Source organism: Thalassophryne amazonica, chromosome 1 (genome assembly GCF_902500255.1).
Source record: "Thalassophryne amazonica chromosome 1, fThaAma1.1, whole genome shotgun sequence".
Classification (NCBI taxonomy): Eukaryota; Metazoa; Chordata; class Actinopteri; order Batrachoidiformes; family Batrachoididae; genus Thalassophryne; species Thalassophryne amazonica.
In genome coordinates this window covers 16917165-16989253 of record NC_047103.1, presented here as the reverse complement: position 1 = coordinate 16989253, position 72089 = coordinate 16917165, and the positions used below count along the sequence as shown (strand labels likewise).

The 72089-nt window shown below is 42.7% G+C and overlaps 2 protein-coding genes across 2 annotated transcripts; both read right to left on the bottom strand.

Moving 5' to 3' along the window:
- Positions 1-14900: 14900 nt before the first annotated feature.
- LOC117506743 (coiled-coil domain-containing protein 106-like) lies at positions 14901-37741 on the bottom strand. Its single transcript, XM_034166325.1, has 5 exons — positions 37595-37741; positions 32770-33030; positions 23631-23843; positions 23336-23542; positions 14901-15355 (listed from the first exon to the last, which is right to left on the bottom strand). Exons 2-5 carry the CDS (start codon positions 32975-32977, stop codon positions 14976-14978), a joined length of 1008 nt encoding a protein of 335 aa, XP_034022216.1. The 5' UTR covers positions 32978-33030; positions 37595-37741; the 3' UTR covers positions 14901-14975.
- Positions 37742-43268: 5527 nt separating this feature from the next.
- On the bottom strand, positions 43269-70548 carry anxa13 (annexin A13). Its single transcript, XM_034166337.1, has 11 exons — positions 70402-70548; positions 64904-64979; positions 64688-64782; positions 60571-60741; positions 60424-60457; positions 56128-56207; positions 55870-55938; positions 47902-48003; positions 47244-47319; positions 45187-45299; positions 43269-43410 (listed from the first exon to the last, which is right to left on the bottom strand). Exons 1-11 carry the CDS (start codon positions 70414-70416, stop codon positions 43291-43293), a joined length of 951 nt encoding a protein of 316 aa, XP_034022228.1. The 5' UTR covers positions 70417-70548; the 3' UTR covers positions 43269-43290.
- Between the last annotated feature and the right edge of the window lie 1541 nt (positions 70549-72089).

Genomic DNA, 72089 nt, shown 5'->3' with positions numbered 1-72089 from the left:
CTATACATAATTCCTTTAGTGCAGAGAGAATGCAGATGAGATACTGTGTACAAATAAAAATGATCCTGAGTGCAACACCTAAGGCAAATAGTAGAGAAGCTTGAATCTTCAACTGGACTGGGTTGCTTGATGCGAGGACATTTCGCTTCAAGCTGAGGACTTTACAGAGCACATCAACTCGGTGGACTCCAATATCAAGTTCACACGTGAGGATGCCAGAAACAACCATTTAGCCTTTTTGGACTGTGATGTTACGATTGGAGAGAACAGGCAGTTCCAGACAGGGGTTTACAGAAAACCCACTCACACTGACCAATATCTGCTCTTTGGCTCAAACCACCCCCTTGAACACAAGCTCGGGGTGATCAGGACGCTTCAACACAGAGCCCTACAGGTGCCCACAACTGCAGAGGGAAGGGCTAAAGAACAACAACTTGTCCGGAAAGCCCTCACAGTATGTGGGTACCCACGATGGTCCCTGGATAAAGTGCAGAAGTCCCAGAGAACAAAGAGACCAGACAGACAGGAGATGGAGCCAAGTAGAAGAGGAGTGTCTCTCCCTTATTTAGCAGGAGTAGGGGAAAAACTACAGAGGATCTTCAGACAGCACAAAATCCCAGTTTACTTTAAACCTGTTAACACCTTGAGACAGAAATTAGTTCACCCTAACGACAGGATCCCTAGTTACAAACAGAGCAATGTAGTGTATTCTATCAGATGTCAGAAAAACTGTAACAAACACTACATAGGTGAGACTAAGCAACCTTTACACAAAAAGCTATACCAGCATCACAGAGAGGGCGCCAGTGGACCTCAGTCTGCAGTTCATCTCCACCTTAAAGACACTAATCACACGTTTGAGGACAAGGAAGTTAAAATCTTAGCCAGAGAGAAGAAATGGTTTGAGAGAGGGGTGAAGGAGGCATTGTATGTGAAACAATTGAAACCCAGACTTAACTGGGGAGGGGGTCTGAGACACGCTTTGTCCCCTGTTTACAATGGGGTACTCAGGTCAAAGCAGTTTCAGTCTTTTGTTCATGGTAATGAGTCATTCACATCATCGGGAGAGTTGCCAGGAGAGGCATCCATCCCATCATTAGGAGGGACAGCTGCCCTGTCATTAGGAGGGTGCTAACTAGAGCACAATAGGTGCTAAATAAAGCAATTGTTTAGTCACTAGCCAACAGCAGTCTGCCTCTCGGTAGGAGGGGTCTGGTTAGGTTTAAAACTCCAGCTTTTGTGGCTTCTGTTTGTTCTTCTCTACAATGGTCAAGACAGAAGTCAGACTACCAGAGCAAGAATTTTAGCTGAGGAAGCTTCTGCGATTTGAAGCAAAATGTCCTTGTGTCAAGCAACCCAGTCCAGTCGAAGATTCAAGCTTCTCTACTATGGAAACCACCTGGACAACTGAGAGTCTTCACAGAAACCTAAGGCAAATGATGGACAAATTACAGTTTTGCATCAGTAAAACATCTTAGAAGGCAATACCTTAGCCACCTTGTTTCTCCCGGAATTAAACCGCACACAAGGCAAATCATGATCGCAGCAGATGTCTGAACACCTACTCTCAGTGGCTGTCGACTCCACTGTCGCCCAAATGTGCTTGGGGGGAGCTGGGGAGTAGTTTAGGGCCCGCTGCATTCCCCCAGAATACATTATCCCCCCCCACACCCCACCCAGCTTTTAAGCCTGCAACATTATTATTAAGCCCGTCCTGGAATCTTCTTATCAGTGGCGGCCAGATGGAGAACCCCACAGAAATACACCACAAAAGTTGTTGATGGAGCAAAGCGGCTGTCATTGTTGAGAGGATCTGTGGCTGCATATTAGTATCGTCTCTTTATTTCAATTTTTAATTACCAAGTAAAGACTTGTAAATGATTACCATGTCAATGGTTGGATTTATTTGTGAGTCTGGGCAGCTCAGAATACTTCAACGGAACTTGGAAGCAAAACTCATTCTGTGAAATTTAGTGTTTTGTCTCTCAAAAAGAGTTTTGGTGAAGCACATGTCAGCTATTCTGCAACACGTTTTACATCTATTTAATATTAATTTTATCACATATCTGAAGTTAACCCACTAAGGTTAGGAAGACGGAATGGAACTTAATAATGATTTGCGGCGGCTCTCTCTTCATCTAACATCAGCCGGGCCTGAGTCCAAATCTCTGCTCTCATTTATCAAACTGTGAATAGAAAAGGCTCTAAATTCTTTAGAACGGGCACAATTTAGTGTAAGTCAAAAAAAAAAAAAAAAGGCCAGTTGTATGCACATCAGTAATCAGCTGTTGAAAGAAAAAAAACACACACACATTCTAAAGCACATGTTCATCCAGAAACACCCTAAATTAACCATATAAGGTAACAAAAAAAATCTGTTTATTGTTTTAACAAGAGACTGGAGACAATCAGCTTTTCTAAAAAGGAGCTGGAGGTGCTTGTGTGTGGGCAAAGCAATAACAAAAAAAACTGATAAATAAAATAAAAATAAAATAAATGGAACAAGTGCCAACACTAGGTGGTAATGACCCGTCCACCAGCACTTTGGAAACCAACTATTCATAGTAAATATTTACTTATGGTGTCATGTTCATTCTTAATTTACACATCACAATCACTTATATACATAATTTTAACAAATACATAAACTTTAACAAACTCACCACAAAAACCAGCATAAAACATTCTGATTAACAGAATAAGCCAATTCAGCATCTCTGTACTCATGGTGCATGCTGGGCCAGGTCAAAGTTCATGACTATCTTAAAGCACACGATAAGGGCCCACAGCAATGCAAATACTGAAGATTTTAAGCACTGGAAAGTCAACATTTTGAAAAGAAAGATAAATCAGGGCTACAAAATAGGTGGGAAGTGGAAGAATGAACTTGTGGCCCGAGCTTATGCACTCAAGCAACAATAGTACTAACGAAAGAAGACGAATGGGAGGCCGTTAAGAAAAAGACTGTAAGTCTTTCTTGATTTTTTTAAGCTGATGGCTGTCAGTTGACAATTCCTGATCTGTTATAACTGTCACATGGTTGGGAAAATGAGACATCTGCAACAAGCAAATCGTTGGAGTTAGGTCCAGGCCAGATTTCAGAATTCTTATAAGAGAAATGGCACCACTTTTGAAATCTTGACATCAGTGTACCTGAAGGTAATGGTGGGCACAGTTCCGCTAATCCTCAAAGCCAGTGTTTTCATTAGCGGATTAGCTTTTCAGATAACTTCAGCGGACCAATAACCTTCTGATAAATTTAGGTCCAATAATTTTTAGACCTCTAACATATTTTTGCAGGCATAGTGAATAAAGCTTAACAGTTAAAAACATTTGTGAAGTCTAAAATCAAAGGTTTTAGTGCCTGCCTCCTAAATGATTTGTAGCGGATAGACAGCTATGAGAGGTACAGCTCTAAACTCAGGCAGACAATAGAGCTGACTACCAGAGAAAAAGGAAGAGGAGGAAAAAAAGATAATTTCTCTTCACACCATACAGACTCACCCAAGTCGTGCACCCAAGTCAAGCACAGGCAGACAGTTTTGACCTATGGTTAAAATTTTAAACAAACTAATTCTGGACAGGTTATTGAAATTAACGTCATGTTGTTGTTTTATAAAGTGAAAATATCAGCTATATGTTTTAGTTTTAAAGCAATGCACTAATTTTGAAGGTTTTAGCATTTAGACATACATGCCACAGTGCATTATGGGTAAATGCTGTTCATACTGCCATGATGGCAGTGTTCATGGGAGTATGAATTCCAAGTGCCCCCCTTTCTCTAAAAGTGCTGAATCCACGTAACAAACAGAATTTTCAGTTTTCAATTTGCCTTTTTTACAAAAAAAAAAAAAAAAAAAAAAAAATATATATATATATATATATATATATATATATATATATATATATATATATATATATAAATACATATTTGAAAATATAAAAATAATACATATTTATAAATACAGATTTATTTGTAAAACCCACCACATGTTTCAGTAAGTTGTGTGTTATCGACCAACCAACCACTTTTGTCAGGAAACTAATTTACCCATAATTGGCTCGCTGGTTCATTGCTTCGGCAGTAGCTGCTAGTGTACTGAAATCAATTCAGAAAGTTATCGATTTAGCTTTTATCTGTAACTTTTTATCTGTAGCTTTTGATCTGTTTTTAGGGGTTTATGGGTTTAGCTTTATAAAAGTTAACTTTTCAGTTAGCGGATTAACTGTTATTGAAGCTAACTTTCTGCTTAGCTGTGCCCACCACTGCCTGAAGGGTACCAGATAAAATGAATCTTCAGGATGGTTGACAGCCGAGTTCTTGGCCTTTCAAAATGAGGGACTGATTGAAGGGTGTGCGATGGTTTCAAATTTATGGTTACTCTTGGAAAAGGATTTATTGGCACTCACTCACCACTCAAGTAGATAAAACACATTTTTACCCCATCAAACTGAGACTATGATGGGAACATTGTACTGAGTGATGTCTGTGGGCACACAAATAACAACAACACAGGATACAACATTGTCCACTAGTGTATCGAACCACAAGTCCTTTCTATAAAATGGTACAACCTGCTTTTAGCAGTTCTTCGTACAAACACAATTAACATGCCAAGGGTTTGTTACCGTTATTGGGGTTTCAGTAGTAGTTAACACACATCAACAAAATAATGCTGCTGATGAAAGAAATACATATTCTTGATATTTGATTGCATCTAATTTATCTTATGAAAAGCCACTTCTAACAGGACCCAAGTCGTGCACCCAAGTCATGCACAGGCAGACAGTTTTGACTTATGGTTAAAATTTTAAACAAACTAATTCTGGACAAGTTATTGAAATTAACGTCACGTCTGTCGTTTTATAAAATGAAAATATCAGCTACATGTTTTACCTTTAAAGTAATGCACTAATTTTGAAGGTTTTAGCATTTAGACACACATGCCGCAGTGCATTATGGGTAAATGCTGTTCAATACCAAGTGCCACACATTCGCTAAAAGTGCTGAATACACTTAAACAGAATTTTCAGTTTTCAATTTACCTTTTTTTACAAATGAAAAAATACATATTTATAAATATTTAATATATATATATATTTAATATATATATATTTAATATAATATAATATTTATAAATACAGATTTGTTTGTAAAACCCACCACATGTTTCAGTAAGTTGTGTGTTACCGACCAACCAACCACTCATGTCAGGAAACTAATTTACCCATAATTGGCTCGCTGGGTCCTTGTTGCATCAGTAGCTGCTAGTGTACTGAAATCAATACTGAAAGTTATCGGTTCAGCTTTCTAAAAGTCAACTTTTCAGTTAGCGGATAAACTGTTATTGAAGCTAACTTTCTGGTTAGTTGTGCCCACCACTGCCTGAAGGGTACCAGATAAAATGAATATTCAGGATGGTTGACAGCCAAGTTCTTGGCCTTTCAAAGTGAGGGACTGATTGAAGGGGGTGTGATGGTTTCAAATTTATGATTACTCTTGGAAAAGGATTTATTGACACTCACTCACCACTCAAGAAGATAAAACACATTTCTACCCCATCAAACTGAGGGTATGATGGGACCATTGTACCGAGTGATGTCTGTGGGCACAAAAATAACAACAATACAGGATACAACATTGTCTACTAGTGTATCGAACCACAGGTCCTTTTGATAAAATGCTACAACCTGCTTTTAGCAGTTCTTCGTACAAACACAATTAAAATGCCAAGGGTTTGTTACTGTTAATGTGTTTTCAGTAGTAGTTAACACACATCAACAATATAATGCTGCTGATGAACTAAATACATATTCTTGATATTTGACCACATCTAATTTATCTTATGAAAAACCACGTGACCTTGAAAATTTTTTCCAAGGTAAAGTTTTGTGGAATTGGAAACTAGTGTTGGTGGCGGTTTGCGCTCCATGGGAGTGGTGCTCAAGTTTCTTCATATTACAACACAATTTGAAGGTGTTCACACAATTGGCTAAAGTATTAGAGCAACACCGACACAACTAGCGATAATCTCAGTAACTGTGAAAATGCGACTTTGTGCTGAGCAGGCCGTAGAACCATCCCCACACAGCATATAATCACTGACTCAAGTCTGAGATTTTCATCCATTACAAGTCTAGAAATCCTTGACAGGATGTCTGACACATTTACAGCAGAGGTCTGATGCACACTGCTGGGATAAAAATCAAATATTATCCACTTCATACACGTTACGTGCATCATTAAGAGCGTGATCGGTTGTGATTAAAAGCTACGCTCATCGAGCCTTCCAGGTGCTACTTTTGTCAAAGTCAAGATCGTAAGTGGAGAGGAGGGGGGACAGGTGTCGACTCAACGCAATGATGTGGCACCTGAAAGCACCACAGACACAAAATGGAGCCCCAGAAGCACAGCCCCACAATGGTGCGAGTCAAAAGGCCAGAGGAGGAGAGGATGCTTCAGGCTCGATTAAACCCACATCTCGTCTTCATCCTCAGTTCGCAGTTCCATCAGCGAGAGTCATTAACACCAAATTCACAGCTGCCAAGCCGGAACACGAGCAGGTGGACGCTGCACTTTACTGCCATTACAATAATCTGACCAAAAGTGGCATCTCCATCAAGGAGGTCATGTTTTCACCCCCCTTAAAAAATATAATGATAAAAAAAATGTTGAAAATACCAGGATTAACTCAAAAGCACAGTTTTTTCACAAAGCTTGGTGAGATTTTTGGGTGGAACATGGAACAGACGATTACATTTATTAGCACTGTGCAAAAGCGCAGAGCCAATAATTTGTTTTACATGAAACTCTCTTTCACTTATGTGACTTATTCCAGAACATAATTCAGTGTGCACAGTTAGAATTCTGCTTATGCACAATATTTATTGAAGTGTGAACAGCTACGGTAAGGAAAAAGAAATACTGTTCAAATTTACAATCTTTTTATGCATTTCAGTAAAATTATAGTCTAAACCTTAATCTAATCCTCTAACCCTAATAGCGAGGCCGATATTTGCAAAATATCACTACGATTGTGCATTTTATAGTCAAAGCCCCAAATTTTGCATAGTGATATATACATATTACATATCATGCCAACCTCTTTTTTCTTTTGAAATCAATGTAATTGTCGTTGAAATGGATTTGGTGTATGAAAAAAGAAAATTACACTTTATTTGTGTCTACTATGTCAATCAATCAAGCAATCAATTTTTTTATATAGCGCCAAATCACAACAAACAGTTGCCCCAAGGCGCTTTATATTGTAAGGCAAGGCCATACAATAATTATGTAAAACCCCAACAGTCAAAACGACCCCCTGTGAGCAAGCACTTGGCTACAGTGGGAAGGAAAAACTCCCTTTTAACAGGAAGAAACCTCCAGCAGAACCAGGCTCAGGGAGGGGCAGTCTTCTGCTGGGACTGGTTGGGGCTGAGGGAGAGAACCAGGAAAAAGACATGCTGTGGAGGGGAGCAGAGATCGATCACTAATGATTAAATGCAGAGTGGTGCATACAGAGCAAAAAGAGAAAGAAACAGTGCATCATGGGAACCCCCCAGCAGTCTACATCTATAGCAGCATAACTAAGGGATGGTTCAGGGTCACCTGATCCAGCCCTAACTATAAGCTTTAGCAAAAAGGAAAGTTTTAAGCCTAATCTTAAAAGTAGAGAGGGTGTCTGTCTCCCTGATCTGAATTGGGAGCTGGTTCCAGAGGAGAGGAGCCTGAAAGCTGAAGGCTCTGCCTCCCATTCTACTCTTACAAACCCTAGGAACTACAAGTAAGCCTGCAGTCTGAGAGCGAAGTGCTCTATTGGGGTGATATGGTACTACGAGGTCCCTAAGATAAGATGGGACCTGATTATTCAAAACCTTATAAGTAAGAAGAAGAATTTTAAATTCTATTCTAGAATTAACAGGAAGCCAATGAAGAGAGGCCAATATGGGTGAGATATGCTCTCTCCTTCTAGTCCCCGTCAGTACTCTAGCTGCAGCATCACTCTGAGACAAGACCTTTCTGATTTTAGAGATATTGCATAAATGCAAAAAAGCAGTCCTACATATTTGTTTAATATGCACTTTGAATGACATATCCTGATCAAAAATGACTCCAAGATTTCTCACAGTATTACTAGAGGTCAGGGTAATGCCATCCAGAGTAAGGATCTGGTTAGACACCATGTTTCTAAGATTTGTGGGGCCAAGTACAATAACTTCAGTTTTATCTGAGTTTAAAAGCAGGAAATTAGAGGTCATCCATGTCTTTATGTCTGTAAGACAATCCTGCAGTTTAGCTAATTGGTGTGTGTCCTCTGGCTTCATGGATAGATAAAGCTGGGTATCATCTGCGTAACAATGAAAATTTAAGCAATACCGTCTAATAATACTGCCTAAGGGAAGCATGTATAAAGTGAATAAAATTGGTCCTAGCACAGAACCTTGTGGAACTCCATAATTAACTTTAGTCTGTGAAGAAGATTCCCCATTTACATGAACAAATTGTAATCTATTAGACAAATATGATTCAAACCACCGCAGCGCAGTGCCTTTAATACCTATGGCATGCTCTAATCTCTGTAATAAAATTTTATGGTCAACAGTATCAAAAGCAGCACTGAGGTCTAACAGAACAAGCACAGAGATGAGTCCACTGTCCGAGGCCATAAGAAGATCATTTGTAACCTTCACTAATGCTGTTTCTGTACTATGATGAATTCTAAAACCTGACTGAAACTCTTCAAATAGACCATTCCTCTGCAGATGATCAGTTAGCTGTTTTACAACTACCCTTTCAAGAATTTTTGAGAGAAAAGGAAGGTTGGAGATTGGCCTATAATTAGCTAAGATAGCTGGGTCAAGTGATGGCTTTTTAAGTAATGGTTTAATTACTGCCACCTTAAAAGCCTGTGGTACATAGCCAACTAATAAAGATAGATTGATCATATTTAAGATCGAAGAATTAATTAATGGTAGGGCTTCCTTGAGCAGCCTGGTAGGAATGGGATCTAATAGACATGTTGATGGTTTGGAGGAAGTAACTAATGAAAATAACTCAGACAGAACAATCGGAGAGAAAGAGTCTAACCAAATACCGGCATCACTGAAAGCAGCCAGATAACGATACGTCGTTGGGATGGTTATGAGTAATTTTTTCTCTAATAGTTAAAATTTTATTAGCAAAGAAAGTCATGAAGTCATTACTAGTTAAAGTTAAAGGAATACTCGGCTCAATAGAGCTCTGACTCTGTCAGCCTGGCTACAGTGCTGAAAAGAAACCTGGGGTTGTTCTTATTTTCTTCAATTAGTGATGAGTAGAAAGATGTCCTAGCTTTACGGAGGGCTTTTTTATAGAGCAACAGACTCTTTTTCCAGGCTAAGTGAAGATCTTCTAAATTAGTGAGACGCCATTTCCTCTCCAACTTACGGGTTATCTGCTTTAAGCTACGAGTTTGTGAGTTATACCACGGAGTCAGGCACTTCTGATTTAAAGCTCTCTTTTTTAGAGGAGCTACAGCATCCAAAGTTGTCTTCAATGAGGATGTAAAACTATTGACGAGATACTCTATCTCACAGAGTTTAGGTAGCTACTCTGCACTGTGTTGGTATATGGCATTATCGAACATAAAGAAGGAATCATATCCTTAAACCTAGTTACAGTGCTTTCTGAAAGACTTCTAGTGTAATGAAACTTATTCCCCACTGCTGGGTAGTCCATCAGAGTAAATGTAAATGTTATTAAGAAATGATCAGACAGAAGGGAGTTTTCAGGGAATACTGTTAAGTCTTCTATTTCCATACCATAAGTCAGAACAAGATCTAAGATATGATTAAAGTGGTGGGTGGACTCATTTACTTTTTGAGCAAAGCCAATAGAGTCTAATAATAGATTAAATGCAGTGTTGAGGCTGTCATTCTCAGCATCTGTGTGGATGTTAAAATCGCCCACTATAATTATCTTATCTGAGCTAAGCAGTAAGTCAGACAAAAGGTCTGAAAATTCACAGAGAAACTCACAGTAACGACCAGGTGGACGATAGATAATAACAAATAAAACTGGTTTTTGGGACTTCCAATTTGGATGGACAAGACTAAGAGTCAAGCTTTCAAATGAATTAAAGCTCTGTCTGGGTTTTTGATTAATTAATAATATATGACACATATCAGGGCAGATATGTGAAAAAGAATGTTTTTTAATGGTAAATGCACCACATTTTGCAGACAGTGTTTATTATTATTAATACTATTATTATTATTAATAATAATAATTGTATGGTAGAATTAAAGAAAACAGTTTACAGATACGGTGCCTTTATTCAGCAGATCAGGGAATCTGTGGATTCACAAATTCATTCACACAGGAAAAACCAAAATTCACTTTCCTCCATTTTGGAGAGAATGATGAAACTGATGTGTATCTTATGGGGGAACACTGCCATCACGTGGACGTTTTTTAACTATACACATTCATTCATTCATTCATCTTCTACCGCTTAGTCCAATTAAGGGTCGCGGGGGGCTGGAGCCTATCCCAGCAACCATAGAGCGCGAGGCGGGGTACACCCAGGACAGGACGCCAGTCTGTCACAGGGACACAAACAGTCAAACAAACACAGACACACCTACGGACAATTTAAAGATTCCAATCCGCCTAACCCGCATGTCTTTGGATGTGGGAGGAAACCGGAGCACCCAGTGGAAACCCACACAAACACGGGGAGAACATGCAAACTCCACACAGAAAGGCCACGGGAATTGAACCCACGACCTTCTCACTGTGAGGCAACAGTGCTAACCACTAAGCCACCATGCAAGTAAAAAGTATTCTCATTAATGACAGCAGCTCTAATCAAATTTCTTTTCTACTAATACAAAATATCCATCATAACATACACACATGTCTGATGATACTAAAACACATAGACGGGTCCAGGCCAGGAAATAAGTGCCAATTTTGTCAGTGGATTTTGGTAGTTTAAGACACGCTCTTTAAAATAAGCTTTGGGGCCATCTTGAATTTTGCCTCAAATTCAATATGGCCACCATAATACCTAAAATGTTATCTGGAAGAACCGTCAGGTGAAGTGCATACTTTTTATTTTTCACTAATTTGTGATCATAACCAGTGAACATGATCCAGTTGGTTGGATGCCACAGCAGTACGCCATTGGTGTTCAAATCCAATATGGCCAACGGGGCCCACCACATTTTTGGAAAATAGCTATATCTCCTGGTCTGGTATAGATATGGCTGTAAAATTGGTGTCTATCCATAGGTTTTTAGATGTGAGGAATCCAATTATGCCATTGGATTTGAAAATAGGTCAGTAGGTCATGAGATAAATTCAGGATGTCTGTAAATGGCAATGTCCGTAATCTGTTCATTGGTGTTTCTTGTGTTCTACAACAGTTACAAAAATAATTCTAGAGACTAGATATAGGTTTTCAGGGTCAAGGAATCTGTTTATCCAATTTTACAGTCACATAGTCGCTTCCTCTATCCTAAAACGAAACACAGGGGTCCTAAACCAAATTGATTGAAAAAAACATGGCTGCCTTGTTTGGTTGAACAGTATTTAGAGTCCAAAAGGCTACATACAGATCATGAATTTTATCCTTATTCACTGACATCCAAGTCACTATAAATGCCACTCTCAGTTAACCAAATCAATTTCACAAATGTCTGAAGATGTATGAGATGCTACTTCAATGTCACCAGACTCAATGTTGTTAATTTCATCATCTCCAAAGAATTTGCGATCATCCACTCTTGATCGCGTCCATATTTGAGGCCAGCGGGGGAGGGATCTTGACAGCTGCCGTTCCATAAATAAACCAAGAAATTTTCTGGTGCTTCCTCAAAAACTGATGTTCATTCTTCAGTGAGGCAGTTCATGAGTGCTGTTTCCAACACTTGACAGAGATCCTATCTGGAGTGGCAAGAGCAAGCGGGACAGTTATAAGACTGTGGCTCTGCAGGCGAGGTAGCCTTGTCTGCCAACAGGCCAAAAGATTGCCTATCTTCCTTGAGGACATTCACAGCTTTTGGTTCCTTTGATTTCTCCAGGCAAGGATTAATTTTGAGATTCACAATCTTCTCAAAGAAATAATAAACATCCATCCATCCATTTTCTTCCGCTTTATCCGGAGTCGGGTCGCGGGGGCAGCAGCTCAAGCAAAGCCGCCCAGACCTCCCGATCCACACACACCTCCCCCAGCTCCTCCGGGGGGGAGCTGGGGGAGGTGACCAGCCGAGAGATGTAGTCCCTCCAACACATTGAGATTATCACAGCAGTATTACAGGTGTATTATGAATGCATCGTGCACGTGTTGCGCATGCACGGCATCTGCATTGCGGTAATAAAATAAGCGCACTCGCTCCTTTCGGCATCACTATTCACACCAACAATACAGCCTATGGAGCATTTGCTGGACTTGGACAAGTTGATCACAGAGTTAATGTTCATTTTGTCATGCGAGGGTTAACTGTTCATGAGTTTGGGGAGCAGGAGGGGGAAGCCACTCAGGGTGTGAGACTTTTTTTTTTTTTTTTTTTTTGAGAGTGTCATAGAAAACAGACTTCAGCGTGGGTTGTGGCTAAACAGCAACTCTTCCTTTTGTTGGTGTTGGATTGCAGCAGCTATTACGTCTTTGTGGATTTACACAGCCGGACCGGCACTGACTGGCAGGTATGTTGCTTTCTGTCACATATAGTACTTTGGATTTACGTGACGTGTTTGTTATGCCTTCACAGATTGTCCGCAAATTGAGTATATATGGAGTATGTAAGGCGGATATTATCCGCATCCAGATTTTTGAGCTACTCAAAAATCCTGGCTGCGGACATGCGTGCCTCTGCGGATGATCACAGGCGTGTTCGGATGACGGCCGACTCATACAGGCATGTTACACGGATATTGCGGATGTTTGGTGAATATGGGCCAATTTTGTGTGCAATCCATACGCAAATCCTCCTAACGCCAGTGGGACAGGGCCCTTACCACTGTTGCTCTGGGGGTTAGTAAGATTAGATCTGACTTGTGTGAAACGCCTTTAGGCAACTTTGTTGTGATTTGGCGCTATATAAATGGAAATAAATTGAAAATGAAAATAGTCTACATCTATTTTTTTTTTTTTTTTGCAGGCCTTAAATAGAGGACCTTGGGGCAACTGTTTGTTGTGATTTGGCGCTATATACATGTGCTCTGATGTCACTGTTTATCTCCATAGAAACTACCCAAACAATCTTTCATACAAACTGTTTTAAAGGGACATTACAGTGTTGTGGTGGAAATTACGGCAATAGTGTGGGACAACTACATTTTGTTTAAAAAAATCACAACAGTTGTATGACACTGAATACCCCAATTATGTTTTGATTATTTTACTGATATTTTATTCAGAGATATTTTAAAACATTAGAAAAAAATGTTTCTTCATTTTTATCACTGAAGATCAAAAGTCTGGCTGTGGGACAAGCACAAAACGGCAATATTTGCATATATAGGTGAAAAAGTCATCATAGACTACTAGAACAAATTTCTTAACACACTTTCATTGTAAAGATAACTAAGTGTGAAATTTCCCCTTTTTTCTGTTTTTCATACAATATGATCAAAGGACATAAGTGCCCGTAGTCTAAGAATCACCCATAAATGCCACTCTCAGTTAACAAAATCAATTTCACAAATGTCTGAAGATGTATGAGATGCTAGTTCAATGTCACTAGACTCAATGTCATTAATTTCATCACCTCCAAAGAATTTGGGATCATCCACTCACATCATCACACATCATCCACTTGACAGAGATCCTATCTGGAGTGGCAAGAGCAAGCGGGACAGTTATAAGACTGTGGCTCTGCAGGCGAGGTAGCCTTGTCTGCCAATAGGCCAAAAGCTTGTCTATCTTCCTTGAGGACATTCACAGCTTTTGGCTCCTTTGATTTCTCCAGGCCAGGCTTAATTTTGAGATTCACAATCTTCTCAAAGAAATTACTCGTCTTCTCCTGTGGCTTTGAGTCTGCTATCAACAGTCATTGCAGTTTTTCTCCAGCTTCTGTTGACGATAACAGCCCTTCACCAATATTATGACCGTCTTCATATGACAAGCTAGACCACTGAGGAAAAGCTCGAACTATCTATCCAGCTGTGCAACTAGAAAGCATGTTATCATGCTGTCTTCGTGCGCCAATGTTCATCTCTTTATGAGTTGAAGAAGTCATGTCTAACCTTTCTTTCAGCATAGCTCTAACGTTTGCCATCTGACATCTTATGGCTAGTCATGACAAAAGTATCTTGTCTGCTCACTGGTGCTGTATCCACCCTTCATCGGTCCTCCTCTGACCTTTACTTCACGGTTGATTGTTGTCTCTGTGATCAGATCTCTGTGGATGATAGAAAATGGTTCCCCTGACAAAGGGGGATAGACACCAATTTTACAGCCATATCTCTACCAGACCAGGAGATATAGCTATTTTCCAAAAGAGTGGCAGACCCCGTCTGCCGTATTGGATTTAAACACCAATGGTATACTGCTGTGGCATCCAACCAACTGGACCATGTTCACTGGCTATTATCATCACAACCTGCTGAAACAAAATCTGCATTTCACCTGATAGGATTCTTCCAGATAACATTTTAAGTATTTTGGTGGCCATATTGGAATTTTGGCAACCATATTGAATTTGAAGCAAAATTCAAGATGGCCACAGAGGCTATTTTAAAGAGCTTGTCTCAAACTACCAGGATCGACTGAGAAAACTTTGAAAAAATCTGCAGACTTTCCTGGCCTGGACCTGTCTAACATACACTGAAATAATTAACATGTTTTCCTTAAGACCAAAATCAACAACAATCTGTAAAGATGACAGATAAAAACAAACGAAGTCCGGCAGTTCCTATTAGAGTCCAAACAAAGGGACTTTATTTTGCGAAAGTACTATGTCCCATCCTCAAACTCACTACCTTGTCTCCATCAACCAATTAAAATGCTTTCTGTAGTGCCACCAAGTGACTGCATGTGAGAATGCATCACCCTGGGTCGTTTCCCTGAGATGGGCAGGAGTTCGCCGTTGGCTTTCATCTGGTCTATTCTCCTGGCCAGTGCGGCATCGCTGTCAATGATCATGGTGCATCGTTGGGCGTAGCTGACCAGAGTCTCTTCTCCTTGGCGAAACATGCCCACCAAGGGGATCATATCTTCGCCAGCAAGATGGAGCTCTGCGATTGAAGCCGTGTTGGCAATGGTGTTGCGGTCAATTCCAAGGTGGCGAAAGGCTTCACTCATGCTTTTCTTCTTGATGAAGGCAGACAGCACTTGTTTATATCGGTGGATGACATACTGGACGCCAGTAGCTGGAGGATATAATCGATGACAAAGAAAATGTTTGAAATAATTCCAGGCGTGACCAAAGCAGAGTATTGTATTGGCCTGAATGTAAGACGACCCTGATTGTAAGCACCCCCTCCAATTCCCTATGATATATTTTTAGAAAAACACTTTCTGTGGACACAATCGTTTTTGTGAAAATGAAAATGCTTTTATTTGAAAATGATGCTAATAAAAACCCACTGAGATATAAACAAAACACTACATTTTATAAAGCAGCAGTACAATAAACATTATTGAAGTATCAGTGAAAACGGCCCGACTTTGGCTCTTAAGATCAAGTCAATCTCCACAGGCAGGACTTTTTGTGAATGCAGGACTTTTCAAATATCAATTCCTAAACATTCCACAGAGATCCCTGTGAAGGGGTGAGGAAAGTAGGATTTAAAAAGGATTTAACATTTTTTTATGGTTTTACAGCCATCTACGCAAATACAACAGGGTTCTCCCACTCCAGGTACTGCGATAGGTGCTTGGACCCTTGCGAGGAGTTATTATGCAACATGACTCCACAGGAGGAGCTGCTGGAACATTTATTCGCAGGACAATAAAGAAGTAAAACATGCATGATGTGGTTGATTAAGTTGCTCTACATCTTAAGAAAAAAATCTCTCCTGATGCAGCTTGAGCAGCAAAAATGTGAGTCCACTGTCAAAATAAAATTACTGGGGGGAAACAGCTGCTTTGTGCTGGTACCTGTAGTCGGAAGGGAGTTCACTCTAAAGTACAAACGCACAGGGGCAGGACTGTAAATAACTGTGATTTACTGTTGTGAAGGTGTAGGAACACGGACCCACAACAGGAGGCGTTAAATGAAAGGACAATGGATAAGCCAAACTGTAACAATTTAATGTTGTGAAGTGCACAACGGAATACAGACAAATACAGTTTTGGTACCACAGACAATTAAATGTTGAGTGACATGTGGGCAGGCTTGAGGATAGGAGACATCCGTCCTGAACTGAGCCAGATCCCACATGGCCTTCACCGCCAACGGATCTGAAGAACACCGGAGCCGCCAAGTCCTGGAGCCCCAGGTGGCCACCGTCTCCAGCTGTCAGACCTGGTACTGCTGGCAGAGAACAGAAACAGTTTTGATGAGTGTGAGTACGCACACTCAGTAATCCCACCGTCTGTGTTCTTTTGGGAGGGAGCACCTCCACCTCCAATCACACACTCGTGCAGCTCCTGTCTAACCACTTATCTGGTTGGGGTGTGAAGCGAAGTCGTCGCTGATCATACCAAACGCCAATCCCACAGATAAGGCAACACCACAGGAAAACGGCTGCAAAGAAGTTCAGACTATTACTCAATGTTTTACTTCAGCAGAGAAAATTACCTCCAAGGTAGCTGATTTCTTGGCGGGGAGGTGGAGTTGCAGTCCGGCCTTTATGGTGGTGGTGATGTGATGTGGATGAGTGACAGCTGGTGCTGATGACGAGTGACAGCTGTCACTCCCGGTTGCTATGATGCCCTCTCGTGCTTGAAGCCCGCACTTCAAGCAGGGCGCCATCTGGTGCTGGTGGGCCAGCAGTACCTCCTCTTCAGCGGCCCACACAACAGGACTCCCCCCCAACGGTCGCCTCCTGGCGCCCAACCAGGCTTGTCCGAGTGCCGCCGGTAGAAGTCGGCCAGGAGGGCCGGGTCCAGGATGAAGCTCCTCTTCACCCAGGAGCGTTCTTCGGGTCCATACCCCTCCCAGTCCACCAAATACTGGAACCCCCGGCCCTTCCGAAGGACGTCCAGGAGCCGGCGCACAGTCCAAGCCGGCTCCCCGTCAATGATCCGGGCAGGCGGCGGCGCCGGTCCGGGGGCACAGAGGGGAGAGGAGTGGCAGGGTTTGAGTCTTGACACATGAAAAACCGGATGTATTCGCAGTGAAGCTGGCAGCTTCAGCTTCACTGCGGCAGGGCTGAGGACTTTTAGGATGGTGAAGGGTCCGATAAATCTGTCCTTTAGTTTTTGGGATTCCACTTGTAGGGGAATGTCTTTTGTGGATAGCTAAACCGCCTGCCCGGGCTGATACGTAGGGGCCGGGGCACGCCGGCAGTCTGCATGGGCCTTAGCCCTCGTCCGGGCTTTGAGCAGGGCAGAGCGGGCGGTACGCCACACCCGACAGCACCTTCTCAGATGGGCCTGGACCGAGGGCACCCCGACCTCTCCCTCCACCAACGGAAATAATGGGGGCTGGTACCCCAAACATATCTCGATGGTCACTCCAGGCTGTCGGGTGCGTGGAGGTCACGCAGTGGAGGGCCTGCTCCAATTCCTGATTCGTCCGCTCTGCCTGCCCGTTCGTCTGGGGGTGGTACCTGGACATGAGGCTTACGGTGGCCCCCAGTTCCCTGCAGAAACTCCTCCAGACCTGGGAGGAGAACTGAGGACCACAGTCTGAGACAATGTCCGATGGAATCCCATGCAGACGCACGACATGGTGTACCAGGAGGTCTGCAGTCTCCTGGGCTGTCGGGAGCTTCAGGAGGGCCACGAAGTGGGCCGCCTTGGAGAACCGGTCCACTATCGTGAGGATGGTTGTCTTGCCCTGGGACGGCGGGAGGCCCGTGACGAAGTCCAGGCCGATGTGAGACCAGGGGCGATGAGGCACGGGCAAAGGCTGGAGGAGACCCTGGGTCTTTTGGTGGTCCGCGTTGCCCCTGGCGCAGGTGGTGCAGGCCTGGACGTACTCCCGGACGTCGGCTTCCAGAGACGCCCACCAGAAGCGCTGCCGGACAACTGCCATGGTTTTTCGCAACCCTGGATGGCAGGAGAGTTTGGAACCGTGACAGAAGTCCAGGACTGCAGCTCTGGCTTCTGGTGGGACGTACAGTCTGTCCTTGGAGCCGATCCCCGGGTCCGAGTTCCGTGTCAGGGCCTCCCGGACGGTCTTCTCCACGTCCCAGGTGAGGGTGGCCACGACAGTGGACTCGGGGATGATGGTTTCGGTCTGGTCTGACAGCTCGGTCCTGACTTCCTCTTCGTGCACCCGGGACAGGGCGTCAGACCGTTGGTTCTTCGTCCCGGGGCGGTATGTGATCCGAAAGTCAAAACGCCCGAAGAACAGTGACCAGCGGGCTTGCCTGGGGTTCAGACGCTTGGCGGTCCGGATGTACTCCAGGTTCCGATGGTCTGTGAAAACCGTGAATGGCTCCGAAGCTCCTTCCAACAGGTGTCTCCACTCCTCCAGAGCCTCCTTCACCGCAAGAAGTTCCAGACTGCCGACGTCATAGTTCCTTTCAGCCGGGGTCAACCTGCGGGAAAAATAGGCACAAGCGTGGAGAACCTTGTCGGACTCCCTGCTCTGGGACAGCACGGCTCCTATCCCTGAGTCAGAGGCGTCCACTTCGACTATAAACTGGCGACTTGGATCGGGCTGCACCAGAACTGGCGCAGTCGAGAAACGGCGTTTCAACTCCCTAAACGCGGCTTCGTACCGATCCGACCAGGTGAAGGGGACTTTTGTGGAGGTCAGGGCTGTCAGGGGACTAACCACCTGACTATAGCCCTTGATGAACCTCCGGTAAAAATTAGCAAAACCGAGGAACTGTTGCAGTTTCCTACGGTTTGTTGGTTGGGGCCAGACTCTCACCGCCGCTACCTTGGCCGGATCGGGTGCAACGGAGTTTGAGGAGATGATGAACCCCAGGAAGGACAAAGAAGTACGGTGGAACTCGCACGTCTCGCCCTTCACAAACAGCCGGTTCTCCAACAACCGCTGCAGGACCTGATGTACATGCGTAACATGAGTCTCAGGATCCGGGGAAAAGATGAGTATATCATCTAGATATACGAAGACAAACCGATGCAGGAAGTCCCGCAAGACATCGTTTACCAAAGCTTGGAATGTCGTGGGGGCATTTGTGAGGCCGAACGACATGACCAGGTACTCAAAGTGACCTAACGGGGTGTTAAATGCCGTCTTCCATTTGTCTCCCTTCCGGATCCGAACCAGGTGGTACGCATTCCTAAGATCCAGTTTTGTGAAAATTTGGGCTCCATGCAGGGGCCTGAACACTGAATCTAACAGGGGCAGAGGGTATCGGTTGCGAACCGTGATTTCGTTCAGCCCCCTGTAATCAATGTATGTACGGAGTCCGCCGTCTTTCTTGCCCACAAAAAAGAAACCAGCACCCATCGGGGAGGTGGAGTTCCGGATCAGCCCGGCAGCTAATGAGTCCCGGATGTAGGTCTCCACTGATTCTCGCTCAGGACGTGAGAGGTTGTACAGCCTGCTGGACGGGTACTCAACGCCCGGGATCAAATCAATGGTACAATCGTACGGACGGTGCTGGGGAAGTGTGAGCGCCAGATCTTTGCTGAAAACGTCAGCAAGATCTTGGTACTCACTTGGCACCGCCGTCAGATTGGGGGGGACTTTAACCTCCTCACTAGCTGTCACACCAGGCGGAACCGAGGATCCGAGACATTCCCGGTGGCAGGTTTCGCTCCACTGAGCCACAACCCCAGACGGCCAATCAATCCGGGGATTGTGTTTTATCATCCCAGGATAACCCAATATCACACGGGAGGTAGAAGGTGTTACATAAAACACAATCTCCTCCCTGTGATTACCAGACACCACCAATGTCACTGGCTGTGTCTGGTGTGTGATTAATGGAAGAAGGGTGCCATCTAGTGCCCGTACCTTCAAAGGTGAAGGTAGAGCCACTAGAGGGAGCCCGACTTCCCTTGCCCATCTGCTGTCCAGCAGATTCCCCTCCGACCCCGTGTCCACCAGTGCTGGGGCGTGAAGGGTTAGATCCCCACTCAGGATCGTGACTGGGATGCGTGCAGATTTTCGGGGTCTCCCCGCATGGGTATTATGACCCACCCTTAGCCCAGTCTCTAAGGACGAGTGCTGCTGTATTGACCGTTTGGGGCATTTTTCTGTGTGTGCTCGGTTGAGCTGCAGAGAAAACACTCCCCACGGACCAGCCTCCTTTGTCTCTGATCTGATCGCCTTTTGGCCCTGCTCGTTTCCATAGCAACGTCAGCAGGGGGAGCTGTTGTCACGTGGAGTACCCTGGCTGTGGAGCGTGGGGAAGACGGCTCCTTTTCGGACCCGGGAGGGAGAGGGACGGCTTGTGCCTGACCACGCCCTTCGTCTAGCTCCCGTCTGTGTTCTGTTAATCGGTTGTCTAACCGTATAACCAGGTCGATAAGCCCGTCTAAATCTCGCGGCTCGTCCTTCGCCACCAGGTGCTCCTTAAGGACCAGAGACAGTCCGTTTACAAAGGCGGCGCGGAGCTCATCAGCATTCCAGCCGGCTCGCGCTGCCGCATTGTGGAAGTCGACTGCATACTTAGCTGCGCTCCGACGACCCTGTCTTATTGACAGCAGCACGCTTGAAGCGGTCTCGCCTCTATGAGGGTGGTCGAACACCTGTCGGAACTCCCTCACAAACCCAGTATATGTCGTTAGGAGCCGGGAATTCTGCTATCAGAGCACCGTAGCCCAGGCGCGTGCATCTCCTCGAAGCAAATTTATAACGTAAGCCACCCGGCTGGCGTCTGACGCGTACATGACGGGACGCTGTGAAAAGACGAGTGAGCACTGCATCAAGAAGTCCGCGCACGTCTCAACACAGCCTCCGTATGGCTCCGGAGGGCTTATGTATGCTTCAGGGGAAGGTGGGGGGGTTCGTTGAACGACCAGTGGAACGTCTGTTTCTGGCATTCGGTCAGCAGGAGGAGGTGCTGCAGCAGCGCCCTGGGCATGCGCTTCCACCTGGGCGGTGAGAGCCTCCATCCTCCGACTGAGAATCACATTCTGCTTGGTGACTAAGTCCAACCGAGCAGTGAAAGCGGTCAAGATTTGCTGCAGCTCACCTAACACGCCTCCTGCTGATGCCTGTGCACCTCGCTCTTCCATTGGCTGTTCAAGCGATGGTTGACGCCCCTCGGGATCCATGACGCTGGCCAAGAAATCCTGTTGTGAAGGTATAGGAACACGGACCCACAACAGGGGGCGTTAAATGAACGGACAATGGATAAGCCAAACAGTAACAATTTCATGTTGTGAAGTGCACAACAGAATACAAGACAAATACAGTTTTGGTACCACAGACAATTAAATGTTGAGTGACGTGTGGGCAGGCTTGAGGATAGGAGACATCCGTCCTGAACCGAGCTGGATCCCACACGGCCTTCACCGCCAATGGATCTGAAGAACACCGGAGCCGCCAAGTCCTGGAGCCCCAGTTGGCCACCGTCTCCAGCTGTCAGACCTGGTACTGCTGGCAGAGAACAGAAACAGTTTTGATGAGTGTGAGTACGCACACTCAGTAATCCCACCGTCTGTGTTCTTTTGGGAGGGAGCACCTCCACCTCCAAGCACACACTCGTGCAGCTCCTGTCTAACCACTTATCTGGTTGGGGTGTGAAGCGAAGCTGTCGCTGATCACACCAAACGCCAATCCCACAGATAAGGCAACACCACAGGAAAACGGCTGCAAAGAAGTTCAGACTATTACTCAATGTTTTACTTCAGCAGAGAAAATTACCTCCAAGGTAGCTGATTTCTTGGCGGGGAGGTGGAGTTGCAGTCCGGCCTTGATGGTGGTGGTGATGTGATGTGGATGAGTGACAGCTGGTGCTGATGACGAGTGACAGCTGTCGCTCCCGGTTGCTATGACGCCATGCTTGAAGCCCACAATTCAAGCAGGACGCCATCTGGTGGTGGTGGGCCAGCAGTACCTCCTCTTCAGCGGCCCACACAACAATTTACTGTGATATTTGATATTCAGACTGTATTGGTCGCATGTGTTCTTTTGAAGATTTACCCTTCAGGGGAATTTTTTATTATTTTTTAGAGACAATGCGAATTTTGATTGTATTGGTAATACATTATGAATCCCCTACTTAAAGGCTAACAAATAAAATTATAAGGTGCTGGTGAAAATTCTTTTTATGCCTTAAAATGCAGAGAAGCAATACTTGACACCATGAGTGTAAATTATATCTCACAGAGGGACTTTCGACTGTTGTGGACTGTGGTGTGTGACTGTTAATAAAAAGTAGTGCAAGAGGTGCATATGCATTTTCCAAGGATTTCTGACTCCACCAACTGTTTTGTATGTACTCATAAAAGTGCAGTCAGAGAATAGAGCACAATCCACATTTTCAAATGCATTTCCAGAAAAAAAAAACAACTTCAACTTATATTCAGACCAATACAGTAATGGTTCCACATTAGCATAGAATTATTAAATATTATTATATGGCTGCAATGCTACACACGCTGATTGGCTGATTTCCGGTCCGATATTTTCCCAAATTCGACCGCTTACTGTGACAATCGGTTTGAAACATGGATCCCATTTGTTATAAACCAGAAAGCTAAAAATGCAATTCGAATAACCAAGTCGGACATAAATAGACTGAAAGCTTGCCAGCTAACGACCAGACCATGTATTAGCATAGATTAGCAAGTTCTTCATGGAAGTGAAGCGAATATCTCTGACTAAGAGCCCAAAACCGCCAGCAGCTTTCATTTTCAGGTGATACTGTAAGCTTGTGTGTTTATGTATATAATAGCCATATAATAAGCGAATTATTAGCCTTGCTTGCTCGGTTAATAATGCTTTAATATTGACAATTTAACACTTAATTTTTAGACTATGAGGTCCTCTTATTACAACAGTATATATTTTGACAATTACTGATTCATCTGGTAAATGTTGAAAAAATGGTGAATGCATTTATGATGGTCAAATGTGTTTGCGCCAAGGTTTTAAATTTCTGGTCATAACTCGCTTAAAGCATCTTGATCAGCAACAGGCAACTCCACACAGCTTGAGGACCAACAGTCTGTACTGCAGGTTTGCTTTTCAGCTTATCACCTCTGGAGATGTATGATCCCTCGACTCAAACCAGTGCTGATGATTGAAGTCACCTTTAGGGGACTGGGTGGAAACAAAACCTGCAGACGTTGCTGGGACATATGATTACCTCTCTTCCTGCTGTAGTCTTTCCCTTTCTTTCCTTTTTTCTTGTCCTTGTGATGTTTTTTCCTTTTCTGTTCACTCGAGGCGGCTGAAACTTCTGAGGAGTCGGAAGCTTCTGAACCACTGTCACTGCTCGCAGAGGAGCTCGATGAGGCCCGCTCTCTCTTTCGAGATTTGTTTTCAGACTGCTGCATCCTGCTTGGTTTAGGAGCTGTGCGGTCAGTGAAAAATAGACAGGAATGAGAAGAGAACCCAGTAAAGCATCAAGAACGTTCTGCGACTTCACTTCAGGCACTGACCTTCAGTCACTGGAGTGGGTGACGCAAAATTTGCCACAGAGCGATTGCTTGTGAGGTTCTCAATCTGGCTTCTCAGGAACTTGCGGTCCTGCATCAGGTCCTCCACCTGCCTCTCCAGTGCGATGATGCGTTCCTGTTTGCTCTCCAGCATGCACTGCAGCCTGGTGATGGTCAGCAGGACTCTCGGAGGAAGACTCTCTGTGTGTGAGGCAGCTAATTAAACAAAAGACGGCCACACCGTCAGTTTTACTATGTGCAGATTTTATAAATCTTTGGCCACAAAACCCAGTGAGCATAAAAATCCCACGCTGAGTAATGCTATGGTCACATTAGCTACAAATGACGACAACAAGCAGTTGCTGTTTGTCGCTTGTTGGTCAGCTCGTGGTTACTTGCCGTTAACGTGCACAATGTTTAATGATAGATTATAAAGGACGGGAAAACCCGACAATGCCATAATTTTCTTCCTCCGTGTCTGACTGCTTAATGGAACCAAAATTCACTTGATTTCTTTCAGGCCAACGTCTTTCACAGTGGTGTTCCTGTACTGGTAGTTAGCATGCTAACATCCCCTTAAGATGTCCTGAAAATCACTTTACAGGTATTATTTGGTTGCAAAAACAGCATTTTTAGATTCAAAGGTGTTTATTTCACACTAACCTTTACAAAATATTTGAGAAAAAATAGCAAACATATGAGATTCATGCAGAAATACAGCTGTTTGGAGTGTATTCCACCATCTTGCACTATTTTGTTTGAGCGAACAACCAGCTGACATCATGCTGCCTTTTTTCTTGAATTGGCAGTCGGATTGTCTAGCTGGCAGCATAGTGGCCATTGTCTCTTGTTGCTGCAAACGGCTACTATGATTGATAGGACGAACCCCTCCTGCCTCAATAAAAACATATATGAGCAACTGACTGTAGGTATAACAGAGAAAACTGGAATTATACAAGAAGAAGGTCTAGTTTGTGGAACATCATCAAGCAAACTATCACTTATTTGCAACACTGGAAATAACTGAATCATAAATGTGGGATTTCCAAAAAAAAAAAAAAAAAAAAGTATTTCATTGAATAAACAATGGAAAAAACACTTTGGCTGAAATGGTGTCATTATGTAGTTTGTACAGCAGAGGACACACCAACAACACTGTTTTCAATTCTGTCGAGGATAGCTGGGATCCCCATCACCCCTTGGTCACATTAGCTATAAATGATAAAGGTAAAGCAATCTGCTGTCATTCACTTTCAATAAGTGTGGGCATTTTACAATAAACAAGTGATTGCTACGCCGTCAGCCTGGCGGGACCAAAATAGAGGAAAAGTCTATTTTAAGAAAATGCTGAGCAAAGCAACATGTCAAGTGCCCATCCAAATGATGACAGCATGACATACACTGGCTGAATATTGGTTCCATTTATAGTTATTTATAATAAAGTTAATGTTTAAACTGTAAAAAATACATATATCAAGCCTCAATCACAGTTTCTCAAAAGGGTTTGATCACAAGATCACAAAATGTTTGGAATCATTGCTACTTTTTATGTATATATCAGCATACATACATACATATATATATATATATATATATATATATATATATATATATATATATATATATACACACACATACATACATATATATATACACATACATACATACATATATATACATATACATACATATATATATACATATACATACATACATATACATACATATATATATACATATATATACATATACATACATATATATATACATATACATACATACATATACATACATATATATATACATATACATACATACATATACATACATATATATACATATACATATATACACATACATATATATATATATATACATATACACACATACATATATATATATACATATACATACATATATATATATATCAGGGTTCTAGCTAGGATAAAATTTTAGCGTAGTGGTAATGTCGAGGGAGTGAAGCGACCGGGGGGGTGCGGAAGGGGGAAAGCTTTTTAAAATTCAAGCTAAAAATTAGCCATTCTAGGGGTACCCAAAGGGGAAAAGCCAGGTATGACAGCCCAAGTCCCTTCATCATGTCCAGAAGGCTGGGGAAGTTTGTTGAGTGGGCAATCTCATTCTGGGCTAGCCAGTACATGGCCCTCAGTTAGGAGTTCGTGGACATTTTTAAGTCAAGACTTAAAACCTATTTTTTTATTCTCTTTCTTATGAGTAATTTTTATTTTATGTTTTATTCTTTTACTTCTGTTTTTAATTAGGTATTTGAATTTTTTTATTTTTATTTATTTATTTTAATTTTTATGTTGAACTGTTCTGTGTGAGGCACCTTGAGACGGCTTTTGTTGTAATTTGGCACTTTATAAGATGATTAAATTGAAATTGAACAACATTTTATTGAGTCTTAAATAAATATGAAATTGGTTACTGGATCCTTAAACTCTGGACATAATAAACTCTACATGGTGGATCCTTGATCTCTGGACATAAACAGAAATAAAATCTGTTAGTTTTTGTCAAAAGCATTTCCTTTCAAACATTATTATTGGCATGAATGTATTTCCATACCTATGAGCTGCAGCTCTTGCAGATGTGCTGCAGGTCAGGTTTATAAAGAATGCAAGACGTCTCATTTTGGGAGGAAAAAACGTTTTAGTCGATTGTAGTTTATTGTCTGTATTGCAACGTTTTTAAGAGGTGTCATTTTATTTAAAGTGGCGATTCTGTTGGGAAAGTGTAGTGACACGGACCCACAACAGGGGGCGTAAATGAACGGACAATGGAAGGAGTCAAATTATAACACTTTACTGTTGTGAATGACACAACCAAACACAGCAGATTCAGAATGTGCAACAGTCAATTAATAAAGGTGTCGTGTGGGCAGGCTGGACGATAGGAGACGCCCGTCTGGAAACGAACCGGAACCACACGATTTCCACCACCACTGAACCCGAGGAATACTGGAGCCGCCAAGTCCCGGAATCCCCAGGTGGCCACCTTCCCGGCGTGTCGGATCTGGTACTGCTGGCAGAAAGCAAAAGACAGTCAAAGGGTGGGTGTGTGAACACCCAGTAACAATCCTGGTGGGAATTCCACCTCCACCTCCCACTCAACACTTTGCAGCGGTCCCTCAGAAGAAAAAGAGCGCCGTCTTGCACAGCCTCCACTAAACGGACCGGTACTCCCGTAAACACTCACAATAACAGCTTATAAGGAAACACAAATGGCTGAGGATATTACTTCCAGATGAAGATGATATCTCGGCAGTTTGGTGGAGGTGTCTTCCTGCTTTTATACCAGATGTGATGATTAGTGACAGCTGTCACGGATGATGGGTGACAGCTGTCACCACGGCTTGTTCCTGAGGCGGCAGCGCCCTCTCGTGCCTGAAGCCCGCACTTCAGGCAGGGCGCCCTGTGGTGGTGGGCCAGCAGTACCTCCTCTTCTGGCGGCCCACACAACAGGACCCCCCCCTCAACGGGCGCCTCCTGGCGCTCGACCAGGCTTGTCCGGGTGGTGATGATAGAAATCGGCCAGGAGGGCCGGGTCCAGGATGAAGCTCCTCTTCACCCAGGAGCGTTCTTCGGGTCCATACCCCTCCCAGTCCACCAAATACTGAAAACCCCGGCCCATTCGACGGACGTCCAAGAGACGGCGAACTGTCCAAGCCGGCTCCCTGTCGATAATACGGGCAGGAGGCGGCGCTGGACCGGGAGCACAGAGGGGCGAGGTGTGATGCGGTTTTATCCTGGAGACATGAAAGACCGGATGGATCCGCAGTGAGGCCGGGAGTTGGAGCCTCACTGCGGTAGGACTGAGGACCTTGAGGATGGGGAAGGGTCCATTGAAGCGGTCCTTCAATTTGGGGGACTTGACCTGGAGAGGAATGTCCTTGGTGGAAAGCCACACCTCCTGGTAAGTAGGGGCCGGGGACCGTCGACGGTCTGCATGGGCTTTAGCCCTCGTCCGGGCCCTCAACAAGGCCGAACGGGTGGTGCGCCACACCCGACGGCATCTCCGCAGGTGGGCCTGGAGGTTGGTACCCCAGACACACCTCGAACGGGGAGAGGCCGGTGGCAGAGGACACCTGGCTGTTATGAGCGTACTCGATCCAGGCCAGATGTTCACTCCAAGCCGTCGGGTGTGCGGAGGTCGTGCACCTGAGGGCCTGCTCCAACTCCTGGTTGGCCCGTTCAACCTGTCCGTTAGTCTGCGGGTGATACCCAGACGAGAGGCTTACAGTGGCCCCCAGTTCCCGGCAGAAACTTCTCCACACCTGCGAGGAGAACTGGGGACCGCGATCCGAAACGATGTCTGTTGGTATCCCATGCAGCCGGACGACATGGTGGACAAGGAGATCCGCCGTCTCCTGGGCCGATGGGAGCTTCGGGAGGGCCACGAAGTGGGCCGCCTTGGAGAAACGGTCCACTATCGTGAGTATGGTGGTGTGTCCCCGGGACGGCGGGAGGCCTGTGACAAAATCCAGACCGATGTGGGACCAGGGGCGGTGAGGCACAGGAAGTGGCTGTAGAAGTCCCTGTGCCTTCTGGTGGTCCGCCTTGCCCCTGGCGCAGGTGGTGCAGGCCTGGATGTAAGCCCGGACATTAGTCTCCAGGGACGCCCACCAGAAGCGCTGCCGGACCACTGCCACGGTCCTACGCACCCCTGGGTGGCAGGAGAGCTTGGACCCGTGACAGAAGTCCAGAACGGCAGCTCTGGCTTCTGGTGGGACGTATTGTCTGTTCTTCGGCCCTGTTCCGGGATCCGGGCTCCGTGCCAGGGCCTCCCGGACGGTCCTCTCCACGTCCCAGGTCAGAGCAGCCACGATAGTGGACTCCGGGAGAATGGGTTCCGGTGGATCCGACAGCTCGGTCTTGACTTCCTGTTCATGCACCCGGGACAGGGCGTCCGATCTTTGGTTTTTGGTCCCGGGGCGGTAGGTGATCCGGAAGTCAAAACGGCCGAAAAACAGTGACCAGCGGGCTTGCCTGGGGTTCAGTCGCTTGGCGGTCCTGATATACTCCAGGTTCCAGTGGTCAGTGAAAACCGTGAAAGGCACTGACGCTCCCTCCAGCAGGTGTCTCCACTCCTCAAGAGCCTCTTTCACCGCAAGGAGCTCTCGATTGCCCACGTCATAGTTCCGCTCTGCTGGGGTCAACCTGCGGGAAAAATAGGCACACGGGTGAAGAACCTTATCGGTTTCTCCGCTCTGGGATAGCACGGCTCCTATCCCTGAGTCAGAGGCGTCCACTTCAACCACAAACTGGCGATCAGGATCGGGCTGCACCAAGACCGGTGCAGTCGAGAACTGGCGTTTCAACTCCCTAAACGCGGCTTCGCACCGATCCGACCAGGTGAAGGGAACTTTTGGTGAGGTCAGGGCCGTCAGGGGGCTAACTACCTGACTATACCTCTTAATGAACCTCCTGTAGAAATTTGCGAAGCCGAGGAACTGTTGCAGCTTCCTACGGCTTGTAGGTTGGGGCCAGTCTCTCACCGCTGCGACCTTGGCCGGATCCGGGGCGACGGAGTTGGAGGAGATGATAAACCCCAGGAAGGACAAAGAAGTGCGGTGAAACTCACACTTCTCCCCCTTCACAAACAACCGGTTCTCCAACAACCGCTGCAGGACCTGACGTACATGCCGTACATGGGTCTCAGGGTCCGGAGAAAAGATGAGTATGTCATCCAGATATACGAAGACGAATCGGTGCAGGAAGTCCCGCAAGACGTCATTAACCAAAGCTTGGAACGTCGCGGGGGCGTTAGTGAGGCCGAACGGCATAACCAGGTACTCAAAATGACCTAACGGGGTGTTAAATGCCGTCTTCCATTCGTCTCCCTTCCGGATCCGAACTAGGTGGTATGCGTTCCTAAGATCCAACTTTGTGAAGATTTTGGCTCCATGCAGGGGGGTGAACACTGAATCCAACAAAGGCAACGGGTATCGGTTGCGAACCGTGATCTCGTTCAGCCCCCGATAATCAATGCATGGACGAAGACCGCCATCTTTTTTGCCCACAAAAAAGAAACCTGCTCCCATCGGACAGGTGGAGTTACGGATCAGCCCGGCAGCTAAGGAGTCCCGGATGTAGGTCTCCATTGATTCGCGCTCAGGTCGGGAGAGGTTGTACAGCCTGCTGGACGGGAACTCCACGCCTGGCAACAAATCGATGGCACAATCATATGGACGGTGCGGGGGAAGAGTGAGTGCCCGATCCTTGCTAAAAACGTCAGCAAGATCGTGGTACTCAACCGGCACCGCCGACAGATTGGGGGGAACTCGGACCTGCTCCTTAGCCTGGGAACCGGGAGGAACCGAGGATCCCAAACACATCCGATGGCAGGTTTCGCTCCACTGTACCACCACCCCGGACGGCCAATCAATCCGGGGATTGTGTTTCATCATCCAGGGGAACCCCAGAATCACACGGGAGGTAGAAGGAGTCACGAAAAACTCAATCTCCTCCCTATGATTCCCTGACACTACCAGAGTTACTGGTGGTGTCTTGTGTGTGATTAAAGGGAGTAGGGTGCCATCTAGTGCTCGCACCTGCAATGGTGTAGGTAGCGCCACCAGAGGGAGCCCTACCTCCCTGGCCCATCTGCTGTCTAACAGATTCCCTTCTGACCCTGTGTCTACCAGTGCTGGGGCCTGAAGGGTTAAATCCCCACTAAGGATTGTAACTGGGAGTCGTGCGGCGATATGTGTGTGTCCCACGTGAATTTCTTGGCCCACCCTAAGCCCAGTCTCTAGGGGCGGGCGTTGGAGTTTTAACCGTTCGGGGCAGTTGCTCAATTGATGCTCCATTGAGCCACAAACAAAACACGCCCCGCGTGGAAACCTCCTCTGTCTATCAGGTGGTCTAAATGAGGCCCTGCTCGTGTCCATAGCTTCGTCAGCAGGGGGAGCTGTCGCCCCACGGGACGTAGAGGTCAGGGAGCGTGGGAAGGGCGGACCTTTCTCGGACCCGGAAGGAAGATGGACGGCGAGCGCCCGGCCACGCCCTTCGTCTTGTTCCCGACGGCGTTCCTCCAACCGATTGTCTAACCGTATAACGAGATCAATAAGCCCATCTAATTCCCGCGGTTCATCCTTGGCCACTAGGTGCTCCTTTAGGACTGACGACAGTCCGTTTACAAAGGCGGCGTGGAGCGCAGCGTTATTCCAGCCGGACCTCGCAGCCACGATGCGGAAGTCGACTGCATAAGCAGCTGCGCTTCGGCGCCCCTGTCTCATTGACAGCAGCACAGTTGAAGCGGTCTCTCCCCTGTTAGGGTGATCAAACACAGTTCTGAACTCCCTCACAAACCCAGTGTATGTGTGAAGGAGCCGTGAATTTTGCTCCCAAAGCGCCGTAGCCCAAGCGCGTGCCTCTCTCCGAAGCAGAGTAATCACATAAGCTATTCTGCTTGCGTCTGACGCGTACATGACGGGACGCTGTGCGAAGACGAGCGAACACTGCATAAGAAAGTCCGCGCACGTCTCCACACAACCTCCGTACGGCTCAGGAGGGCTTATGTATGCTTCAGGGGATGGTGGGAGGGGTTGTTGAACCACCACTGGAACATTAATATCTAGCACAGGATCGACAGGAGGAGGAGCTGCAGCAGCGCCCTGAGCGCTCGCCACCACTTGCGCGGAGAGAGCCTCCACCCTGCGGTTCAGGAGGATGTTTTGCTCGGCTATTTGATCCATGCGAGCCGTAAAGGCGGTGAGAATGTGCTGCAGCTCACCAATCACGCCTCCTGCAGATGCCTGCGCACCCTGCTCTCCCATTGGTTGTTCAACAGCCTGGTGACGCCCCTCGGAGTCCATGATGCTGGCCGAGATATCCTGTTGGGAAAGTGTAGTGACACGGACCCACAACAGGGGGCGTAAATGAACGGACAATGGAAGGAGTCAAATTATAACACTTTACTGTTGTGAATGACACAACCAAACACAGCAGATTCAGAATGTGCAACAGTCAATTAATAAAGGTGTCGTGTGGGCAGGCTCGACGATAGGAGACACCCGTCTGGAAACGAACCGGAACCACACGATTTCCACCACCACCGAACCCGAGGAATACTGGAGCCGCCAAGTCCCGGAATCCCCAGGTGGCCACCTTCCCGGCGTGTCGGATCTGGTACTGCTGGCAGAAAGCAAAAGACAGTCAAAGGGTGGGTGTGTGAACACCCAGTAACAATCCTGGTGGGAATTCCACCTCCACCTCCCACTCAACACTTTGCAGCGGTCCCTCAGAAGAAAAAGAGCGCCGTCTTGCACAGCCTCCACTAAACGGACCGGTACTCCTGCAAACACTCACAATAACAGCTTATAAGGAAACACAAATGGCTGAGGATATTACTTCCAGATGAAGATGATATCTCGGCAGTTTGGTGGAGGTGTCTTCCTGCTTTTATACCAGATGTGATGATTAGTGACAGCTGTCATAGATGATGGGTGACAGCTGTCACCACGGCTTGTTCCTGAGGCGGCAGCGCCCTCTCGTGCCTGAAGCCCGCACTTCAGGCAGGGCGCCCTCTGGTGGTGGGCCAGCAGTACCTCCTCTTCTGGCGGCCCACACAACAGATTCGTTTTGAAGTTATTAATTCCGAGCGGACTCTGTCTCAGCAGAAAGCCGCGCAGCGTTTGAAGCACGGAAGGACCATTCTCGTTTCTTGACTGCAACAAGAGTCCCAGTTAGTGACTTTAATCCACACAAAAGTGACTCATGATATTTTGATGGCTTTCAGAGGGTTAACCCCTCAAAATAGCAGACTTACCGCTTCTGAAGAGCAGTGATTCAAACAGCCACGAGCCATTGAATCAAAGCATTGCTTCGATTCATGCTTCAAACTGGAGTCACGCTGCAGAAACGGATGATTACAGGCGCTGTATTGAAAATCGTAACGGTCCAAAATAAGCGTAACGGTCCAAAATTATAGCGTAACGGGCCGTAACGCAAGTTTGCGCTAGGTAGAACCCTGTATATATATATGAAGGCCATATTAAGAAAACACCACCTATTATTCATATATAAAATAGTTTTACATTTTATTACACTGACTTATGAAAACGTTTGGAAAAAGGCATTTTGATGATGTAAGTTGACAGCAGCCATCACGTTGCTCTTACCTGACATGGCACTGCTGGGGGTGTTGTCCTGAACCACATCTGTGGTGGATCCTGTTTGAAAGTTCTCCCACTTAATGACACGGAGGTCATCTTGCTCCTGCTTCAGCCACATAGGGGCGCTCTGCCTTTCTTTGCTCCTGACAGAGCTGGAGTCGATCTCCACACAGGGGGAATAAGGTGACAGCTCCTGCTGCCAAACCGATGACATCTCTCTAAAACTGGACGATGACCAACGAGCAGGTACCAGGTCATGTGACCTACCTGTAACACGACAGTGAAAATAATCAAGAATGAATTTTCAAACATAAATATAACATAAATGTGGACTCACTCTTTATTCACATTTTATTTGCATATTGTTCTAATTTTATACGGTTTATTTACTTTTGTCTGTCTATGTCTGGCAAACTGATCAAGCTGTGGATGGGAAAGCTGTTACATCACAAAGGTTATCGATGATATATAAAGAAAGGGGTGGGACTTGATAAGATTACACTACACTACTCCCTACTCCTTTTCAGACATTAATTATTTTATTATTTTGCAGCATGTTTTGCTGTCTTTTTTAACTGGGTTTAAAATCTAATCTAAAGTAATTCCACTGCATAATAAAGATTTCATGAAATGAATGTAGACACATCAATAAAATCAAGGAAGAAAATGAATAATAATCTTGTTTATTAGTTCAATTATTCATTCATTCATGTCATTTCCCATGAACAAAAAGGAACAGAAAGAAGATGAATATTGCAATAACTACTGCAATTGCAAGATTGCTAATCCTCACACTGCCACAATCAGGTCAATATATGACCCCTTTAGATTTGCCGCCATTTTGACCCTTCGCCATGGATCATCAAGTCATGATAACTCCTTCATGCTTTGCCTGATTAACTTGAAGTTCACATGTGTAATGACAGTTGCCCCTGTACGCACATGCCCACATCTGGTCACAAGGGGACGCGCTGGCCTCGGTAGGCGGTCGCACGGAACAAGGGCCCATATACGACTGCTTGCAGTCCTAGTTGTATATGTTGTTTATTACCCTTAATATTTAAATATAGTTATATACATGATGTCTTATCTTTCTTATGTCTTATTATTTATTGTTATATATACTTTTCTTTAGCCGCTTGGGTGGGTAGGGAAAGTTCCCATGGGACAAAAAAGCTTTTCAATAACCATCCCTGGTTCTCAAGACCAGGCACCTAAGTGGCTCTACTGTACTCTTTTCTACTCTTCTATTTTACTCTTCCTTTTTAGATATACCTTCAGTGGTGGGCACACTTCCAATAATCCGATAACAGATAATTATTGAAGATAATGTTTTCTTTATCGGATTATCTTTTTAGATAACTATAAAAACCATTATCGGACCAATTATCTTCCGATTAATCTTTGACCGATAACTTTTAAACCGATAAACAAAATAAACAAAGCTGAACAGCGACAAGCATTTTTAAAATTAGTTTAGCACTCACCTGTTAAAAAATTTGTAACAGACGCACAGCTATAACCTTTGCTAACAGAAAAGAGCCTCTTGTATAAAAAGCATCGCAATCCTCTGCAAACAAAAGAGAAACAGCCCCAAAAGAAAAAAACACATTTCTTTTAATACCATTCCAATAAATTGCCGATATCACCTAAGTCATCCAGAGGCATACGTTTTTAACTTATGGTTCAAATTTTAACCAAGCAAATTTTGGACAAGTTATTTAAAATTACTATCATGTCTGAAGTTTTATAAAATATCAGATATATGTTTTAGTTTTAAAGTAATGTGCTAATTTTTAAGGTTTTGTGAGCACATCCTGTGACCCGCAATGCATTTTGGGTAGGATGATGTAATCTCAGTACATCATGACAGGACAAATGCATTTCAGACACTCTGTTCAGGCTCCACAGACAACAGCATTAAACTCTAGTGCCTAAAACTCTCTTGAATATATTCTCTGCGTTTATAGATGTTGGTTTTATTTGCGTTTGTTAAATTCCACGCATTTTAAATGTAGCAGACAGGGATTACTGTATCTGGAATTTTGTTTTCAAGGCCTCTACTGCCATCTACTGGTCAGTAGTGTTCACTAAGCATGTGGGAACCAGTAGATAGCAGTGTTTTATTTATTTTGACCCCGGTTATGTCAGATTAGGACGTCAGGTTATGTGTTACACATATACATGTGTGTGTATATATTTTCAAACTTATTCCCATTGATGAAACTTTTCATTTTCTGCCTGAAAGCTTATTAGATGAGTGTGTCCAGGGCTCCGTTTGTTTACAAAATACACACACGTTACAGACCTTGAAATCCAACAGCAGGGATTGATATTATCCAAAGATTTATGAACATACAAATTAACGTGCTTACACTTTTATCATGATTTTCTCCGTTGTGAGATATAAAAGTGTCTTATCGTAGTGTTCGTGTGTATGTGCATTATAACGCAGCGCACGAGCGACGTTACGATATTCTTCAGAACGACAATACGCAACATGCATCCAGCAGCAGACACGCAACTGCCTGTAAAGTTTTTTGGCAAGTTATAACTTTCTAAACAGCGTAATTTGTAATGAAAGCCGCTTCATTTGTGCGGCTCTTTCGGCGCCATGTTTGTTTTTTCAGAGACAGCAGTAAGCTCCTCCTACCCCTCCAAACGGAGGGATTTGTAGCCCTTCGCCTTCCCCTCCGCCTCGCTCCAAAAAGAGGCACTTTTACCCAGAATCCTTTGCGATCTGTCTGTTTGTTACAAAACCTCAGAATTAGTGCATTATTCAACATTAAACGATATATGTTATATTTTAACTTTGTACAAAAGACATAATTGACATTAATGGAGTTATTCTATCGGTATTAATGTTATTTATAATCAAAACCATAAGTCAGCATGACTTTATTTTTCAAGACCTGCGCCTGACCTGAGCATTGTAATTGATAGAGTTGGCTTTATGGCTGCTCTTAGAGTGTCTCTGTGCTGGGAGCTCTGTAGTAAACAAGAGCTTCCAGCAGGAGCAGAATGTTGAAAAAAAAGTGTGGTCTCATTGTTGTGGTCTGTTTTTATTTGTATTATTATAAGCTATTAAATTTGTTCTACTACTAGTTGTAGATGTGTCAGAAGTAATATTGGAATTTATCTATCGGTTATCTGTAACTTCCGATACATTTTTGGGTGGTTTATTGTTTTATCTTTATCGAAGATAACTTTTCAGTTATCTGTTATCAAAGTTAATTTTTTGGTTATCTGTGGCCACCACTGTATACATTAGTATTCTAGCATAGTTCCACCTTAGAATTGGAATATAATATATAAGATATACCTTACTGAATTTTAATGATGTTTCATGATATGTTCAAAGGTCATGAGGTCAACATGTGTACTGCAAATAATATTGTTGTTGCTTCTGTTTATAATCAAAGGGTTTGTACATCTTTGAACTATGCTGATCAATAATGCACAGTTGAATGATTGTACTGTTCAAAATGAATTGCTCCTTGCTGTAATCTGTAAAATGTGAGTGATCTCATACTTTGACTGTGTGAAAGAGTTTTGCTCCCAGAGGCAAAACAATGACTGGGTTATTTCTTATCTGAAGCCAACCTTGAGAGTGTCTGGAGGAATACAATAACGTTGCTGTGAACTGAACTCGTGGACCTGTTCTCATATGGAGCTGAAAACAACAAGCTGAAGAGAGTGACTCTTTAACACTGATCTACATTAATTAATTAATTAATTACACATTTGTGTAATTAATTACCAGGGTGATTATCAGATCAGTTTCCATCACAACATTGAAGGACTAAGGATTAACAACAATGCCCTGCTTTATGGACTAACTTTTTTCGCCATTTCTATCATGGAATTACATTTATTACATTTTTGTGCTCAGACCGTGGACATGTGGGACTGGGAGCCTCGCCTGGACAGATTTCTGGACTGCAAGTTTAAAAACTATGTTTTTGAAAATAAGAGTGTTCATTTGCTGCACAATGCTGTGGGTATCCGTTTTGTGACGTTATTAAAGATGTGTATGCATTCTGAACCCATTTTTGCACAAAGATGAGTGATTTTTGATGACTGATCTGCTCTGCTGTTTTAATAAACCTGGTAGGATTAACTTAAATTCAAATTATTGTTGTTCTGTGTTCTCTTTCTACTGCCTATGGATTCATGAGGGGGAAACCTGACATTTTCTGGTTTTTCAGAAAAGGTTGTTTTTCCCCAACATAAGCTTAGCAATAGCAAGTGGTGCTTTTCTGCAGAAGGCATATACAGAGTTTGGTGGAAATGGGGTCAGCGCAACTGAAGTTATCTTGATCACAATTTAAACGTCACATGACTGAGTGACTTCTGCACATAGTAGCATGTAGCCCACTGGCTAACAACAAAAACACAACATAGAACAGGTTAATAATGCATAAATGACATAACTGACGAATAATTTATATGCATAATAGTTTTGAGTGGGAATAACTGGACGTTTCCATGGCGATGATGATGCTGATGCAGCAGCCAAATCCTAAACAGACTGGACTGACAGAACTTGAATGCCTCATATAGAAATTACGCTTGATTGAAAATAAACTTCACATATTGGGGAAAAAACACAAAATTGTTTTTTTTATTAATTACAAAATGTAGGCTATATCCCTCCTCATTGATTACAGGTGGGTAATGCATACATATTTTTTAAAAGCATGTTGGAAAGTGTGAACCATTTCTCCTGTTTTTAATTAGCTCCCACCAAGATGGAAGCTAATGACTGTAATTATCTGTACAAATGGCAAAAGGAGGGGGGAAATCCCGTGTCAAATACCCGAGAACGTACCTTAAAAACGGGAAAACGTATTTTATGATGTTCCTGTGCTCGTGCTGTCCCCTCACGTCTCCATAAACGTTCCGTTTTTTTTAGTAAAAATATAAACAAGAGACGAGTGGAAATTAACGACGCTACAACTGAGTAGGCATGTCTGACAGAGGGGCGGAGCCATGCTGACGTCACCCAAATATAGCGGTGCCTTCATGTGCCTCACGGAAATTTAAAATTTTGCTATATAACCTGAAAAATGCTGCTCAGTGAGAGTATTTTCTGAAAACAGTCAGATCCTGAATCAAAATTATGTTCTAACAAGTCACTTCTAAGGTTTCTCATAAGTATGATAACTCTCTACATGCAAAGTCATGATATATGTCATATAAATGATTTTTGTGCGAATGTTTCTCATATTTATCGGATACTAACTCAGATGGGAAATAAAGTCATAGTTCTGAAGTAAGTGTTATGATATGTTACTCGAAATCATTATGATGGGTTACATGATACTGACATCATTAATATTATAAGAATGTTTTTCATAATGACATGATAGTATGTTAAGTCTTAATTACGACATACGAGTAAATTATTGGTATGAAACAGTAATTGAATTATTGATACACAGTGGATAGACGAGTCCATTATCCCTCCAGTTTGTAAACATAAGTCAAAAAACAATAAATGCTATCATCCAATAAAGCCTCATATAACAAGAGAGAATATTTAGGATAGAATGACTAAACTGTGGTTAAGATTGATGCTATATTAATGCAAAAAGCAAGTCTTTTTTTTCATGTAAATTTCACATATGCCAGTCTACCAGCTGCTGGCCATGACTGGGCTTGTTGCAAGGATTAATTTTATTACACACATGATGGAAATTAGGAGCAGACATGGTTCAAGTTAGATTGTAGTTTGAAAGGAGTCTCTTTGCAAAGCTTTGTTCTGGTGACCACTAGGGCCACCGCTACATATGTACTTGAACTCTTTGTGGAACCTGCATTACTGGTAATGTCCACCAGGTGGAAGTATTGCTCCATTTCAAGAACGTTGAGTATAGGATGCTGTAGGACACTACCATAGATGACCAAACAACGACAAATCTGCTGCTTATATTAGTAGAATATGAAGTTAATGTGCTAGTGTACCTATGCAGACCACCAGTCCATCCCCACATCTGTAAAAAAAAAGCATCTAATTGCTGCAGCCAAGTGAGCCATAGGCATCCCATTGGCCTTCTACAATGGGCTCCTCACCAATCAGGGCCCTATGAGCTGGATCATGCATGGAGAAACCCCACACAGCCAAAATGTAGAAACTGATACTCCCTCACAATGCAAGTGGTACTTCTCATCTTTGTCTCAAGTAAATGGACTGCATTTATATAGCGCTTTTCCATCTGCATCAGACGCTCAAAGCGCTTTACAATTATGCCTCACATTCACCCCGATGTCAGGGTGCTGCCATACAAGGCGCTCACTACACACCGGGAGCAATATGGGATTAAAGGTCTTGCCCAAGGGCCCTTAGTGATTATCCAGTCTGGCGGGGATTTGAACCCATGATCTTCTGGACTCAAGCCCAACACCTTAACCACTAGACCATCACCTCCCCTAACCATTCACGTGACAGAAAGTCATTCCTGTAGTACCCATACCAAAGATCATCCAAAGATACCAAGTAACATAGATATCCCGTCATCACATTAGGTTAGAGTCAAAGTCTCACAATCATACATCAAGACAGGAAGCATGCTCCATTTTTCCCTTCACCCCCCTTCCTGCCCCCGCCATCACACACACCCCATCCCGGCCACCGCTCACGCCACCTTTCTCCTGCGGGGGCTGTGCAGTTTTTAGCTGTGGCAGGTCCCCATTCCCCCCAAGCTGGCGGTGGCGCAAATCCAGTTGCAGCGGCTACCACACACTCACATCGCCTCAATTTGGAAAACAGACTGTTTCAAGTTTAGTGCACATAAACAATGTCAAATGTATATGTGTTGGCTTAATTCTAATGTGAGCCATTATTACGGTAAACAAGTAATAATTGTGGATTAATTGCTGTTTGTCTGTGGATTGTGAGTGTGAAAATCTCATTGTTGTAATGACAATGATAATAAAGCTATCCATCCATCCACCAGGACCCTAAAGACTTACTAAACCTTCATAGATATCACAATCACCAAAAATCTGTCCAAGGACCTCATGACCTCATAAGATCTTCCCAGGTGTCTCTAGATCTCAAAGATAGCAGTTTAATCAGTCTGTCCTCAGGCCTTGGGATATACAGTAGTATTCAGAATAATACGTAGTAGTGCTATGTGACTAAAAAGATTAATCCAGGTTCTGAGTATATTTCTTATTGTTATATGGGAAACAAGGTACCAGTAGATTCAGTAGATTCTCACAAATCCAACAAGACCAAGCATTCATGATATGCACACTCTTAAGGCTATGAAATTGGGCTATTACGTAGTAAAAAAAGTAGAAAAGGGGGTGTTCACAATAATAGTAGCATCTGCTGTTGACGCTACAAACTCAAAACTATTATGTTCAAACTGCTTTTTTAGCAATCCTATGAATCACTAAACTAGTATTTAGTTATATAACCACAGTTTTTTGTGATTTCTTCACATCTGCGAGGCATTCATTTTGTTGGTTTGGAACCAAGATTTTGCTCATTTAGTAGTGTGCTTGGGGTCATTGTCTTGTTGAAACACCCATTTCAAGGGCATGTCCTCTTCAGCATAAGGCAACATGACCTCTTCAAGTATTTTGACATATCCAAACTGATCCATGATACCTGGTATGTGATATATAGGCCCAACACCATAGTAGGAGAAACATGCCCATATCATGATGCTTGCACCACCATGCTTCACTGTGAACTGTGGCTTGAATTCAGTGTTTGGGGGTCGTCTCACAGACTGTCTGTAGCTGTTGGACCCAAAAAGAACAATTTTACTCTCATCAGTCCACAAAATATTCCTCCATTTCTCTTTAGGCCAGTTGATGTGTTCTTTGGCAAATTGTAACCGCGTCTGCACATCTTTTATTTAACAGAGGGACTTTGCGGGGGATTCTTGCAAATAAATTAGCTTCACCCAGGCGTCTGTCACAGCACTTACAGGTAACTCCAGACTGTCTTTGATCATCCAGGAGCTGATCAGTGGGTGAGCCTGTGCCATTCTGGTTATTATTCTATCCATTTTGATGGTTTTCCATTTTCTTCCACGCGTCTTTTTTTTTTTTGTCCATTTTAAAGCATTGGAGATCATTGTAGATGAACAGCCTATAATTTTTTTGCACCTGCATATAAGTTTTCCCCTCTCAATCAACTTATTAATCAAAAATGTGTTTTACATATCAAACAGGGAGAGAGGATACTGCATCACAGCTAACTTTATTAGCAGTTAGACTAACATTCTTTGGCTACAGAAAGTGTAGCGTTTCATCCTGATTGATCTTGTACAATATCTGGCATTCATTTAGCAGCTCCACCTGCAGCACAACGTTAACAATAGTGGTCAGTTTAACAAGTTATATCTCAGCTGCTGTGTAGTGACATAAATGAGTTCTTCACATACATCATACTGTTCAGTTCACCGAGACGTCATCCTAACACTTCACGTACTCATCCATCCTACCAAAAACAGTAAGTGCTTGATCACGATAAATAAATTAAATACTCTACTGTCTTAGTCAAGAATACAATAAAGTAAAGGTGCATCTTAATTTGTCAAGTACTAGTAGCATTAGATTAAAAATGTACTGAACTGAAAATCAACAATCTCTCTCAATAGTATTTCTTTTGTGAATCAGGTGTGAATAAGTATTTAAATTTGATTCATGTAACATTGCATATACTTCATGACATTCTATAATACTCCTTCAAAGGGCACTTTTACATTTCTTCATTTCAAGGCATCAAATTTAATGTTTTTAAAGGCTTTTGGAAGATTCTAGCTGTATTCACTAGGGATACAATTTATTAATTTTTTTCCTCAAAAACAATTTCTTGTTTCATATTTAAATGAGCTTTCATGCATAAGTAAATAAAGTGACCTCACTTTTGAGCCATCTTTATAAAGGTTCACCCATGAACCCATGTTTGTTATGCAAAACTTGTTTGAATATGGGCAAAAAAATTCAGTGGTGATTACATTGTATTGCTGAGTCATTATGCTTTTTCCCTTTTTAATTTATTATCCAAGCAGGGGTCGAGTTTTGGGAAATCCACCCAAACTTAACAGAGTTTAAAAATTTAAAAGTTAGTCATGGGTGAAAAAAAAAATAGATTTTCATTGTGTTCTAGCAAAAGCTCATTGGAATACAATGCAGGACTATGGGGTTGCAAAAAAGTTGTATCCCTAGTATTCACGTCATCAGGCTAAAACATATATTTGCAAGCATTTCCTCCATTACTGTGTATGCGGTGCACTGGAACTATCCAATAAGTGTCGAGTAGGATGCTGATTATGATCCTGATGGACACAATAATAACAGATGTATCGGAATTTCCAGGACTGTGGAAGTGACACGTTTCAAAGTACGTGCAGCTGCTCCAGTATAGTTAACGATATAGGTTAATGGCAGCAATGGAAGATGGACAGAAGAATACGACAGCGCCACCAACAGTTTTGGGGTGGTAAAAATAAAAATCTGTGCAGATAAGTGCCAAATAATGTGGCAAGAGCAACACACGCAAAGGCTTGAAATGGCCTGTTTTAGTGAAGAGCTCAGTTTTGGCTTGTTCTGGGTGACACACCCACAGAGGTGGTCTGAGCTTTGTGGGACACACCCACTGAGGTGGTGTGAGCTTTGTAGGACACACCCACTGAGGTGGTGTGAGCTTTGAAGGACACGCCCTCTGAGGTGGTGTGACCTTTGTGTGACACGCCCACTGAGGTGGTGTGACCTTTGAAGGACACGCCCTCTGAGGTGGTGTGACCTTTGTGTGACACGCCCACTGAGGTGGTGTGAGCTTTGAAGGACACACCCACTGAGGTGGTCACATCTTTTTATTTGAAGCAATAGACACAATTTTGCATTTTTTACTAATTTATACATCTGCTTTGACACTTTAGCGGATTTTAAATTTAAAGGGGTCATATGGCCTCTTCAAACGCAGAACTATCTGGAGGGAGTGAATGCATAAATTGTAACAACAGCTAGAACTCCTTCCCATTTTATCAGAAATACTTTGTGTGCTAACATGTGCTGTACTGAGCTAGTGAGAATGTTAACACTATTCTCTTATTAAATTACTATTCTTATTAAATTACCAGTAATAGAAAAAAGCAGTTCAAAGATGATTTAAAATGTCAGTTGGTGTGACTTTTTTATTATTGGAAGTGTATTAATCTTCATGCTTGTCTGCGGTGACAACCAGTTGTCACTTTAAAAATGCTGGTAAATTTGATACTAAAATGTACTAATAATAAATGGGCAGTTATTGACTCATACATTAGATTAATTCCACAAACTGATCAAGAGGAGTCCCACATAAATCAATTTAAGGCAGAGCCTCACTATATCTTGCGGTCTAAAGCCAAATGGAATTCATATCTGCAAATGTTAGAACCACAGGTTAGGCAAGATATGGACCGGGTACTCTTCACTGCTTCATCACTTCCATCGTCCTGCTCCTTCCGTAATTCAGCACCCTCGCTCAGACGTCATCTGCTGTCTCAACCTCCGTGCCGCCGTTTAATGGCAGATAGCCAAGAGGAGGCGTTTAAAGTCGCCGCTGCATTCGCTCTTCAGGGCGTCCTTCAGAGAGATGTCGTACTTCTCCAGGTACATGTCTTTGATGGTCTCCAAATCGAACTGTTGACAAAATGAAAAATAAGTCTGTCACTTTTTTGTCCATTCGACATATGATTACATATGGAGCATGTTTGATTGGCTAATGTGCTGTACTGAGCTAGTGGGAAACCAGCACCCGTGTACAGGCAAACTGCGTGTTGAATTAAATTTTATTTACACCGAACACCGAGTAAGGCCGAAGAAAAAGTTAAATAAAATAAAAATAAATCCAAATGGGCCATCTGCATCAACCACCATGAGGACCCCTAGAACCATGGGTGCCACCATTTTGAATGGTCACATGTGCCATGCCATCCGTTTCATCCTCCATGGGGACTTGATCGTAATGATGTCACTTCCGGTTTGCATCCATGTGAGATTGCGGCAACATCACTTCCGGTTTGCTTCTGTGTCAAATCGATGTCCGCCTCATCCACCTTAAGGAACCAAAGGTCACATGATGTGATCTAAAACAGCATTTAGGAACAATTGATTTGGTCGCGGCAAAAAAAAAAAACACTTAAAAAAAAGGATTTGGTCGCGGAACGGCACTTCCAGTTTGTTTCCCCATCAGATCAGTGTTCACCTCATCCACTTTAAGGACCCCTAGAACTGAAGGTCACATGATGTGATCTAAATTAGCGTTTGGGAACAATTGATTCAGTCGTGACAACAAACACTAAAAAAAAAGGATTTGGTCGCGGAACGGCACTTCCAGTTTGTTTCCACATCAGATCAGTGTTCGCCTCATCCACTTTAAGGACCCCTAGAACCGAAGGTCACATGATGTGTTCTAAAACAGCGTTGGGGAACAATTGATTGGGTCACAGCAAAAAAAAAAAAAAAAAAAAAAAAATTAGTGGCACAACAGCACTTCCGGTTTGCTTCTGCGTCAGATCAGTCATTTACATCAACCTACGTCAATGTTTGGTCCAAGGCTATTCCTTAATAATAATAATAATAATAATAATAACAACAATGACTTATTTGGATTTATAGAGCGCTTCTCAAGGTACCCAAAGCGCTTTACAAGTTGCATTATTCATTCACTCGCACATTCACACACATTGGTGGTGGTAAGCTACGAGTGTAGCCACAGTTGTCTTGGGGCAAACTGACGGAAGCGTGGCTGCCATTCTGCGCCTACGGCCCCTCCGACTACCACCTTAGTTACATTATATCCTCAGGACCCAAAGTACTGCACATTTTTCCATTTTCACCTGAACTACTCAGACTAGACCAGCTCAGTCTAGTGTGTTCAGCCAATCACCTGCTGACTGAAAAATACCACAGACCTGACATTAGCCATTATGTGCAGGTGGAGCAGGGACAAAGGGAAAATGTGCAGTATTTTGGGTGCAGTGGACCAGGATTAGGACCCGCTGCAATATACAGTGTGTAGGGGAGCAACCACTAATTCATGCTCTGCAAAATGCAAAATGATGGAGTAAATATGTCTCTTTTTGGCTACTGCACAAACATGGTGGTGCAACGTGGAGGTCGGCTCACAAGTTGACATAAAGAGCTCCTTCAGGTAAATTATACTCTTATAAACTGGTGGCTGTGAATGCTATATTCTATTTCTGCCCTAAATCATCCCCACTGTAGCTTACACACATACAAAGACTTTAAACCAAATCATTACTGGAGTTAACCATTAAGCCCTTCATTTACATATTAATATTGCCAAGGTTTGATTAAGAGACAGCATTTTTAAAGTCAGCAAATTCATGAAAATATTAAAGTGGTGCACACACAATCTATGGGCTGTAACAAGCTTCATTCCTGTGTTTTTACCTCAGAACGGCACACGATGATGCGAATAAGGGTGTCTTCATCGGTGCCTGCTCCTTTCATGGCCTTGTTCAGACGTCTAGCGAAGTAGAGCTGCGGGTTCTTAGCGACTCTCACTGTGGGGGAGGAGCAAAGGCTGTAGTTCACCTCATTTTCCCAAAACTGTACATTCCAAAGTGTCAAATACAGAAATGGGTAATTTCTTGGAGTTCCAGAGACTTGGCTTGGGTGGGTCAACAAATCAAATCTAGGAGCATCCATGGGTGTCGTGCTTCACTGTATCCAAGACCCCACTGACCCACCCCAGGTCCTCAGACACCTATGTGCTGAGACTTGCATTGCGGCATGCATCACATGGCCAAAAATGTCAAAGCTGGCGTTCCCTCACAATCCAAGTGATACCCCTTAACTTAGTGTCTCCAAGTAACTGCTCAACCGATACAAAGTCATTCCAGTTGTTTACAAGGATCCTATGAAGAGACCGAGTACCAAAGACATCCAGTCATCGCTTCATAGGTCACTGGGTAGCGTCCTAGTTTCACAATCATGAAGTAAGACAGGAGGCACCAGGACACTAAAGAGTTGGACATTTTTTCTCATGCAAAGACATCAGCATCGCCAAACTGTCCAGCAATCTCATGACTCTCAAAGAAGGATCAACCAGACACATGAATGCCACTGCTGAGCAGGAAGACATGAAAAGCCTGGTTCAACTACCCCAGAATTTCTTACCTCAGCATCAATGGAGTATTTTTGGCAACAAATTTTAATATTTGCTTTTAAAAAACCTGGCGACTTAATATTAGCTTGAAGAGAAGATCTACAAGTCATTATTGGTGGAAAGTAGCTACAGTGTATTTACTCAAGTACTTGTGCTTTACTTGAGCATTTTCTATTTTCTACTAATTAAATTAACTACACAAACTATTATTACCTCCGCCAAGGAGGTTATGTTTTCGGTCACGTTTGTTTGTCTGTTTGTCAGCAGGATAACTCAAAACGTTTTGAACAGATTTTGATGAAATTTTGTGGAGTGGTTGGAAATGACAAGAGGAACAAGTGATTAAATTTTAGTGGTGATCCGGATCACGATCCGGATCCCGATGCTAACGTGTTAGCATGTCTATGGCATTTTCAATGTTAAAAGTTAGCATTAAGCAGTTGCAGCTGTCATCACGTTCGGGTGCATTTGTTTTCAAATTGTAATATTTCTTAAATTTATTTTTGTTTATATATTAATAATCTAATGATGATTATATACAATTTTAGAGAAAGAGACAAAAAGAAATAGATCACTGTGCCAAGGAGGGAATCTCTTTAGGGTCAGTGACCCTATGGCCTTGTTTAGAGAAGTGTTTCATAAATGTTAAAAAATTCATATATTTGCAGTTTAGTTGAATAATAAATTGAATTTCGTCTCTTATTTGTTTTTGTCTATAAGCACATACAATATCAATATCAGTGCTCAGATGACAGTAGCTTCTGGGAAAGGTGCAAGTTGCAATAAACTGTGATGCCAAGCGCTAAGGATACATGCTATCCAGTCACAGCAGATGAAACTTTTACTACTGAACAAACATCATTGTTAGACTTTTTTAGGTTCAGTGATTCCATGGCGTGTAGATGTTATGGTGTCAGTGACCCCATGGCCTTGGCGGAGGTTTGCACTCTCTGAGTGCTTCTAGTCAAATATATTATTGTATCAATGAGGTTTTATAGAAGACGTTAAGTCCTTTATAGGCCCTGAAGTTTATCTCAAGATTCTGTAGCGTGAAGCAGTACCCATTTATACCTGAGTGGACCTGTGTGCTGGGTCACACACAGAGAAACATGCCCGTATGCTGAATGTCCTAGCTGGCGCGCCCTCACAATGCACGCAATACTCCTCATCTATGTACATGCTGATAATATTTTTTTAATTTAACATTTTTAATGCAGCACTTTTACTTGTAAGAGTATTTCTGCACAGTAGTGTTGCAACCTTTACTTGATGTGAGTACTTTTGCCACCACTGCTAGTATTACTGCATTACAAAGTGAAATCTGCTACATCATACAAACCGAGAGCTTTGTAGCATTTTTTCAGTGTTCCAGACGTCTCACTCTCGATGGCATCCAAGATTTCAGTTCCAGACAGCTTGGGGGGGGGGGGGCGGAAGAGAGAGAGAGAGAGAGAGAGAGTCAACATTGAAGTCAAACTGTGAAATAGAACATTTGGCTGGGGATGATAAAAAAAAAATGTTTTTATCTGTCCTGCAAATTAGTGATGCCAAATTCACAACAGTGTTTTGAATCATGTTGGAACCTTTGTTAAACCTGTTGTGCTTCAGATTGAGTCCATGACAAAAGACAAACACGCTAAACACTGACCCCTCCTGGATGGCTCGCAAATGTGCATCAATATCAAATTCTAAATTTCCTATTTAAGACAAGCTCTGCACATGCAGATGCAACTACAATGCTTGTAATGTAAAAAAAAAAATAAAATTAAAAAAATTAAAAAGCCATATTTTTGAATAAAACGCAGAAATATCTGTTTTTGTTTTGTTTTAAAATGTTACATAATTGTTAAATATTCCCAGGAAGTGCAACAAAACGAGGAAACCTCAAAGCACTTTTGATGCTTCTTAGTTTGCCCCGAGTTAAAGTGCCATAACAACTTACATTTTCTGAATTTTTTTTTTCCCCCAATTGTCCATGACAAGTAGACAAGACCCACCTGCTCATATATCTTGAAGGTGACCTGCAATTGCAGATAATTCCTGGTGGCTAAGATATAACTGAAGGTCGACTCATCTGTCCCAAAGCATCCCTCTCCAGCCTGTGTTAAACATACAACCAATCACAGCATTTTTCAGAATCAAAGAGGTCGTAAGAAGACAAAGGTTACCAGGGGTCTTAAACATTATTAGGAATAATACATAACATATGGAGAGGAGCTGTGCTCGCCACCGCATCTGTCTCTTACAGACTGTTTGAGTGTATCACAGACTGCAACCCATGTCTCAGACCAAACAAGAGACATGATGTGTTACAGAAGCAAAAAATGAGGTGTAGCAGGTGAGTTGCTACATGCATATAGAGCAGCAGCCCAGAGCTTTTTGGTCAAAGGAACAAGGTACCAATATCTGAGTACAGGATCATGCACTGTGTAACCAAACATATACAGGTATTAATGTCTGGCGGGAAGCCCCTGCTGCTTTTGGCCCCTGGGACCCTGAAGAAGGGGCAAAAAAATGTGCTGGGTCAAACAATGTGGGTACCACATAAAACCAAGTTTTTCAAAATAGGCATACTTCAGAGACTTTTGAATAGGCCCTGCCAGACATATTGTCCTCTGCGTAAGGGTTGCCAGACGTGCTGCACTGACCCCTGCCAGACACCCCCAAAATTGGACAGTTTTTACAGCAGTGGTTGAATTTAGCTAGGCGAAACCTTAAAAGTACCACCAAAAAGTAATGTCAATTGAAAAGGTACTGCACACAAAATTCAGAATGACCTTTGCAGCAGAGATTGTCCTCTGTATAAGGGTTGCCAGACCCGCTCGAAGGGGTCCCTAAATACTGGCTAGATGAAGCATTGAAGGTACTACATGAAACCAAGTTTAAATGAACTGTTACACTCCAATAAGTATACAGTAGTGTTCAGAATAATAGCAGTGCTACATGACTAAAAAGATTAATCAAGGTTTTGACTATATTTCTTATTGTTACATGGGAAACAAGGTACCAGTAGATTCAGTAGATTCTCACAAATCCAACAAGACCAAGCATTCATGATATGCACACTCTTAAGGCTATGAAATTGGCCTATTAGTAAAAAAAAGTAGAAAAGGGGGTGTTCACAATAATAGTAGCATCTGCTGTTGACACTACAAACTCAAAACTATCATGTTCAAACTGCTTTTTTTTTTAGCAATACTGTGAATCACTAAACTAGTATTTAGTTGTATAACCACAGTTTAGCATGATTTCTTCACATTTGCGAGGAATTAATTTTGTTGGTTTATAACCAAGTTTTTGCTCGTTTACTAGTGTGCTTGGGGTCATTGTCTTGTTGAAACACCCATTTCAAGGGCTTGTACTCTTCAGCATAAGGCAACATGACCTTTTCAAGTATTTTGACATATCCAAACTGATCCATGATACCTGGTATGCGATATATAGGCCCAACACCAAAGTAGCAGAAACATGCCCATGTCATGATGCTTACACCACCACGCTTCACTGTCGTCACTGTGAACTGTGGCTTGAATTCAGAGTTTGAGGGTCGTCTCACAAACTGTCTGCGGCCCTTGGACCCAAAAAGAACAATTTTACTCTCATCAGTCCACAAAATATTCCTCCATTTCTCTTTAGGCCAGTTGATGTGTTCTTTGGCAAATTGTAACCTCTTCTGCACATGTCTTTTATTTAACAGAGGGACTTTGTGGGGGATTCTTGCAAATAAATTAGCTTCACACAGGCATCTTCTAACTGTCACAGCACTTACAGGTAACTCCAGACTGTCTTTGATCATCCTGGAGATGATCAATGGGTGAGCCTTTGCCATTCTGGTTATTCTTCTATCCATTTGGATGGTTGTTTTCCGTTTTCTTCCACGCGTCTCTGTTTTTTTTTGTTCATTTTAAAGCATTGGAGATCATTGTAGATGAACAGCCTATAATTTTTTGCACCTGCGTATAAGTTTTCCCCTCTCCAATCAACTTTTTTAATCAAACTACTCTGTTCTTCTGAACAATGTCTTGAACGTCCCATTTTCCTCAGGCTTTCAAAGAGAAAAGCATGTTCAACAGGTGCTGGCTTCATCCTTAAATAGGGGACACCTGATCCACACCTGTTTGTGCTACAAAATTGACAAACTCACTGACTGAATGCCACACTACTATTATTGTGAACACCCCCTTTGGAGATCATTGTAGATGAACAGCCTATAATTTTTTTGCACCTGCGTATAAGTCTTCCCCTCTCCAATCAACTTTTTAAATCAAACTATGCTGTTCTTCTGAACAATGTCTCAACGGTCAAAACGACCCCCTATGAGCAAGCACTTGGCCACAGTGGGAAGGAAAAACTCCCTTTTAACAGGAAGAAACCTCCAGCAGAACCAGGCTCAGGGAGGGGCAGTCTTCTGCTGAGACTGGTTGGGGCTGAGGGAAAGAAAAAGACATGCCGAGAAGGGGGGCAGAGATCGATCACTAATGATTAAATGCAGAGTGATGCATACGGAGCAAAAAGAGAAAGAAACAGTGCATCATGGGAACCCCCCCACAGTCTACGTCTAAAGCAACATAACCAAGGGATGGTCCAGGGTCACCCGATCCAGCCCTAACTATAAGCCTTAGCGAAAAGGAAAGTTTTAAGCCTAATCTTAAAAGTAGAGAGGGTATCTGTCTCCCTGATCTGAATTGGGAGCTGGTTCCACAGGAGAGGAGCCTGAAAGCTGAAGGCTCTGCCTCCCATTCTACTCTTACAAACCCTAGGAACTACAAGTAAGCCCGCAGTCTGAGAGCGAAGCGCTCTAATGGGGTAATATGGTACTACGAGGTCCCTAAGATAAGATGGGACCTGATTATTCAAAACCTTATAAGTAAGAAGAAGAATTTTAAATTCTATTCTAGAATTAACAGGAAGCCAATGAAGAGAGGCCAACACGGGTGAGATATGCTCTCTCCTGCTAGTCCCCGTCAGTACTCTAGCTGCAGCATTCTGAACCAACTGAAGGCTTTTTAGGGAACTTTTAGGACAACCTGATAATAATGAATTACAATAGTCCAGCCTAGAGGAAATAAATGCATGAATTAGTTTTTCAGCATCACTCTGAGACAAGACCTTTCTGATTTTAGAGATATTGCGTAAATGCAAAAAGGCAGTCCTACATATTTGTTTAATATGCGCTTTGAATGACATATCCTGATCAAAAATGACTCCAAGATTTCTCACAGTATTACTAGAGATCAGGGAAATGCCATCCAGAGTAACGATCTGGTTAGACACCATGCTTCTAAGATTTGTGGGGCCAAGTACAATAACTTCAGTTTTATCTGAGTTTAAAAGCAGGAAATTAGAGGTCATCAAAGATGCAGAAGGGACCCTTATCCAGTTCTCCAGCAGTCTGTCTTGCTATGATAACCCTGACCAGAGTAAAGCAGAAGAGTTTATCTGTTCCTTGTATGGTATGAAGGGTGACGTAAAGGACGTCAATGAAGCCAGATATCTGAAGCTGTGTCAGATGATTGGAAAAGTAGACAAGGTAACTATAGTTTTAGTTGATTTTAGTTGATTGATTCATTTTAATGAATACCTTTTGTCAGTGTGCAAAATCACAAGAGCCACATACTGAGCTTCAGCATGGGTACATAATTGCCACTGTGTATTAGTACGAGGTCTATTAGAAAAGTATCCGACCTTATTATTTTTTTCAAAAACTATATGGATTTGAATCACGTGTGATTGCGTCAGACAAGCATGAACCCTCGTGCGCATGCGTGAGTTTTTCCACGCCTGTCGGTTGTGTCATTCGCCTGTGAGCAGGCTTTGAGTGAGGAGTGGTCCAGCCCCCTCGTCGTTGTTTCATTGCCAGGAAATGGCGGAATGATTTGGGCTTTTTTTTCCATCAGAATTTTTTCAGAAACTGTTAGAGACTGGCAGCTGGAAACCATTAGAAAAATTTATCTGGCTTTCGGTGAAAATGTTATGGGCTTGGTAGAGAATAAGGAGTGTTACTGTCGCTTTAAGGACGGCCCCTAGCGGCTGTGGGGCGTGCCGCGCTCCGAAGCCGCCATTGACAGGCTGAACGACCATTTCATTTGTAAACGGATGGCTGTCTGGATCCGTGACCATCGTGTGCCATTTCTCTGGTTATCACAAGAGCTGGACATCAACCATTTTCCGGCAGATTTCACTTTTAACAAGAGATTTTGTCATGGAAAGCCAAGCGGAGGCTTCGCGCGTCACGACCGATTTGCTGATGGAGCGAGACAAAACCACCTCCGTTTTGGTCTCACAGGACGGTTTTGAGATGGCGTTCAGACAGCTGTCGGTGGTTTTTCCATCGAGTGATTATCCGAGAAATTGTGGATGTGCCTGGACATGCCAGAACATGTCACGTGAGGCTTCATCACGGCGTTGCTGTGCGCCATGCGGCACCGCCGCGACGCACGAAGCCTCCGCTCCTCTTTCCATGACAAAAACTCCTGTAACAGCGGAATGTGCCCTTCATTTCCAAACTGGACGCTGCGTTTTATCCGGGACGTCGTCTGACTAGCACAGCACATTGAGACAGACGTGCGAAGCCTCCGCTCCTCTTTCCATGACAAAACTCCTGTAACAGTGGAATGTGCCCTTCATTTCCAAACTGGACGCTGCGTTTTATCCGGGACGTCGTCTGACTAGCACAAGAATTGTGAAAAGACGTGGACATCAGCACTTTTTCGGCACATTGAGAGACGTGCGGAGGAATTCCGCAGGTCGCGGCGGTGCCGCATGGCGCACAACAACGCCGTGATGAAGCCTCACGGGACATGTTCTGACATGTCCAGGCACATCCACAATTTCTCGGATAATCACTCAATGGAAAAACCACCGACAGCTGTCTGAACGCCATCTCAAAGCCGTCCTGTGAGACCAAAACGGAGGTGGTTTTGTCTGGCTCCAGTAGAGAATCCATCGTGACGCGCGAAGCCTCCGCTCGGCTTTCCATGACAAAATCTCTTGTTAAAAGTGAAATCTGCCGGAAAATGGTTGATGTCCAGCTCTTGTGATAAGCAGAGAAATGGCACACGATGGTCACGGATCCAGCCAGCCATCCATTTAGAAATGAAATGGTTGCTCAGCCTGTTGATGGCGGCTTCGGAGTGCGGCGCGCACCACAGCCGCTGGGGGCCGTCCTTAAAGCGACAGTAACACTCCTTATTCTCTACCAAGCCCGTAACATTTTCACCTAAAGCCAGATAAATTTTTCTAATGGTTTCCAGCTGCCAGTCTCTAACAGTTTCTGAAAAAATTCTGATGGAAAAAAAGCCCAAATCATTCCGTCATTTCCTGGCAATGAAAATCCGACGAGGGGGCTGGACCACTCCTCACTCAAAGCCTGCTCACAGGCGAATGACGCAACCGACAAGCGTGGAAAAACTCACGCATGTGCACGAGGGTTCAAGCTTGTCTGACGCAATCACACGTGATTCAAATCCATATGGTTTTTGAAAAAAAATAATAAGGTCGGATACTTTTCTAATAGACCTCGTAGACAGTTTAGCTTATAAATTAAATATTTTTTTTTGCATTACAAATACTTAAATACTACATGCATTTTGTAATATTAAAAGAATAATCGAAGTGTAGGCATCAATGTGCTTTGCGTGATTTTAATAAATAAAAGAATACAGTAAAATGTGAGGCAGGAGAGAATTCCTTTGACCCATTTAAACTGCTTTTTTCCTGCCTGAAAATGGGTCAGATATAAATCGGCAAACGATTGTATTCATGGCACATTGTAGGAATTATGTAACTTATGTTGATACACTTTTATGATACAATTTTTTAATACAATAATTGAAAACTATATAAAAAAGTAACAAAATGCATTTATTGTATTATAATGCAATGGCACAAAAAGGTAAAACATAAAACATAAATAACAGATAAATCTTCTGTTGCACTGGCCCAACACTTAAAAAAAATCTGTTGTTTATGACATGCCAGGGGTTGTGAAGTTCCCTCTGTGTCACAATGCCTGAGAGTTACATCTCCGTTTCACTCTCTGAATCATCACTCCAATCATTCTCAATATGTGAATCATCCCCATTATCATCAAAAACTGTAGCAACATCTGATTGATCACTTTCAAGTTCTTCCACATGTCCTCCCTGCGTTCCACTTCCTGAAAAAGATCATCTGGTATGGCAGGTCCCAAGAACCAATCTGGGATGTAGTATCCATTTTGATCTTTCCAATCATAGCTGAGAGGGTTCAAACCATCTCCTGGTTGTGCTGAGTCAGCATTTCCCCAAAGGATGCTTATATAGTGTGCCCGTTGTAGTTTCTTACATATGGTCTTTGCACATGGAGGGAGAAGTGCACAGTCAACTTTCTTCACCTTTGACATTGGGCTTTCCTGAAAGAAGATAAAAATACACTAAATTATTTATCAAAATTAATTTAAATCCATGAAAAATTATTCAATTTATGATAAACTATAGTTACCTTGTCTACTTTTCCAATCATCTGACACAGCTTCAGATATCTGGCTTCATTGATGTCCTTTACGTCACCCTTCATACCATACAAGGAACAGATAAACTCTTCTGCTTTACTCTGGTCAGGGTTATCATAGCAAGACAGACTGCTGAAGAACTGGATAAGGGTCCCTTCTGCATCCTTCTCTAGCACCTCCAGTGGTTTGATTTTGCCTTTTCTGTAGAATGCAGTGGTGAAGTCTGACCCAGTAAATGCGTGAATACCAGGAATTGCTGCAGCTAGTCCTTTCTGCTTTGACTCCAGGGTGGTGGCAATGCAGCCAACATCGATATATCGACGTCTATTCCCTGATCCACAGTCCATGATGATTCGTCTGTAGCCTATGTAACCTTATGTACCCATGCTGAAGCTCAGTATGTGGCTCTTGTGATTTTGCACACTGACAAAAGGTATTCATTAAAATGTATAAAAATAATAATTTACAATATGCCTGGTGAGATAATTCTGAATTGTTTTGTAAAGTTCCTTTTTAATTGATATTACTTATCAGTGGTACTTTTGATGTTTAACCTAGCTAAATTCAACCACTGCTGTAAAAACTGCCCAATTTTGGGGGTGTCTGGTAGGGCCAATGCAGCAGACAATTTGTCTGGCATTGATCATTTTATACTTATTGGAGTGTAACAGTTCATTTAAACTTGGTTTCATGTAGTACCTTCAATGTTTTATCTAGCCCGTATTTAGGGACCCTTTCGAGGGGGTCTGGCGACCCTTATGCAGAGGACAATCTCTCTGGCAAAGGTCATTCTGAATTTTGTGTGCAGTACCTTTTCAATTGACATTGCTTTTTGGTGGTACTTTTAAGGTTTCGCCTAGCTAAATTCAACCACTGCTGTAAAAACTGTCCAATTTTAGGGGTGTCTGGCAGGGGTCAGTGCAGCAGACAATTTGTCTGGCATTGGTCATTTTATACTTAGTGGAGCGTAATTGTTCATTTAAACTTGGTTTTGTGTGGTACCTTCAATGTTTAATCCAGACCATATTTAGGGACCCCTTCGAGGGGGTCTGGCAACCCTTACGCAGAGGATAATATGTCTGGCAGGGCCTATTCAAAAGTCTGTGAAGTATGCCCATTCTGAAAAACTTGGTTTTATGTGGTACCCACATTGTTGACCCAGCACATTTTTTTGCCCCTTCTTCAGGGTCCCAGGGGCCAAAAGCAGCAGGGGCTTCCCGCCAGACATTAATACCTGTATATGTTTGGTTACACAGTGCACGATCCTGTACTCAGATATTGGTACCTTGTTCGTTTGACCAAAATGCTCTGGGCTGCCGATCTAATAGATGCAGAACTTTGAGTATTTACCAACTAACTAAAGTCATATTTAAATTTAAAATGTGGTGATGGGGGGGTTGGGGGGGGGGGCAGGTGACCCCTTTAATCAATCTGCTTTGACACGCATATAACCCTTTTCAAAGGAACACGGTACCTCAAACATTGCGACAGCATCTTGCTCAGCGAGAGCCTCGTCCACCTCATAACTCTCGTCTCTGTTACCCTGGAAGACAAAGACACAGCTGGCGTTTACAGTCACCTTGAGTCAAGCTGTATATTTCCATCGTTTAGTAATGAGAGTGATAGGAGAGCGGGCGCGATGTGAGACGACGAGCGCAAGCTCACTTTCAGTCCTAATGTGGTGCAGTCGTCATCAGTTTCACATCTGCAGCAGAAATACTAAACTACGTACCTGCAAAAGAGCAGTGAGCAGGTTTCTAACGTCCCCACTTGTATCACTCTCAATATCTTCCTCAAGCTCACGCTCATGCACTAAAAGAACAAAGAAGAAGAACAAAAGTTGAATTAATATTAATTTGCCTGAATATGAGTGAGTTTTTTTTCCACCATGTGAGCATTTGGTCATTTTATAACTCGGGATCAGACGTTTACATATCATACATCCACAGCTGTAGGTGGCACCAAATATCAGTTAGAAGTGTGAACCTCTCCATCTGTTTCCAGCACAACATGATGTGTTATTACACTTATGGTGCAGAATGGCGGTTCCCTGAATTTTAACACCACAATCATTTTTTCTACACCAGCCATTCCCAAACTTAACACTGAGGTGGAGGTAGGTGATGATGATGGTCTATCGATTTCAATTTATTGTCATTTATATAGCGCCAAATCACAACAGAGTTGCCTCTAGGCGCTTCACACAGGTAAGGTCTAACCTTACCAACCCCCAGAGCAGCAGTGGTAAGGAAAAACTCCCTCTGAGGAAGAAACCTCAAGCAGACCAGACTCAAAGGGGTAACCCTCTGCTTGGGCCATGCTACAGACACAAATTACAAAACAATTCACAAAATGAATACACAGGAAATGCTGTTGGTGCACAGGACAGGAGGGTCTCCAGCACAAATACAACTCCCATCTCTGGATGGAGCTGCACCTTAAACAGAGAGAAAAACAGAATCAGGCATCAGAAAGACCAAAAAATACAGTATAATTTGTCAGCATTAAACAACAAGAAAAACAAGAAATACTAAGGTGATCGCCGGCCACTAGAATATAAGCTTCACTAAAAGACCCAGAATTTAGATAAAGTTAAGGCCGCGGCACGCTCCGTTTCCTAATAAAATAAATAAAAGAATAAAAAGCGTAGAACTATACTATATCAGTATGCTAGCCATACGAAAGGGAAAATAAGTGCATCTTAAATCTGGACTTGAAAGTCTCCACAGAATCTGACTGTTTTATTGATGCAGGGAGATCATTCCACAGAACAAGGGCACGATAAGAGAAAGCTCTGTGACCCGCAAACTTCTTATTCACCCTAGGGACACAAAGTAGTCCTGCACCCTGAGAATGCAAAGCCCGGGTCGGTACGTAAGGTTTAATTAGGTCAGCGAGGTAGGGAGGTGCCAGTCCGCGAACAATTTTATAGATTAGTAGCAGAACCTTAAAATCTGATCTCACTGGGACAGGAAGCCAGTGAAGGGATGCCAAAATGGGTGTAATGTGGTCAAACTTTCTGCTTCGTGTCAAAAGCAGATTGCCTGGTCTAGTGGTTAAGTGTTAGGCTTAAGACCAGAGGATCCTCAGTTCATACCTGAGCCAGACCAGGCAATCACCAAGGGCTCTTGGGCAACGTCCTTAATTCCAGAGTAGCTCCTGGTGTGTAGTGAGCACCGTGCATGGCAGCATTGGTGTGGGTGAATGTGAGGCATCATTGTAGAGCGCTTTGAACTTCTGATTCAGATGGAAAAGTGCACGGTCTGGTGGGTTTTTACCTTTGCCAAGTACTGTTGAGTAACTGTTACCATGATTACTCAAATAAATAATCACTTTTCACTAAGCTGCAGCAGAACTGCATCCAAGGATGGATTCAGAATGATTTTTTTTTATTTTTTATACTTTCATTAACATTACTAGCAAAAACGTTTGGTTCATTTCTCATGAATTAATGTATAGACCATATTAAAGGAAAAGTACTTCAACTGTAGAAACAGAATATCTAAAAACGTGGTTTTGTGTGGATATTGATAAGTGTGTGACTGCCCATCTAGGGATGAGTATGAATTTGGTTCGTGGTGAAATGCAGATCACAAGTTTTATTTGTAGGAAATCTGATCAGTTACTACTACAGTTACTGCAAGAATCGACCAGATGACAAGTCTTTATCAACTCATACAGCAACAGCACTGTGCAAAAAAACCTAAGCATGAAAAAACACCTTTGCATCTACTGTTTAACCCTTAAAACTGAATTCTGTTTCATAAACCATCCTGAAAACCTACAAAGTGAAGTTTTTTAAATTAATCTAAAAAAAGTTTAAATACGTACTACTTTCTTTAATAAAATAATTATGAGGAACACTGTAGTTTGATTTAATTGAATGTATTTGTTTAGTAGTATTGGGAAATTAGAAAACACACACATTTTATATATATATATTATATATATATATATATATATATATATATATATATATATATATATATATATATATAATATATATATATATATATATATATATATATATATACACTCAACAAAAATATAAACGCAACACTTTTGGTTTTGCTCCCCATTTTGTATGAGATGAACTCAAAGATCTAAAACTTTTTCCACATACACAATATCACCATTTCCCTCAAATATTGTTCACAAACCAGTCTAAATCTGTGATAGTGAGCACTTCTCCTTTGCTGAGATAATCCATCCCACCTCACAGGTGTGCCTTAGACTGCCCACAATAAAAGGCCACTCTGAAAGGTGCAGTTTTGTTTTATTGGGGGGGGATACCAGTCAGTATCTGGTGTGACCACCATTTGCCTCATGCAGTGCAACACATCTCCTTCGCATAGAGTTGATCAGGTTGTCAATTGTGGCCTGTGGAATGTTGGTCCACTCCTCTTCAATGGCTGTGCGAAGTTGCTGGATATTGGCAGGAACTGGTACACACTGTCGTATACGCCGGTCCAGAGCATCCCAAACATGCTGAATGGCTGACATGTCCAGTGAGTATGCCGGCTATGGAAGAACTGGGACATTTTCAGCTTCCAAGAATTGTGTACAGATCCTTGCAACATGGGGCCGTGCATTATCCTGCTGCAACATGAGGTGATGTTCTTGGATGTATGGCACAACAATGGGCCTCAGGATCTCGTCACGGTATCTCTATGCATTCAAAATGCCATCAACAAAATGCACCTGTGTTCTTCGTCCATAACAGACGCCTGCCCATACCATAACCACACCGCCACCATGGGCCACTCGATCCACAACACTGACATCAGAAAACCGCTCACCCACACGACGCCACACACGCTGTCTGCCATCTGCCCTGGACAGTGTGAACCGGGATTCATCCGTGAAGAGAACACCTCTCCAACGTGCCAAACGCCAGCGAATGTGATCATTTGCCCACTCAAGTCGGTTACGACGACGAACTGGAGTCAGGTCGAGACCCAGATGAGGACGACGAGCATGCAGATGAGCTTCCCTGAGATGGTTTCTGACAGTTTGTGCAGAAATTCTTTGGTTATGCAAACCGATTGTTTCAGCAGCTGTCCGAGTGGCTGGTCTCAGACGATCTTGGAGGTGAACATGCTGGATGTGGAGGTCCTCGGCTGGTGTGGTTAACGTGGTCCTGCGGTTGTGAGGCTGGTTGGATGTACTGCCAAATTCTCTGAAACGCCTTTGGAGACAGCTTATGGTAGAGAAATGAACATTCAATACACGAGCAACAGCTCTGGTTGACATTCCTGCTGTCAGCATGCCAATTGCACGCTCCCTCAAATCTTGGGACATCTGTGGCATTGTGCTGTGTGATAAAACTGCACCTTGGTGGTGATGGTCTAGTGGCTAAGGTGTTGGGCTTGAGTCCAGAAGATCATGGGTTCAAATCCCCACCCGACTGGAAAATCACTAAGGGCCCTTGGGCAAGGCCTTTAATCCCCTATTGCTCCCGGTGTGTAGTGAGCGCCTTGTATGGCAGCACCCTGACATCGGGGTGAATGTGAGGCATAATTGTAAAGCGCTTTGAGCGTCTGATTCAGACGGAAAAGCGCTATATAAATGCAGTCCATTTACCATTTACCTTTCAGAGTGGCCTTTTATTGTGGGCAGTCTAAGGCACACCTGTGCACTAATCATGGTGTCTAATCAGCATCTTGATATGGCACACCTGTGAGGTGGGATGGATTATCTCAGCAAAGGAGAAGTGCTCACTATCACAGATTTAGACTGGTTTGTGAACAATATTTGAGGGAAATGGTGATATTGTGTATGTGGAAAAAGTTTTAGATCTTTGAGTTCATCTCATACAAAATGGGAGCAAAACCAAAAGTGTTGCGTTTATATTTTGTTGAGTGTATATATATATATATATATAATATATATATATATATATATATATATATATATATATTATATATATATATATAAACAAACAAACAAACAAACAAACACTGGGTACTTCATACTTTTGCACAGTACTGTGTATCCATTTAGACTATTTGCTGCAGTGGTTTCTTACCCTGAGAGTAGCATTCCTTAAACATGGCGATGTCCTGCAGAAAACAACACACATAATGTCAGAACATTTGACACTGACAAACCAGAACGTTTCGTGTTGATCTGATCAAAGGCTCCAAACACGGCGTTTGGTTCACTGGGGACTGACGGCGTTGGTGGCGGTGCAGAGGATCTCCACCAGGATGTCTTCGTCTGTCCCAGGGCCCTTCATGGCCTTCCTCAGCTCCTTCACAGCGTAGATGATGGGCGGGTCAAGCATGGCGAGGATGGCCTTCTCAAAGTTCCCTGACAACTCCTTCTTCAACACGTCAACCAGCTCCTGCGACACACACACAAAAAAAATTAAAAACGCGTGTTTGTGAGAACACGCAGAATCTCCTGTTTTAGTGTTGCACCCGTTAGTGCTCACGTTTCTGCAAAGGAATAAAACATTCTATGTCACAGTGTTCAGAAGTTTCAAATTAAATCCTTTATGAGTTTGACACAGCTTCAGCCTGGACATCTTATCAACGTATGAAATGCACAGCGCCTCCGTCTTCAGACTTTTAGAATGGATAAGGAAAACTCATGTGGTGACCCTGAGAGCAAAACAAGGAAGAAGCCGAAGGGACTCCCTGTTAGCCTCAGGAACAGGAAGAACGTAAGCAGAAGGAAACAGTCAGTTTTCCTTATATTGTCAAGTTAATTAATTAAAAATAAACCTATCGTGGAACTCTTCCATCGTTTTCAAATATATCCTGCCTCCACCCCTTAATCTGGATCCATTCCCTTTTGTTTGTGTGCTTTAATGTTCCAGAAAAAACCTTATGCACCACATTTTGAAGATCTATGGGCACATTCTAAAGCGCATAGAGCAAACGTATTTGTGTGTCCAACTCCAGACTATCATGTGCACAGATCGAAATCTGAGCACAAAGTAGGCAGGAAGGGATATATATATACGAGGTCTCTTAGATAATAAACCGACCCTTTTTTTTTTTTTTTTAAACTATATGGATTTGAATGACATGCGATTACACCAATCATGCTTGAACCCTCGTGCGCATGCGTGAGTTTTTTCACGCGTGTCGGTGATGTCATTTCCCTGTGGGCAGGCCTTGAGTGAGATGTGGTCCCGCCCTCTCGGCTGAATTCCTTTGTTTCACACGCTGCTCGAGACGGCGCGCGTTGCTTTATCAAAATTTTTTCTGGACCTGTGAGGAATATCCGAGTGGACACTATTCGAGAAATTAAGCTGGTTTTCTGTGAAAAGTTTAACGGCTGATGAGAGATTATGGGGTGTTTCTGTCGGTGTAAGGACTTCCCACGGAGCGGGACGTCCTGCAGCGCTTCCAGGCGCTGTCGTCGGCCTGTTTCGAGCTGAAACCATCCTAATTTAAGGCTTAATTCACCCAGGACATCGTGAGAGAACAGAGAAGATTCAGAAGAGGCCAGCATGAGGAATTTATGCGGACATTCCACTGTTTAAGGACATTTTTTTAATGAAAGACGTACGCGCAAATTCGCCGAGTCGTTTCCGTGACGACTCGGCAAATCTGTGTGCGCCGCGACAGGAAAAACACCTCCGTGTTGAAAACCATTTGTAGAATTCAGGCGGCTTTTAATGGCTTTCAACAAGTGAGTAACTGAGAAATTGTTTAACAGCTTGGGCATGTTCCAACTTGCCCGTTAAGATTTCCAACGGAGGTGTTTTTCCTGCCGCGACCCCCGCGGTCGGGTCCAGCCCGACATGCGACTCTGCCCGCACGTTCTTTCATTACAAAATGACCGTTAACAATGGAATGTCCGAATAAACTCCTCATGCCGACTTCTTCTGAAAGTTCTCTGTTCTCTGACGACTTACTGCGTCAACAGAGCCTGAAATGTGGAAGTTTTCAACTTGAAACGGCGAGACGCTGCCGCCTCGAAGCGCAGATCACCGTCAGGCGCCGTGGACCGTCCTTAAAGCGACACTACCAGACCAAAATCTCTCATCAGCCGTTAAAATTTTACCGAAAACCAGCTGAATTTATTGAATGGTGTCCACTCAGTTGTGCCTTACAGTTTTGAAAACATTTTTATCAAACAAAGCAACAGTCTCTGAGCCATTCCTAAACAATGAAAAAAATCGACGAGCGGGTGGACGACTCCTCACTCAAAGACTGCCCACAGGCGAATGACGTAACCGACAGGCGTGAAAAAACTCTCGCATGCCCACGAGGGTTCAAGCATGTCTGATGTAATCACACGTGATTCAAATCCATATGGTTTTTGAAAAAAATAATAAGGTTGGATACTTTTCTAATAGACCTCGTATATATATATATATATATATATATATATATATATATATATATATACATATACATATACATACATATATAAACAAATTCAAATTAAGCTTGGCCCGTACTTACACCTCAGTCTGGTATTTCTCCGTACAGACTGAGCAAGTGAGGTTAATAATCTTTACTGACAGAACATGAAATAACACAAAGGAGAAACACCTGCTCCTCGTTAGACTCCAAACTAACAACTTGAATTCTCTTTTTTCCTCCGAAATATAGAGGAAACAAGAATTAGATGTGCAAGATCTTCCTCGGGCAAGACTGCTTGCTGATGTACCTGAGGAAAATGTTGCAGATCAAAATGTTGCCTGTCTAATAGTGGAAAAACCAAGTGAATTGAACTTTTCATACAAAAAAAATACAAAATAGAAATGTTAATATACGGTAGTGTTCAGAATAATAGTAGTGCTATGTGACTAAACAGATTAATCCAGGTTTTGAGTATATTTCTTATTGTTCCATGGGAAACAAGGTACCAGTAGATTCTCACTAATCCAACAAGACCAAGCATTCATAATATGCACACTCTTAAGGCTATGAAATTAGGCTATTCGTAAAAAAAAAAGGTAGAAAAGGGGGTGTTCACAATAATAGTAGCATCTGCTGTTGACGCTACAAACCCAAAACTATTATGTTCAAACTGCTTTTTTAGCAATCCTGTGAATCACTAACCTAGTATTTAGTTGTATAACCACAGTTTTTCATGATTTCTTCACATCTGCGAGGCATTAATTTTGTTGGTTTGGAACCAAGATTTTGCTCATTTACTAGTGTGCTTGGGGTCATTGTCTTGTTGAAACACCCATTTCAAGGACATGTCCTCTTCAGCATAAGGCAACATGACCTCTTCAAGTATTTTGACATATCCAAACTGATCCATGATACCTGGTATGCGATATATAGGCCCAACACCATAGTAGGAGAAACATGCCCATATCATGATGCTTGCACCATCCTTCACTGTCTTCACTGTGAACTGTGGCTTGAATTCAGAGTTTGGGGGTCGTCTCACAAACTGTCTGTGGCCCTTGGACCCAAAAAGAACAATTTTACTCTCATCAGTCCACAAAATATTCCTACATTTCTCTTTAGGCCAGTTGATGTGTTCTTTGGCAAATTATAACCTCTTCTGCATGTCTTTTATTTAACAGAGGGACTTTGCGGGGGATTCTTGCAAATAAATTAGCTTCACACAGGCATCTTTTAACTCTCACAGCACTTACAGGTAACTCCAGACTGTCTTTGATCATCCTGGAGCTGATCAATGGGTGAGCCTTTGCCATTCTGGTTATTCTTCTATCCATTTTGATGGTTGTTTTCCATTTTCTTCCACGCGTCTCTGGTTTTTTTGTCCATTTTAAAGCATTGGAGATCATTGTAGATGAACAGCCTATAATTTTTTCCCTTCTCCAGTCAACTTTTTAATCAAACTACGCTGTTGTTCTGAACAATGTCTTGAATGTCCCATTTTCCTCAGGCTTTCAAAGAGAAAAGCATGTTCAACAGGTGCTGGCTTCATCCTTACATATGGGATCACCTGATTCACACCTGTTTGTTCCACAAAATTGACAAACTCACTGACTGAATGCCACTACTATTATTGTGAACACCCCCTTTCTACTTTTTTTTTACTAATAGCCCATTTCATAGCCTTAAGAGTGTGCATATCATGAATGCTGGTCTTGTTGGATTGTGAGAATCTACTGGTACCTTGTTTCCCATGTAACAATAAGAAATATACTCAAAACCTGGATTAATCTTTTTAGTCACATAGCACTACTATTATTCTGAACACTACTGTAAAACATATCATTACTATTGTTAACAGTAATAATCCTACCAACAGTACAGCAGATAAACAGATGTGGGGAAACACATTATATCCTTGGCTAAAACTTAAAAATGATCATTGTAGTTGATGATAAAAATGGGACTCACATCATCATACTTTTCAAAATAAGCGTGTTTAATTTCTTGGCGCTGAGCTGAGCTGCGGTTTGCTAGAATGTCGATGATAGCCTGTTCATTGGTTCCTGAAACGAAGAAAGGACAGTAACATATATAAAATATATATACACGTCGGCATTTCAGTCAGCAGTAAGACTTCAGAAATATTTCAAAGTAAACTATTTTTCCATAACGTGTATAACTCACCAAAGCCTTTGCAGGCTTTGCGGATGGCCTTGATGTCAGCAACAACATCAAAATCCTCATAGGGGAAAACTGTGGGCTGAGAGAAACGAATGTTAACTAAATTATACTTTACAAAGTTTTAAACCCAGATCCTGAGAATAGGAGAGGAACTTAAGGACTAAGGACCTTACTCACGGGCACATTAGTAATGTGTAGGGGAAGCTGGGTCACAGTTGATCAGAATGTTGTTTTGTGGCAGCATAAACAAATTATGCATAGGTTTAGGTCATTCTATTGTGGATTTAATACAGCAAGTTAGTGTTTATAAGGCTGTGTTATTTATGTCTCCCCAAGTGTAATTTACAGGTGTTTAAAATCAATTTTACAATTTCTGATTCACTGTGCCCCAGACACTAATTCACAGGGCACAGTGAATCAACTTAGAATATAATGAAAAAACACATGATTATAAAGATTTCTTCAAAATTATTAAATATATGCTGATGCATATAATCCAGCAAATCAGATATGTAATGAGTGATATGAGTGTTATACAACTGTCATCATTTCTGTTCAAATGTGAAAACAGTTGTTTATATACACAAATTATAGAAATAATTCATGGAAAAATAAATGTATAAGCTTCAACAAGTAATATTTGTTATCCACTTGATACGGGGGCTGAGTAAATCACTTTCTTGACCGATTCACTGTGCCCCGATTCACTTGTAACCTGGGTGCATGTGACACACAAGTCATGTTATCAGATAGCTGATAGTCTGGAGAAGACATAACACATATTCATCAGTTGGATGGGGTAGTCTTCTAACTAATAATTTTTGGGGCACCTTTCCTCTGTTGTGAAAAATAAATACAAAGAAACTGACATCCACAAAATGTACTTTTGATAGGAAAAAACTGACTTCACTTACCACTTAGTTTTACCCTTAATGTATCCAAAAACAAACACTAATTCTTAGGGGGGTTAAGGGAGTATCTTTATCCATAAAAATATGGCATAACTGCTGCAAATATATATGTAGTTTTGCAGATATAGCTACTGATTCACTGTGCCCCGTGATTCACCCTGCCCTCGTTTCCCCTACTGCCTGTCTGTCTGTTTGGGGGGGGGGGGGGAGTTAAACATATGACCCTCCAGTCACAAGACCACTTTTCTAACATTTAAGACCCCATTCAGGCTGCTGCAGCAGACTGCAGGTGATGACATGGGGTATCATCATTTTTCCAATGATAACAGAGAATAATTGACTTCATTGAAAGATACAACAAGATCTTTTGGTGTTTTGCACAGTGTTATATTAAAACAGAAAACTGTGGTTCTGATGGCAGCCGAAAAAGTCATTTTGTGAGATTATAATTAATTCCTTTCTGAAATATATCACACAAAACAAAACACAGCCAGCCGCCACCACCGGATGTGACCACAGCAGCTGCTCACCGTGACACCACTTGCTGTCAAAAGTTAAAAAGTTTCAACTGTTGCTGCTCACTGGAGTGACAAGGACAAATTGGATGTTTTTTTAATCTTACCGAAGAGGACAAACAGACAGTGAGACATGGATTATTTAAGTGCAGAGAGTCGCTTGGCTTTAAACAAGCTCAAGCCATCGTACCAACCCCAGTGTGAATGGGTTCAGCAAAGTTTAAACCAACTCATGAAAGTAAATACCAACTATTTTCATAATCAATTAATTATTTTGAGTAATTTTCTTAAAAAGTCTAAATTTTCCACTTCTTAAATGCGACTTTTCTGGTTCTTATACAATAAAGTAACTATCTTTGGGTTGGGGTGAAAAGAAGGCATTTGGGGATGTCATATTGGGTTTTGACAGACAATGGTCACTATTTTTTTATCATTTTAGAAGCCAAACAACTTATGGTTTCACTGAGACAATAACTGACTGATTAAATTTTCCAGCTGACTCAGAGTTTGTCCACCACATAGTGTCACAGTGGTTAAGTGCTGTTCTATGATTAGCTGGACCCTGACCTGAACCTGGATTACAGTTCAAATAAATTAGTCAATCAACTGAACAATGGTCCTAAACTATTTTGATAATCCACTTGTTATTCAAGACAATTATCTAGACAAAGAAATGCAACATTTTTAATCCAGAACATTCTTTCACACTAATGACAGAATGGTTTAGACTGTTTCTGAAGTGGTTCAAACCAGGCAGTATCTTATTTTCAGATGGTTTCAAAGTGCTCCAAACCAGACTTGTACATTAAATGTTGTTAAATTTGTACTTTTTTTGAAGTATTATTTCTAGAAATAATACTTCAAAAGGGCTCAGTTTTAAACAGTTTTAAATTAGTGGTAAATTATAGAAAATGTGTTATAAATAACTGAACATAGTTCATGCTTGTTTCACACTGATTAAAACAGAGCAGGACTTGATTTTGATCTGCTTTAAACTACTCAACAAAAAACAACAACAAAAAAAAAAAACAGCAAACTGTGATGAATTATTTTAAATAAGGTTATTTTAAATTGTTCAGTGAAGAAAACATAATGCTTTTAAACAGTTTTAAATGACTTCAAATGAGTTTTAAACTAATGTACACCACATCTCAACTTGCACAAACAAACAGTAAAGTTAAACTGGTTTTTAATCAGGTTAAATCATGGTATAATTTGAGAAATGTTTGTTTGTGTGTGTGTGTGTGTGTGTGTGTGTGTGTGTGTGTGTGTGTGTGTGTGTGTGTGTGTGTGTGTGTGTGTGTGTGTGTGTGTGTGTGTGTGTGTGTTCCACAAATCCACTGAGGTCTTTGCACCAATTTACACCAACCTTACTGTGTGTATGTAGGTTGACCCCAGAACTGCCCTGAAGGGGTTTGTTTGGTAAAGGCCAAGGTCATCGGGGTCAAAGGTCTAAATTGTTATTTTTCAACTCTGATTTGCTGGTATCGCCCAGACGAGGTCAAAACTCAATCACTGGGGTTGAAGTCATAATTTAAGTTTTTTCATGCAACACATATGGGGTTGCATTCTGCAAATGCTCATCAAGGTCAAATGAGCCCAAGGTCAATCATCAGGGTCCACGTTATGTCTGCTTTGGTTTGTCTGTTTCTTTGCCTGCTTCTCCCAGGTCCTTCTGTTGAGTTTTACCAAACTGAGTATGTCACTAAAGGTTGACCCCAAAATTGCCAAACAAAAAACACACTCATCTTCAGGCGCTTATCCAAGATCGGGTTGCGGGGCTGGAGCCTATCCAGGCAGTCACAGGGCGTGAGGTTGGGTGCACCCTGGACAGGACACCAGTCTGTCGCAGGGCCACATACAGACAAACACATTCACACCCACACGCACATCTACGGACAATTTAAAGTTTCCAGTTCACCTAAAAATCGGTCCACCCTGCCTTCACTGCGCATGCATCATTCGCTGCAGTTCGTGGATATCACCTCATTTCTGCTTCAAACTGCACTCCAGTCATCATCTGTCTCAGCGACAGATATCTGAAGCTTTTGTGCAACAATCATTTCCACATAAATTCAGCATTATTTCATCATGAAAGACGGAGGAAGCGATCAGAGTACCGCGGCTACATGACCTGCAAGCTGATGCGTTCACTGCGCATCGGTCATTTCAAAGCATCACAGAGTGTCGCCTCGTTTCTGCTTAAAACTAATTTTAGAATGATTTAAGCGGTTTTATCTTGTCATGTGATGATTAATAATCCCATTAATCCATTTAATCGCTTTGGGTGAAGAGACTCTGTTTTAGATGAGTGGCTGAGCTCCAAAATGACACATGCGCAGTGGAGGCAGGGCAGACCAATTTTTAGGGGGGGACCGTTTGGTCTGCAACACCGGAACACCTAGGGAGAACCTACACAAACACGGGGAGAACATGCAAACTCCACACAGAAAGGCCACAGGTGGGAATCAATCCCAAGACCTTCTCGCTGTGAGGGAACAGTGCTAACCACTAAGCCACCGTGCTGCTGCCCAACAATCAAACAAAAATATCATTTGGGCAAACGTCAAGGAATTTGATTTTCAAACCGATTTGGACTGAAAGTGTAGCTGCTTGACAAAACATTAAAGTGAAATGAATTGTAAGAGATATGATGTGGTTGGAAGGAGCTTACAAAGACCTTCAAAATGGTGTTTAAATATTTGTTTTATGTCAAATATGAAGAAAGTTAGGAGCATTTGAAGTGGGGAAGATCTTGGTAATTTACGTCTTTGTTCTTAAAAGGACAAGAACAGAAAGCTGTGACCAGTTTCTCATCATTTACATTTCAAAATGATGGTACTCGGTCAAACCTGATTATTATCTCATTAAACGAGTGATTCTCTATGATCCACTGTTTAAACTCTGTTGTCTGACAATAGTTTCCAAGCTAAAAAAAACAGCAATTTCACCCACTGTTACCGTCTTGCTGATTCAACATCGGTGTTGGAGGATCACAAAAATATGCACGCGAAGGCTTCGATCACTGCCAAATTTTGCAGAAAGGTAAATAATTACAAAAATGTAATGTTCTATATGATTTTAAACCCAATCTTACTCACCTTCAAGGCAAATTTCTTTGACTTTTTCAACGCTAGATTTCAATCACAGAATTTTCTAACTTGTAGTCATCACAGGAAAGCTGTTTGAAAACGAGGTTGCGGGGGGGTTTCAACTACATCATCAAATAGGGGGATTCCCGACTGCCAAACAATAAACTCAGCACTATACTGCCTGGGAAGTCTCTCAAGCCTGGTACAGCTGATACATCCACAGCAGCAGACGCCACATTGAGGCCGTACCTAGAATGTGATTCCAAAACTGCCCCGAAAAAGTCAGTGAGAGGTCAGTAATTTGGGTTAAGGTCATTGGGTCAAAGATCACTGCCATAACTGTTACCGTCTTTATGCCCACAAGTACTTTTTTTAGTACTCTAGATTAATTATTAATAACATAAATCATACTTATGGCAGTGCTTTTTTGTTTGTTTGTTTCTTTCATAGAGCACCTGTTCAAACTAAACTAAAAACACAAAATCTCACTGTACAGTTAAAATCCGTCTGCACGTGAGCAGATAAGTGAAAATTTAGGTTGGTGTAATTTATTAAAAAATGAGCACAGAAGTGGACCCCCCCCCCAACAGGCCGCACATAACGGTGCCGTGATCCGCGGGGGAGCGGCCCTGTGCGTGGATCTGACACGGTATCCCCACTTTAAAGACACCCACAGAACCACTCAACACACTCAGTTTGGATCCACGGCTTCATAATTTGTTGAAACAACAAGAATTTAACTCGATTCTGACGTTGCGCGCACATCAAGACGCACAACAATCGATTCGTGTCGCACAAACTGTGTTCAATTTAACTGTAAAGTGAACACAAACTTAATTTACTTCAATCCTGATTACAAAATCTTTAGTTTAAGCAAAACTCTCATCAGATTTTCAGTCATTTAAGCCCAAAACGCTGCTTTCGGGGTTCCTCCAAATGGCGCGTTCGGTGCGTAAAATGTTATTGGAGACGCGGTTACTTACTTGACAGTTGCCCATTTTCCTGCGATCGCCGATCGGTGAGCGAAGATTTTTCGTAAAGTGGTAGTTAAATTTGGGAGCCTGTCGTCAATGAACTGAGGCCCAAAGAGCAGGACGGTGTGACGTCAGCACGCACCGCTGCACGGCGGCGTTAACCGTTTACGTTCTGGAATCCGCGGAAAACGGATTAACATCTGAAGATAAATGATATTATGAAGTGACCAAAAAGAGAAAAAGAGAACGAGAGAGATGGAGGATAATATTATAGCAATAATATATAACGATCATATAATATTGGCAAAACAGCATCTGTCTAGTCAATTGCGCACGCACGCTCCCTCCCCCCCAAAAAGGATTTTTTTGTTTGTTTGTTTTGGTGGGGGGACAACAACAACAACAACAAAAAAAACATGAATTATATTTAGTCCACCTTTTCTTTTTAGCCTATAAAGTGTGAATTTGAATCCTAAAGCACAGCAGCAGGAAATTTCGCAGAGTAGAATAAACTCTGTCGGGACTACATTTGGTTGCACACTAACAAGAGTTAAATCAGCTCTATTGCAGTGTGAAATCAGCTCTATCGTCTTGTCAAATCAAGTTTTTCCACTCCAATAAGAGTCATTCACAGCGTGATAGAATTGATTTTACACTGTGATAGAGTTTATTTAACTCTATTTGGACTGGGACCAAATATAGTCCCAGCAGAGTTTATTTCGTGTGATTTAAAAAAAGTGTACAATAGTACATTAAAAAGCACATATCATGCATAAATAACAATATATATAAAAACTTGTTTAGAAAAATAAAAACACCCATTGTACTGAGATAAAAAAATCAAAATAATAATGAAAAAAGGTTGGTAAAAGCTGAATTTCAGCACTGAGGGGAAACCGGGGCACAGTGAATCAGTAGTTATATCTGCAAAACTACATATCGTATATATTTGCAGCCGTTATGCCATATTTTTATGCATAAAGACACCCCCTTATAAATTTGTGTTTTGTTTTTGGATATATTAAGGGTAAAACTGAGTGGCAAGTGAAGTCAGTTTTTTCTTATCAAAAGTGAATTTTGTGGATGTCAGTGTCTTTGTATTTATTACTCACAACAGAGGAAAGGTGGCCCAAAAAAACTATTAATAGTTAGAAGCCTACCCCGTCCAACTGATGAGTATGTGTTATGTTAGGCACTGCGCTGCGGTGGTTTGAATCATATTTATCTAATAGATTACAATTTGTTCATGTAAATGGGGAATCATCTTCACAGACTAAATGTTGTGTGGGCCGCCAGAAGAGGAGGTACTGCTGGCCCACCACCAGAGGGCGCCCTGTCTGGAGTGCGGGCTCCAGGCACCAGAGGGCGCAGCCGCCTCACAGGAGCAGCCAGGGTGACAGCTGTCACGCATCACCTGCAACAGCTGTTACCACTCACCTGATCAGCAGGGGTACATCAGCAGGACGACGTCTCCACCTCTTTGCCGAGATATCGTTCTACCTGGAAGGTAACGTACTCAGCTGACTGTTTGACAGTGATCTTTTGTGACTTTTGTGCGTTGTTTAGCTGACTCCTTTTCCAACGAGAGGTGGAGGTGGTTTTCCTGCCGTGCGGGAGTCCTGGGTGCAAACGCGCCCACATTAATTGTGTTTTTGTTCCTCGCCAGCAGTACCAGGTCCGACACGCGGAGGCAGTGG

Excerpts from the sequence above, each read along its gene's own strand:
- anxa13 (XM_034166337.1), bottom strand. Across the intron at positions 64,783-64,903 it reads CAAAGCCTGCAAAGGCTTTG|GAACCAATGAACAGGCTATC; the intron begins GTGAGTTATACA and ends TCTTCGTTTCAG. Across the intron at positions 43,411-45,186 it reads TCATCGTGTGCCGTTCTGAG|TTCGATTTGGAGACCATCAA; the intron begins GTAAAAACACAG and ends TTTTGTCAACAG.
- LOC117506743 (XM_034166325.1), bottom strand. The coding sequence starts at position 32,977 with ATGTCATCGGTTTGGCAGCAGGAGCTGTCACCTTATTCCCCCTGTGTG. Across the intron at positions 23,844-32,769 it reads CCCCAGCAGTGCCATGTCAG|CTGCCTCACACACAGAGAGT; the intron begins GTAAGAGCAACG and ends TTGTTTAATTAG. Across the intron at positions 15,356-23,335 it reads AGACTACAGCAGGAAGAGAG|CTACTGGCGTCCAGTATGTC; the intron begins GTAATCATATGT and ends TATATCCTCCAG.